We start from the raw sequence: 60948 nt of genomic DNA, 5'->3' as shown, positions 1-60948 counted from the left end.
GAGATAAGCGGGCAACTTACCAAATTTAGCGGTTATTGATCCCTATTTGACAATCTTGTTCGTGTGCGGGCTGATGTAACAAATTACATATGTATGTGGACGTATGATGATGTTGTGTTCTTGTGTATGTGAAACCTTAATGTGAAATCCTATAAATCATAATCTTATGTGCATGTATTGAGTAAATAATAATGGTAGTAAACCTGATGTTGTTCGACTATTTCGTGTACGTCCGAGGCATGGTTAATGTGCGTAACAATAGGTAAACTGTTGAGATTTATTAGTATGTGTGCCGTTAAGTGACGACTAGGATGTTTCATGAGTATGTATGAATTATTGATCTAGATTATGTAATATTAAGGTCATAACAGTAATTGTTGTTATGGTTCGTTCGAATATATGGTATGGTTGTTAATTGACTTTAAGAGAAAGCATGTTTGAATATTTGTGGTGGTAGCTAGTTTAGGGGCTTTTGATGTTACTGACGAAGTGACGATTATACCTAATAATCTATATACCATATGAATGAGTAACTTGGGCTAGGCATGTTGGACCACTCTAGTTTAATAGAATGTGCATGAATCTGGTTGGGCCATTTCACAAGAGAAACCAATCAATTGGTTCTTTGGGCCACACTTTGACACCGGACCACAACCACACCCACTTCCATAATTAAATTTAAATCTGTTGGGCCGGTTTGTGTGGGCCAGGAGCTGAACCAGTAAACACTTGGGTTGTGGGCCTGGACGGGTTGGGCCTGGGTCTCGCACGTCGGGTCTGCGGGCCACGAGTGGTACATGAACTCATACATTTTTGTAGGATCGGAATGAGACGTTATTTGAAACGTGGAATGTGAAGTTTAACTCTATATGTGTAGCATCTAGTATGTGAACATATTTTAAATGATGTATCTTGTCTGTGATGAATGTATACTACGTGCGTATATGTGATCCAAGTGTCTAGTACACATAATGATTATGATGTAGCTATGGTTAAGTGTGTTACATGATCAACTATTACTTGCCGCATGATATTATGTGTATGTATCTCGTGAATGTAACTTGTGACGAAATACGTGGTTAGACGTGAGTACTAAACTGATTGTTACTGGTAAACCATGATAGGACGCGTTTAATCAACTGTTAAACAAGTAACTGATCTTACCGAGCAAACCAAGGTGAGTTCACACTTTTATAAGACATGGGATTCCTGATGGGTTGGGAATGGGTTAAGAAGCTAAAACGAAACCTACATATTCACCTCTAACAGAATATGTACTTCCGTCCTCGGTTGGGAAGGACGACTACATTTAACCTGCATATTCTCGGTTGGGTAGAGTACGTACCTCCGTCCTCGGTTGGGAAGGACGACAACATATAACTTACTAGACAAAACTCTATCATGAAGTCCCTCCTTTTTATATCGACTTAATCGCCGGGCCAATGGCGAGCGGGTCATTAGTTAATAGCGCTATTAGGGTTGACAAGCCTCACACCGTGCCGGTAGGACGGGCGTGTACTAATGGATCTGGGCACTTAGTCAATGATGATAGGCATTGACGTAGAGCACAACTTCCTCAGTCAGTTGTCGATATGGTAACGGTCTAGTGGTTTACAACATGGGGTAGCCCCACTGGTTATGGTTTGGGAAACAAGGAATTGATTAACTATTGGTTTTCGAATAAACATATGGTTTTTGAAACAACTTTAAACTGGACAACCAACTGTGAACTCGCTCAACTTTGTTATTGACTCGTTGTGACATGCCTTGCAGGTCGATAGGTACTTAGCAGGAGCTTGCATGGGAGGTGTCGTTGTGGAGCATGGACATTGAGTGTCATGATAAACTTAAACACTTTTAACTTATGATTTGGGTTTTGAACTATTTGCTTCCGCTGATCACTTAGACTTGTTAAACTGTTTTTGAACACCAATTATATTGCGTGGTTGGACTTTTATTTACTTTACTATTTTGTTCAATATGATTGGTGGCTTGATCCTGGTCAGTCACGCCTCCTGCGATGATACTCCGCTTGTGAAATTTGAGGGTGTGACATTTGTGTTCTTAAATGGTCGTAACAATTAGCCTTAAGTCATTGATAAATGATAAACTGATATACTATGCTATTTAACAAATTTACATATTTTTTTTAATAGCGAAAACAAACACACTTTAGTACCCTCTCTAACCCTAAGATTCAATCAGTGATACTACGAAACCTTCATGGATATGGATAGAGATCCGTTTTGCTTATATTTCATCATCCTTGACTCTATAATAGCTATTTGTGTGATATATTGAGTAACGTTGCTTTTGTTGTCGGTATTGTATTCCCCATTGATTCGAGCAAATTATGATTTTACCCCCAGTTAAGAATTACGATTTTTTGACAATTTCGATTTTACCCTTTGTCTAAATGATGATTTTGCACCCAGTTCAAAGTTATAGTCTTGCCATCATTTTAGCTTTTGACAAATTATGATGTTACCCCAGTCAAAATTACGATTTTCCCCGAGTTCAAAATTACAGTCTTGCCAGTATTTTTGTTTTTTAGCAAACTTATAGTAGTATATTGTTTTAATTGGTTGTCTCGAGTTAATTTTATTTTAAAACTAGCAAACATTTAATTTCAAAAGTTGAAACAGATATTTTATATAAAAATAATAATTATAAAAATCTACAAAAATGCATTTCCTGGTTTCCAGCCGCCAATGATCCCACTTACTACCAACTTTGTAGTCATTCAAATCCTTTAAACGCGTATCCTTCAAATCCAGTCAAAATTACGATTTTCTCCGAGTTCAAAATTACAGTCTTGCCAGTATTTTTGTTTTTTAGCAAACTTATAGTAGTATATTGTTTTAATTGGTTGACTCGAGTTAATTTTATTTTAAAACTAGCAAACATTTAATTTCAAAAGTTGAAACAGATATTTTATATAAAAATAATAATTATAAAAATCTACAAAAATGCATTTCCAGGTTTCCAGCCGCCAGTGATCCCACTTACTACCAACTTTCCAGTCATTCAAATCCTTCAAACGCGTATCACTTTTACACCCCCCACCCCACCACCATTGACCCCTAAATCCAATTCACTTCATTCTAGGGTTCATCAACACTCCCAATTTCAATCATCTACACATTCATCATCTATAATTCCATATCTAACCTCAAAATCTCACCACCACAAACCCTAGCTTCATCCAATCAATGTATCACTAACTGTTAATTTGTTAATTGTTTGTTTTTAATTGTTATCAATGGCGGCTCCGAGGAGTTTGGTGGTGGATACTGGAAGGTTGATGAAGGATGAAGAGACTGCTGCTGCTGAAGATTCACCTACCAGTAAGAAGCCTGCAGGTGCTAAACTGGACGGGAGGTATCCGCTAACAGGATGGGAGTTTACGGTTGCTTTGAGTGTGTTTTTGGTTTTTACTGTTGGATTGTTTTGCATTTATCTTACTATGCCTGCAGCTGAGTATGGAAAGCTTAAGGTGCCTCGGTCGATTTCGGATTTGAGATTGCTTAAGTAGGTATCTCATCCTGCATTGTTATTGTTTTGATGTAATTTGATCGCTAAAAGTAGGCCTGTAAACGAACCGAACGTTCATTAACTGTTCGTGAACTTGTTCGGCAAATTGTTCGTTTATTTAATGAAAGAACGGACACGAACACAATATTTTGTTCATATAATTAAACGAACGAACATGAACACACATCTTGTTCGTTCATTTGTGTTCGTGAACGTCCATTTACATTTGTTTATGTTTATTCGTTTATGTTTTTTCATTTATGTACATTTTAATTTACATACCTGAGTAATATTTATATAAGACTTCCAAACTACTTATATAAATATAACTAATTGGTAATTGGGCTTTGTAGTACTAAAAATGGGGTTTTCAATGGAATTTATCATAATAATCACTTTTTTTTCAACGGCTAACTGCTTTCCACGTGTAAACCCACCCTTTCGGAGCTATGTCCAAAGGCCGACTACTCGACCACTGCTAGAAAGCGTAGCACACCCCTGATGCGCGGGAACCCCGTGGAATGAGTAAACCCTCGCCCCCCGTTGGACTCGAACCCGGGTTGAATCCCGAGCCGAGCCTTCACCCGGATGTCACAACCACTGCGCTGCAGATGGAAGGACTATCATAATAATCACTAATTTATAAAAAAAATTACTTTAGGTTCATTTATGTTGAGTCAATTATGTTCATTTGTGCTCATTTATGTTTGTTCATTTATGTTATTTACGTTTGTTAAGTTATGTTCGTTTAAGTTTATTTGTTTGTGTTCGTTACGTTTGTGAATTGTTCGTTTAGGTTTTAAACAAACGAACACGAACATACCCATTTTCTTAATAAATGGACACAAACAAAAAAATGTGTTCGATTATATGTTCGTGTTCGGGTTCGGTTAAAGTTAAATGAACGAACACGTGTTTGTTCGGTTCATTTATAGGCCTAGCTAAAAGCATGATCTGTTCATGTATAGTTTTTATATTTTATTGATTTTTATGTGTTGATGAGTATTGATACTTGTAGTATTATTATATGTTAGTTAGGGTTTACAAATTACAACCAAAGGGCTTGAAATTGTTCTTTAAGTTCTTATTTTGTCAACACATTTTTATAAACTTTTAATATACATGATACATTATTATGGGAGGAAATTCACTACTAACATTTCTGATATGTTTAAATCTGGTATTGGTTTTGTCAGAGACGATCTCGGAACATATGCAAGCATCTACCCAACAAAGTTCATTCTTGGTTACTGCTCAACTTACATATTCATGCAAACATTTATGATTCCCGGAACCATTTTCATGTCGTTGCTCGCTGGAGCTCTTTTCGGTGTAAAAGGTATCTTCTTGGTCGTCTTCAATGCCACAGCCGGTGCATCATGTTGCTTTTTTCTGTCAAAGTTGATCGGAAGGCCCATTGTTTTGTGGCTGTGGCCAGAAAAGTTGAAACTATTTCAAGCAGAGGTATGCATTGTTAAAACTTAAATCTGACGATATCCGTTTCACTTTTAGCGTCTTGTCTGTTCACGTTTGATGTGTTTTTTTAGATAGCAAAGCGCGGTGACAAACTGCTGAATTATATGCTCTTTTTGAGGATAACTCCAACACTACCAAATCTTTTCATTAATTTGGCATCTCCAATTGTGGACATACCATTTCATGTGTTCTTTTTGGCTACTGTCGTTGGCCTCATTCCGGCCTCTTATATAACTGTGAGAGTAAGTCGTTTCTTTCAATTGTTTCGTTAGAAATGTTTTAAACCGATTTGATTTAGATTTTTGGTTACAGGCTGGGCTTGCTCTTGGAGAACTTAACTCGATTAAAGATCTATACGATTTGAAGACGTTAACTGTACTTTTCCTCATTGGATCCATCTCCATATTACCAACAGTGCTGAAGAGAAAACGGGTATATGAATAAGCAACTATAGATTAAAAAACAAGCTGTTGTTCCTCTGTATGTTCTCGTTTTATATAAACGAAACTTTTACGACATTGCTGTTGAGTACCAAACAGTGTATATGGGTAGACATGGGTATACAAATTACTAAATTATCATACTTTTTTTCCATGACAAAATAGAACAAACCGGTCTAAATTGCGATAAGAGTTCAAAGGCATAGTTGAAACAACAAACTACACCTGACCAAAATTGGATGTAGGGTACAAGCTTGTCAAGCTCTTTTGACCCGTCACCGGCACAATTCAGACCCACCGACCCGTTAAACAAGCAACCCCTTCACTAAAACTCGAGAAAAAAAGTGGAAAACTACAATCATCCTACAAGCAAAAGGTGTGATTGGGAGGTTACATTTTCTTTGTACAAGCAAAACACATATCTGCACTACGCGGAGCCTGATCCAGGCATGAAGGACATGAAATCCAGTGACTTAAGGGACGTGGGGAAACTTCCGCCCTTCGGTGGGATCCATAATTTTCCATTGGGCAGCAATACCTGTGATTGACCACCCCTGCTGGTCGCTTCAATGCCTTCAGTGGGAACTTCCTTTACTTTCTTCACATACTCGAAAAACTCTGCGACTTGTCGAGCATACCTTCATATATGAACCAATAATCAATCCAAAGATAAAAGACATTTTAATACTAAAAATTGTATCACTAGTATATAACCTAATATGACCCTTCAAGTCGTTTTTGGATACAAACAGACTTTAGGTTTGTTTCAACTCGTTTGGATTTGTTCCCTTTTTAGTCGGGGGTGCAAACGGACCAAGCTACTCTCGAAAAAAAAAAAAACTCAAACGAGTCGGCTCGAGAGCCTAAACGAGCCTAACGCTTATATAACTTTTTTATTAATATATTAAATATATATTTAAATAATAACAATAATAATTTAATTTATAAAATTCTGAAAAGAATAACTAAATTATATATGAAATAATAATTATAACTAATATAAATTAACTAGTAATAATAAACGAGTTGAGCCCTAGCCAAGCTCGAGCTTGAAAAATTACCTACGAGCCGAGCTCGAGCTTTAGAAACAAAGCTCGAATCGAGCCAAGCTTGAGCGTTAGAAACAAAGCTCAAATCGAGCCGAGCTCGAGCCCGGGATCAGCCCGTTTGCGCCCCTACTTTTTAGGAAGAATTTTTATTCAACCATTTGATATAAAACACAACCATAACAAACCCGTCATAACTAAATGGGCAGACGAATCACGCAAACATGAGTACATTTTCAAGAAAGAACACAGCAACAAATACGGTAAGCATGTAAAAGTAAAGAAATCGTACTGTTGTTTCGCTTCGATATCCTTGCTAAAATCAATCGTGGGCTCACAGTCAAGAATCAATGCAGGTACCTGTTTGTAGCATGTAGTCGATAAGAAACTATAGAACAACCATTAAAAAGGTCGCATTGGAAAAGTAAGTTTTACCTTCTGTATGCTCGGGTGCATACGATTTCCTTCCAAATAAAATACCCGATCTTTAATATCAGGATGCATAGAGCAATCATGAACAGGAGGGTTGCTAAAAGATAACGTTCCATGATTCCCACTTTCGGATGGAAAAAGCCAACTTTCATGTTTTTCATGCAGATCACGAAGATATTCTAGGCTGACCCCACCTTCCTCTGATCTCTTACGTAGCATCATTCGTTTGTGGCAAGTATCTGGGCTAGCCCGAAGATATATAAAAGCATCTGGAATAAGGCCCGGAAGAGAAGAAACAACCGGGTCAAACCATGAATCGTAGATGCTGATTTCCATCTCGTTCATCCAGTTAGCCTCATGAACAGCTCTCACAAAAACCTTTGGAAATAGAAAAGAAAATAAATGTCAAACATGGAGGTATAGCTCGAAAGCGATAATTTTAAAAGCTTAAAACATAATACATACCATCCGATCGCTGAAAACGCTTCTCTCCATCAATCTGAGGGGCTTAATTCCGCTAGACGACTCTTTCTCCTGCATAACTCGCGTAACAAACACATAGTTTTGGAACGTGTAAGCATACCTCTCTGGCTCAGCATAAAAAGCATCTAATATGTTAAAGTGATCGGGCCCGATATCCTGCCACTTGTCAATCGGTTCAGGAACAATCTCAACAAGATCCTGAAGCTCAAGAGTTTCATTAGCAATTCTCTGCAAGAAAGTCGTCTTTCCCACGCTTATATTCCCTTCGACACAGAAAGTAAGCCGTTTCTTTTGTGGAATGGTGTTCACATGATCGTCTTTAAGCTCTTCATCCACACTCTCTTTGATGAATGTGGTTATACTTTCAGCATGGTTTCTGTGTTTAATCCCAACAGAGCTTCTTAAAAACTCCACCATCTTCTGATTCGACTTCCCAAAGAACTACAAACCATAAATATAAAAATTAATTAGGGCTGCAAACGAACCGAACTTTTAGCGAACAGTTCGTGAACCGTTCAACGGGAAGTTCGTGTGTGTTCGTTCGTTTAATAAATGAAGGAACACGAACAAAAAATTTCGTTCATTTAGTTAAATGAACGAACATGAATAGAAGCCGCGTTCGTTCATTTACGTTTGTGAACGTTCGCTAACGTGTTCGTTTGTGTTTAATAGTTCCTTATGTAATTTGCCCTGATGATTGGAATGAAATTACTTTATTTAAATACTTCACTATTCCGACAAATAAAATATTTAATAAGCATCAGTGTTGTTCATGAACGCTTGTTTATGTTCATTTGTATTCATGAACATCAGTCTGTGTTCATGAACGTTCGGTACCTAAAATTAACAAACAAACACAAACGGACACGAACACGTTCATTTCCTTAATGAACGAACACGAACAAAACATCTCATTCGGTAAGTGTTCATGAACACACGTATATTTCCTTAACAAACAAACACGAACAAGACCTTATTCGTGTTCGTTCAGTTAGTTTGCAGCCCTAACATAAACCCACAATTCAAAACAAAAAACGCCACGACATCCACAAAATTTGAACAATGAGAAGTTGAGAACTAATAATCTTGAAAAGATACTTGCTCACAAAAGACATATGATGATAAACAAGTCAATGACCACATATGTAATGTAACATGATTTTGAAGCACATGACAACTGTAAAATTACCTATATACCCTTGAATAATAAATACTCTTAAACACACAACAGTTTGTACAAAGTTACCAACACAATCAAACACCCCCCCTAAAAGCAATCCATAGAATATTCATCACCCTGCAGGCATATCTTTTAAAAAAGAAGTACAATACATCCATATGTTACATTATTTAAAAAAATTTAGGTCAAATTAAGGCTACCTTATCCTTGTAGATTTGCTTAAGTTCAGCAACTCCCCCTATCCCATTCTCAACCAGCTTCCTCAAATTCCTCGGACCGACACCCGGAATCGTCAGCAAATCCGGGTTTCCAGCGAGCAACGGCACAGCACCACCACCACCACCACCACCACTCCTATGATGTCTCCTATTCAATCTCACAGTCTTCTCACCATCATCACCACCACCACTATCCTCACCGTTATCTTCTTCAGAACTAACCGAAACCAAATTATCCGAAACAACAGAGGTTTGAAACCAAGCAACACGAGAACCACTTCGATTCTCCTTTAACAAACTCCAAGCCCTAGAAGGAACCGTATTAACACTCTCAACAGAACATCTACATTTACGACACGTGTAGGTTAAATTAGAACCTACACGAGTGGAATTCGAGCATGTGTTACGGCTGCTGCTAAAAAGGTTTCTAGAACCTATAGCGGTGGAGATACCAGCGGTGGTGGTGGCGGCGTATGGCATTGGAAGTGGAGTGTTGTGGCTAAACCCTAACCCTAGAGGATGAATTGTGGGGATTTGGTTAAACCCTGAAGCGATAAGGACAATACGACGAGGGGTTAAAATGGGGGATGGATTAGTAGAGAAGATGGGGCCTCCTGCACGGCGTAAAAACATCTGCTGCATAGTGGCTAGCTAACAAACATTGCCTTATCACTCTCACGCCATTTTTGTTTGTCTTGTAGCTTCGTTTTCACTGTAATTTTCTGCAACTGGCGAGATGAGAGATAAACAGGGTTTTAGGTTTCTAGGGTTTTTGAAAGTCAGTTGCAACAATTGTCCCTTGACTTTTTCAAAACTACATGTTAAGTCCCTACAATTTTTGTAATTATTTTTTTCTTTTTTTGTTAATTGGCAATAAGTACTGTTAATAAAAAGGCATGTACTATGTGCTGGTGCGATATTTGGCTCATCATAATGTTGGAACACGTTGTGGCCACCGTCCCCTAGGGCGTTTTTGAGTCATTTTTTGGTTGGGCGTTTCGGTGAAAAAGCCGTGAAGTTTGTGGGTTTCGAAAACTTGTATCGTTGGACAACGGTTATAAAAAAAAATAGTTTTCAATTTTATTATTTACTTTTTCACCTATTTAAACCCCCAATTCAATCCACTTTTTATATATTTTTTTACAAACTTTTCTCTTATTCTTTATAAAAAAACATACTATGCATCTATTCCCCCCCCCCCCCCGGGGTTCTGTCTCGACCAAGCAACCCAAATTCATATCGCTCGAACACCACGCAGTAGGGCTGTTCAAGAGCCGAACCGAACCGAGCGGACCTTTGCTCGTGCTTGGCTCGTTTACAAACCGAACCGAGCAGAGCGGCTCATTTACAAACCGAACCGAGCAGAGCGGCTCATTTAAAATCGAGCCTCAAATCAAGCGAGCGTTTTTCTGACAGTAAATATTCCGAGCGAGCGTCGAGCGAAGTTCGAGCAATTTGAACAATCGTGTCGCCCGATTTAAATTTGCTGAAAGAGACAGTGACAATTTTTGGTCTCAAGTTTTTATGTCATTAAAAACATGCACATTTCATGGTATAATTTTTTCTTATGAATAACAATGTTGTGGCCAACGAGGCGATGATCATATTGCACAAACAATTATGTTGAGAGCAGGAGACGATCGACTTAGGGTGACGACATGAAACATTAAGGCGATGAGCAGCCTGTTGTTTATCGGTTTAGGGTTTAACTTTTAGATTTAATAATAATTTTTTATTAGCGTGGTTGGGCTAGTACGTATAGATATAGTTGTAAATTTGTATATAGTGGATCAAAATCTAATATAATGGTATATATAAAACTATAAATTTAATTTATATCTAAGTATATATGTATGTGTAATGTGTGTGTGTGTGTATATATAGGTGTGTGTGTATATATATATGTATAATTTATATTTGCGTATATATATGTATGTATATACATGTTTATATATGTATGTGTATACGTATATGTATATATATACTAATTAAAAATAATAATTCGAGCCGAACCGAGCCGAGCCGAGCGGACCTTTGCTCATGCTTGGCTCGTTTACAAACCGAACCGAGCGGAGCGGCTCGTTTACAACCGAGCGTCAAATCGAACGATCTTTTTCCGAGCAATTTCCGAACGAGCGTCGAGCGAACGGCGAGCGATTTGAACGGCCCTAACGCAAGTTGCTTCATCTGGTTTCCTACCATAACTTCTTGTAGGTTACCTGCCTAATGCAAACTGCTATTTACCTAATCTTGTTGGTTCTTAGGGTATTGCTTAAAAAATAGATAAACTGTGAAATTTTATGAAATAACAAGTAATCACAAACAACTGATCAACACAAGAAATAGCGACAAAACCAGGTGACAAAACTCTTATTAAACCAACCCAAAATATTTGCCCCCCAAGTGCCCAATGATCTTACAACTGTAAGATCTAATCAAAACAAATACAGAAGTACATAGATGATCATCCACTGATGATCATCAGAACAGAAATACAACAAATCCAGAAGAACAATCTCTCAAACTACTGAGATTGTTCGTACAAACCCTAGAAGGTAACAACAACAAGAGAGAGAGAATTGAAACTGATGAACTAAATGATTGAAGAGAGAGACAAGGTATTTATACTCCAATCTTCCAAACAAGTCCAGAACTATCAACAGCTTACACGATCAGCCCTCCAATTTACAATCAGACCCTTAGATATTTCTGTAACAACAAACAGGCTTAAACAACACATAAGTCCAATAACAACCTTCATAAGCCCAATAACAAACTAGTAACAACCCAACTAACAATATAAACCAACGAATGAAAATAAGCCCAATATCATTATGTAACAATAGAAACACATAACACATATTTTAACATCCCCCCTTCATTCGATTGGTTTAAACATGTCAATCAACCCAAGTTGATTACAAAACAATTCATGCTGATCACTAGTAAGACCTTTGGTAAGAATGTCAGCAAGCTGACTTTCTGTATCAACCTTGACAGTTCTTATAACACCATCAGCCAATTTTTCTCTCAAGAAATGTAGATCCAACTCAAAATGTTTCGTACGTTCATGAAACACAGGATTCGCTGCTATTGAAATAGCAGCTTGACTATCACAGTTTAAAGACATAGGTAGATCACAAGTAACATTTAGCTCAGACAACAAGTTTCTTAACCACAAAAGTTCACACGTTGCAGAACACATAGCTCTATATTCTGCTTCTGCAGTTGAACGAGCAACTGTAGATTGTTTTTTGCTTTTCCAATAAACAAGACAAGAGCCTAAAAATATACAAAATCCAGTAACAGATTTACGAGTTTGCAAACACTTTGCCCAGTCAGAATCAGCAAAACCATACAATTCAAGTTTAGAACTTTTTTTAAAAGATAAGCCTTTTCCTGGACTCTGTTTTAAATACCTTAACAATCTAAGTGCTAAACTCAGATGAACTTCTTTAGGACTATGCATGAACTGACTTAAAAACTGAACTGTATAGCTAATATCTGGCCTTGTCAAGGACAAATATATTAACTTTCCAATCAGTTTTTGAAATCCAGTAACATTATTAAGCAATTGTTGATTTTTCTCAATTTTAGAAGTAACAAGAGAACTCAGTTCAATGGGAGTAGAAACAGGTTTACAACCTAAAAAACCATATTCATTTAAAAGTTCAAGACAATACTTTCTCTGATTTAGACAAATAATATCCTTATCATATAAAACTTCAATACCTAAAAAATATTTTAAAATGCCTAAATCTTTTATCTTGAAAGTTTCATGCAATATGGTTTTAATCTTTTTAATTTCATATTCTGAGTTTCCTGTAACAACTACATCATCAACATAAACCAACAAGAAGACAGTAACACTTTCTTTCAACATGACAAATAAAGAATGATCACACTTACTTTGAACATAACCAGAATTTAATAAAACATCAGTTAGTCTTTCATTCCACTTTCTAGGAGCCTGCTTAAGGCCATATAAAGACTTAACAAGTTTACAAACTTTCAATTCATTTTTAGAGTAATAACCTTGAGGCAATTTCATGTACACATCCTCACTAATAGTTCCATGCAAGAAAGCATTATCAACATCAAGCTGATACAAAGGCCAATTATAAGAAACAGCTAAGGCTATAACAGTTCTAACTGTTACCATTTTAACCACAGGTGAGAAGGTCTCTCCAAAATCAAGACCTTCTCTTTGGTTAAAGCCCTTAGCTACCAGCCGAGCTTTAAACCTTTCAATCTCTCCATTTGACTTATACTTAACCCTATATACCCATTTACAACCAATGGCCTTTCGACCTTGAGGAAGATCAGCTAAGATCCAAGTGTTATTCCTGAACAAAGCCTCCATTTCTTTGTTCATAGCTTCAACCCATCTAGGATCTTTAGCTGCTTCCTCATATGAAGAAGGTTCAACAGTTTTATTAAGAGCAGTAACAAAGCACAAATTCTCAGTAGACAAACAAGCATAGTTAACAACTTTATCCAAACTATACTTAACTTTACTATTTAACACAAAATTCTCAAGTTTCTTTGGTAAAACACTTTTCCTACTAGATCTCCTAAGAGATACATTTGTTCCCTCAGATGGGTTGATCTCATCATGTGAAGTTCTAATGTCCTCTGCCCTACCAGTCCCTTCACTACTACTACTTTCAACTCCAATAGAATGTTGGTGTTCAACACTACTTGGAGTGGTAGATGTAAAGGGGAAAGGTTGCTGATCATCATCAAAAACCCCATGAGATCCACTGTTCCCCTCTTCATCATTGGGATGTATAGGATTAGTTGTTATAATTTCAGCACTATCAAAAAAATTTAACTGATTTAAGCTATCAGTTAAAGTATCATGATTGGTTATACTATTAGATTTAAAAGGGAACACATCTTCAAAAAATTTAACATCTCTAGAAAAAAACTCTTTTTTGTTATCAAGACTCCACAGTTTATAGCCTTTTTTAACATTTGAGTAACCAATCATAACACATTTTTCAGCATTAAAAGACATTTTATCAGTATCATTAAGAATAGTGCTGAAGCATAAACAACCAAATATCCTAAAATGTGCAAAAGAGGGTTTAAAACCAAACATTAACTCAAAAGGACTTTTTCCTAACAACACAGATGAAGGTAACCTGTTGATAATATAAACAGCTGTCAAAACACAATCAGACCAGAAGGAAAGAGGAACACCACTTTGAAACAGTAATGATCTAGCCAAGTTTAACAGATGTCGATGTTTCCTCTCAACAACACCATTTTGCTGTGGTGTATAAGCACAAGTTGTTTGATGTAAGATACCTTTTGATTTACAAAACATATCCATTTTATGATTTACAAACTCTGTTCCATTATCAGATCTAAAAACCTTAACTCTTTTTTTAAACTGAGTTAATATTAATTCATAAAAGCTTTCAATATTTTCAAAAACTTCTATTTTGCTTTTTAACAAATAACACCAAACAACTCGTGAATAGTCATCAACAACAGTTAGAAAATATTTAAACCCATCTCTACTAGTAACCCTATAAGGTCCCCAAACATCCAAATGAATTAAATCACCTACATGTTTTGACTTGTGTTCACTTAAAGGAAAAGGAGTTCTAACCTGTTTAGCTCTATGACAGATTTCACATGATTGTTTTTCAAAACCAACAACACCTAAATCAGTTTTTAAAATAGACAAAACTTGATCAGCAGGATGCCCTAATCTATTATGCCACAAATTGCTAACACTCAAACTATTAAAACAAAGATTAACAGCACTATCACCTTTGCTAACAAAGTACAAACCATTATCCTGTTTACCAGTCACCAGGGCTTTCCCTGATTTCAAATCCTGAAGCACACAAGTATGTTCATTAAACACAACAGTAATGTTATTATCTTTGGCTAATTTGTACACAGATAACAGATTAACACTATAAGTAGGTACAAAAAACACATCAATTAAAACAACATTTTCAGCAAGTTTTAAACTGCCAATTTTTGAAACTTTAGCTTTTGTCCCATTAGGATGTGACACAAACAGATCATATTCAGAAACATCAACACAATTAAACATTTCTCTATCAGTTTTGACCATGTGCTGATTAGCACCTGAATCACAAATCCAGTTAAAATCAAACCCAAAATTAACCAAACTAGAACAACTTATGACCTCTCCTAAGGAATTAAAGCCACAACTAGTCTTACCTCCTATATTAGAGGATTGGGACTCAGTACTTGACTTTTCACCCAACAAACTTAGAATTTTTGCAACCTGCTCAGGAGAAAAAGGAGAACCAGAAGGAACAGAAGATGCATTTGACTTAGGATTAGATACATTTTTACCACTTTGATTAACAGGTTTCTTTTTAAACCCCTGAGGATATCCTATAACTTCAAAACATCTGTCCACAGTATGTCCTATTTTATTACAATGAGTACATTTAAAATTTGGGTTAGGACCTTTAAATTCTCTTTTTCTTTGATCAAAAGACTGATTTGTTTTTGCAACAAATGATACACTTTGATTTTTAGTAACATTACTAGAATTTCTATGTGACTCCTCTCTAGACACAATTGAAAAAGCAACTTTGACTGAAGGCAATGGCTCTCTAGTTAACAAATTTGTTCTTACAGGATGATAAATATCATCTAAACCCATAAGAAACTGCATCAGTTTTATTAATGTAGAAAAATCATTGAAATCTTTTGCAGCTTGACAAGAACATGTAGGCAGTTGAAGCACAGCATCAAACTGCTTCCACATAGTATTTAGCTTATGATAGTATTCAGATACTGAGCTACCATTTTGAGTTATGCAATTAATTTTCTTATACAAATCATACACTATTGAGCCATCTACCTTATCATAAGTTTCTTTTAAGTCAGTCCAAACCTCAGATGCAAGTTTAGAGAAAACCTGACCAAGATATAACTCTTCTGACACAGAATTTAACAACCAACTTAAAACCACAGAGTTACATCTATCCCACTGACTACTCAAAACATCATCCTCAGTATTCTTTTTACACTTTCCATCTATAAATCCAAATTTATTTTTGGCTTCTAATGCTAATTTCATAGCACTAGACCAAACCCTATAATTTTCAGTACCCTTTAACTTTATACTAACTATAGTTAAAGAGCTTGAGTCACTGGGATGTAAAAACAGAGGATCACCTATATCCAATTTACTAATCAAAGTCTGAGAAGGCCCAGCACTATCATCTTTACCAGTCATGATTAACCAGTCAAGAAACACACAATCACAAAAGCAGATATACCAGAACAAAGAACAGATAAACAAGAACTCAAACAAGGCGAAGCTGTATCAGTGTCCAGATTCCAGGTTCGTCACTTATAGTGCCTGGACAGGTCTTAATACAGGAGCCAACTCAAATCTAAGAAATAAAATCAAGATCAACAAACAAATATCAACAATCAAATGTGCCGGTCCTCACTACCCCGACTTCAACTAATCAACCAATCAACAAAAAACAAAAGAGAGGGGGAGAATAGCCTCACAGTGGGTGCAACTAGATCTGAAGTTTGTAACAACAGATCTAGAATCAACAACAATCAATAAAACACTACTGGTCAGTTTGCTCTAAATCTTCAAGGATTTAGAGACCAACACAGAGTGTTTTTCACCAAGAACGAGGAGAACCTTCACACTTGCAATAAAACCCTAGCTAGGGTTTCAGGCACAAAGATCAAAGCACAACTCCAAGATCAAGATGATCTATCCAGAATAATAGCCAGATCTGTAACTCCAAACAGACCTAGACACAAATCAACAAAAAATCAGCAAATCACAGCGGAATAACAACAGATCCAGAGCCTTGAAGCTCTGATACCATGTGAAATTTTATGAAATAACAAGTAATCACAAACAACTGATCAACACAAGAAATAGCGACAAAACCAGGTGACAAAACTCTTATTAAACCAACCCAAAATATTTGCCCCCCAAGTGCCCAATGATCTTACAACTGTAAGATCTAATCAAAACAAATACAGAAGTACATAGATGATCATCCACTGATGATCATCAGAACAGAAATACAACAAATCCAGAAGAACAATCTCTCAAACTACTGAGATTGTTCGTACAAACCCTAGAAGGTAACAACAACAAGAGAGAGAGAATTGAAACTGATGAACTAAATGATTGAAGAGAGAGACAAGGTATTTATACTCCAATCTTCCAAACAAGTCCAGAACTATCAACAGCTTACACGATCAGCCCTCCAATTTACAATCAGACCCTTAGATATTTCTGTAACAACAAACAGGCTTAAACAACACATAAGTCCAATAACAACCTTCATAAGCCCAATAACAAACTAGTAACAACCCAACTAACAATATAAACCAACGAATGAAAATAAGCCCAATATCATTATGTAACAATAGAAACACATAACACATATTTTAACATAAACATACCAAGATTTCTACATGGTAAGGATTTTATTTCTATACACTAACAATAATATATAGATATCTGTATAACATAAACCAAAACATCAACAAGACCTCTGTAACAAAACAATCAGCCACCCAAATATGTTTCCTAGTTCCACAGAGCCATGGCTATAGACATCACTATCATTCCAACCCAAGGAAAGCCTCCAGGAAAAAATCTGATACCTGCAAAACAAAAAGTCAAAGTCAACAAATATTGATTTGACTTTTATATAATATATAGTTTACAGTTCATATCAAATCTTTTTAAGGTTGAAGAACCAGCCAAACATTGACTGGTTCATGAGCCTTGTGTCTCACCTTCATTGCTATCACCAGATGGAGAACCATTTGGGGATGACGCGTCTAACAAGCGTACTCCAAGCCTGCTGCAATCGCTTCCAATAGCACCTGTTTCAATATTCAAACTTTTATTCAAAGATCTAATATGTTAGGAATTATATATAATGGTCAAGAATCGACGGTTTTGATCGTACAACTGCTGAAGCATGGAAAGTGGGAGATGTTCATGAGATTGGTGTATCCAGGCTTGCAGTCACATGTATGCTTATATGTATTATTCTTGTTGCATGTACCTTCTCCACAGTATGTCCAGTAACAAGCTGAATTAAACCATAAACATGTACTAATGTTAATAAAAGGGAAAATCAGGAATACAGACATTTTGACCCACTTTTTTGCTAAAATAGATATTGACTTTTAGCCCACAAAAAAAAAGCAATCAATCAGAAAGGCTCAAACTATCCACACACTCTATCTGCCTATTTAGACACCCTTTGCCTCGTATATGCCTCGTATAGGCCTATACGAGGCGTATAGGGTTACATCAAATTCAGTGTCTGACTCATATCAGTTCTGGTTTGACTGCTCCTATATGCCTCGTATAGGCTTATACGGGGCGTATAGGACCCCTCGTATAGGTCTCATATATGACCCATGCCCCATATATGCCACGTATAGGCCTATATGGGGCGTATATCAGGGTTTTTTTTTAACAAACATTATATACAATATTAATCATTTTAGCAAACTTTTTATACAAAAACAAGTTTTCTATTTTAATGTGAGTTTTTTATTTTTAATTAATATTAGAGTTATCATAATTAATATGAGTTTTTTATAATTAATATTAGAGTTATTATAATTAATATGAGTTTTTTTATAATTAATATTAGTGTTATTGATATTAATATGAGTTTTTTATAATTAATATTAGTGTTATTATAATTAATATGAGTTTTTCATAATTAATATTAGTGTTATTGATATTAATATGAGTTTTTTTATAATTAATATGAGTGTTATTATAATTAATATAAGTTTTTCATAACTAATATTAGTGTTATTGATATTAATATGAGTTTTTTATATCTAATATGAGTGTTATTATAATTAATATAAGTTTTTCATAATTAATATTAGTGTTATTGATATTAATATTAGTTTTTTATAATTAATATTAGTGTTGTGGATATTAAAAAGAGAAAACAAAAAAAAAATTAAAAATACATGCCACGTATAGGGCTAGACTAGGCGTATAGTGGGGTCCAAAAGACCATTATAGCCCTGTTTTGCCCCCAGTCTAGGCCTAACTCGGGGGTAAAATAGTAATTTGCATTATATACATACACCTCATACAGGCTTGTACTAGGCATATAAGAGAGGCAAAAAAAATACCAATTTACCCCCAGTCTAGGCCTAACTCAGGGGTAAAATGGTCTTTTTCGTCTAGACGCCCGATATAGGCCTATACGAGGCATATACGAGGCATATAAGACAAAATATGACATAATCAGAGATTCTCTTGGAAATTGAAAAAGGTTATACGTGACGTATAGACCTATACGAGGCGTATACGAGGGTGTGTAAATAGGGAGTAGGGTGTGTGAATATGTAGACCCATCAGAAAACGCCACATGAGTTAAGTCGGCTGCTTGAATTTAGCCGGAACAAAAAACCTTAAAAAAGTACTAAAAGGTCCACAAACAACCAATAAAATCAATACATGTATAAAGCGCCGGCTAAATTTAGCCGGCGGATCTTCAAAGGGCTAAACTTTAGCCGTTGGCTAGAATTTAACAATAAAAGAGTGGTATATTGTGCTGAATTCAAGAAAGTTAATGAGTAAACGAATTACGATCAAAGAGAGAAATATTATTAGGGATCGGAGGACTCGGGGGAGGAGCTGGCATGCACGAGTAGTCGAGGGTACCTAAGAAAACAACAGATTAAGGTCAGTTATAAGGTCAAAATGGCTAGTTAATTGTAGTTAACACTTCATATGATCAATCTTACAGTTAGGGATGACACATGGTAGGAATTCATGAAAATCATCATCATCATCACCATCATGATCATCATCATCTTTGTCGGATCGAGTTTGGCGCCATCCGGGATCACACTTGCAGGCAAAACCAATGGTTTAGTAACATCAGCTGAGCAGTTTCCTCTTCCACAGTTGACTTCATCACAAATATTATCTGTTCAATCACATGGACACATATATGTGTCACACATGTATAATAATTATTAGTATGGTTAAATCAAACATATATACTACAAAAAGGGATGATTTAATTACCAGAGAAAGGAGAGTAGGTGAATGGCATGTTGGTGTCTGATTTAGCCATGGAAGACAAGAACACAAGAACAATTAGCATGGTATAGATGGGAGCAAGTGAAGATATGGAGAGAGCCATTGTGTTCACCTACAATGAGAACTAGTAGGGACTTGTATGTTTTTTATATTTCCTTAACTCAACTACCACATAACTAACTAATACTTTAACAATATATTTTCTATTGATGATATAAAAATTGCAAAAACTTAGAAGAAGTTGGTGGCAGAGCCGGCTCAACTATTTTGGTGGCCTAAAGCGAATTAAAAACTTGAGTCCTCTTTTCTAAAAAAACACTATTTGAGAAAAAAACCCCCTTTACCCAGGCTTGGGACCAGCAAAATAATCTTAAAGGTTTATCATTTGCGAAGTTATTTTTTTTTGTATTTTTATATACTAGTAGGGTGCCCGCGCGATGCGGCGGGGGCGACACTTTGCATTGCAAAACTCGTTTCTGGTAGTTTTCTTATTCGTATAATATTTATGATAACATTATTGTGGTGGATATATGTCATAAGTTTACACATATGTAAAAGTTTTGTTCTTTTATAAAAAATAATAACCAAAAGACAAAAAATATTGTTTTTTTTGTATAAAAATTAATAATCAAAAGACAAAAAATAAAAGATAAGTTGTTACAATTGTAAAGTTTGTTTATTTTATTGGTTAAATTATAAATATAATTTTATTCTTTAAAGTTCATAACTTTTTATAAATATCCACATAGTACTCATCCAATAAACTTTAAGTTTAAAATTTTCGTTTTTATAAAAATAAAAAATAGTATTTGACTCGTAAGTACGTTTTAGAGCTTTAACTTAAATTGTTAAATTTCGGGTTTTTACAAATATAAAAAATTTATATTTTTATAAGATTTCATAAAGTGTTTTTATAAAAAATAGGATGATAAGAGTTTATATCTTTATTAACTTTATATCATACTAAGTTCAAATTTTTAGTTCCTAACAAATCTTATCTATATGAGTCTACTTTTAACTAATAATTCCTAAAAATATGCAACACAATCTACTACTATGTATCTAGTCAAGTTGGTAAATAATTATTTTAGAACTGACTAATATTATCTATAACAATATAGTTGAACTTATAATTCCTAAAAGTTTGGAACCCAGTTTAGAATTTATCTAGTAAAGATTGTAAATTTCTGGAGTATTTTATTTATATTACTTGTTATAAAAATGTTTATAAAATAATTATTTTTTTATTAACTTTATATCATAGTGAGTTCAGTTTTTTAGTTTAGCTTTAAAGTTTATTACTTTATTACTTTTTAATTAAAAAATGCAAATTATTAGATTAATATCCAAGAATAACTGCAATAATTATTTTTTTTATTAGTTGACTTATAATTCCTAAAATTTTGGGACATAGTTTACTATTTATCTACTAAATATCGTAAATTAGTATTAAATAATTCCTAAAATTTTGGGATATAGTTTACTATCTATCTACTAATCCGTAAATTAGTATTAAATAATTCCTAAAATTTTGGAACATAGTTTATCTTCTATCTACTAAATATCAAAGTTTTGTTTTGTTATAAAAATTAATAATAAATAAAGTATAGAAAAACTGTTTTAAACATGTAAAGGTTCGTTTGTTAATAAAAAATACTAAACAAATGATAAAAAATAAAAAATAAGTTGCTATCGTTATAAAGTAAGTTTATTTTGTTGGTGAAATGATAAAGTTTATAATTTTATTGTTTAAAGTCCATAACTTTTTTAAATATCCACATCATACTCATCCAATAAACTTTAATTTTAAAATTTTCGTTTTTGAAAAAGTAAAAAGTAAAAAATAGTAGGTGACTTGTAGGTACGTTTTAAACACCTTTAACTAATGTTAAATTTCATTTTTATAAATATTTAAAAAATCATATTTTTATAAAACAGTTTTTATAAAAAAATAGGATGTAAAAGTTTATATCTTTATTAACTTTATCTTTTTATTTAAGAAATACAAATTATTCAAAAAATCTATAATATTATATAATTATTGTTTCATATCTCGTGTCGTCCAACAGTTTTTTTTTATAAGGCACTAGTGGATATATACGAAATCCTCGTGAAACATGACTGTTAAATTGAATAAGTTCAGTGTGCTTTGTAAATACAATCTTGAATTTACTCCAAACCAAGAGGTAGTTTTCATGTTTTGGCCATTCTTGGTAATCGAATTTATCTCTTTGGAAATGATCAAGTACGAACATGTAAATTATATAATACGAACATGATTAAGTACTAAAGTATATTAGTTCAATCGAGATGTAAATTATAAGTGCAATAAATAACACAAAACATAAACTTCAAATATAAAATAAACTTTATTATTCATGGGATAGTCTATATCAAACAAAAACAACTGAAAATGAAAAAAACATAAAAACACTTGATATATTTCATCTAAAATCTCTACTTTTTTGTTCCGTTTTTCTTGTTTGTGCTCGAATCAACAGTATCATCTAATTCATCTTCTTTCTCATCGTCCTCAGAATCATCTAAATTTATAACCTCGACCCATTTCCATTCAGAGAGTCTCTTAGATCTTTTCTTTTGATTCTCATACTTCCGATCCTTAAAAAACAAAAATTTAATAAAAAAGTTAAAAAATGATTAAATAAATTTAAAAAAAGAACAAATATTGAATAAAAAAATTTAAAAAAGATTAAATAAATTTTAAAATTACCTCTTCACTAAATTGACGTTGAAGCTTAGACTTGTATGGACTGAACATTGCACCATAAGAAATTATTTCAACACTATTATCACCATCATCCTACAATAAAACACCAAATAATAACATAACGAACTTGTTAATATGAAAGATTATAAGCGAAAATATTACTTAAAAACTAACAAAAGCTTGTTCGACAACTGGGGTGTTTAAATTGGTGTGTTGAATATGAAAAATCAAATAAGTTAGTATTCACATAAAAGTAAATAAAAGAAAACAATTATTCATTATTGCGATATAACAAAACTTATCATAGAACCGACCTTAGATTTTTCAATATCGCATGCTTGTTTTTTCGCATCAAGTGAATTCAGAACTGCCTCCATATTTTAAATGTGTTTAGCAATAGAAATGTAGAATTGTGAGTGTTTGCTATGTATTTATAGTAGTCCATTAGGGTTTAGTTTTAGATTGGTCATCCATTTATTTAGGAAGTTTGTTGTGAGTTTTAAGTTTTTAAAATAAGATGCACATATCCTGTTTAGTTTGTTGTGGCATGTTTAATAGGAAGTTTGTTGTGAGTTTTATCTATACTTACTATATTAAACATGCCACAACAAACTGACTCTGTACAAGTAAAATTAGGGAATATTTTAGTTTATTAATGCCGTTCAAAATAAGTTACTTGGGTAAAAAACAAATGTTAATGTACGGTAGCTAGGTAATGGTCAAAGCTGGCTTGGGTAAAAAACAAATGTTGGCTTTAATCAATTGTACATTTACGCATCGGCTATTTGTACTTTATGAACGCCCGGCGAAACTAAAAAAGACAACTATCAAAAGGTTTAAAAAAATGTGCCGATCGTCATGGTACCTTCGGATTTTTTTAAAACATTACGGGTTGTAAGATATCGCAGGAATACATTAAAGAATTAAAGGGGGGTGTAACTAATTACCCATAATTATGTTAAATGTCAAGGATTTAAATGTAATAGATTGAGGGACTAAAAAATAATTATGGTTTAAAAGACCACTTTACCCTGATTCTAGGGGTTTATTTATAAATAATGGGGAAAGAAGTTCTTCACTTTTAGGAATCCTTCCCTCATGTATTATAATATAGTATAGATTTTTATATGCATAAAGATAAGTTCACCCCAACCCAAATATCATATATATTTTTTTAAGTTGGAGGCCTAAAGCCCAAGCCTCAAAATACTTGGGCTTGGGCCGACCCTGATTGGTGGAGCCGGTTGAATCGGTGTCACTCGAGTTTCGGATACATATATACACATAATGGCAAAATTTGAATACTATATAACACATGTACATTTGTAATTTTTATTACAGTTTATCATTTTCTTTTTATTTTATTTAAACTGATAGACAATGTAAATGTTTTAGAAATATATAGCCAGGCAAATTTATTTTGTTACATATCAAATTAACATTAGATTTTGCAATCTAGATTACATAAATCCATATTTTATTAACCAACAAATAAAAATTAATAGAAGCATAATCCATAAAAGTCATATGTTTACATGTCATATTGTATTCTCATTTGACTTGTTCATTGCCTAAAGTTCAATACTATATGACTAAATCAATGTCTTATATATTAATTTGGTATATTATATTAGGTTAGAAACTCGTGTAACTGAGATGCAACATCAATATTTCTAACGAAACCGTACGATAAGGATGTGGAGTGGCAAATCGTTGATATCTTCAAACAACATTTGTAGGGGAGAAATGAATACTTTATTAGGGTTAGCAATTAGCAAAGATTGAATTAGCCTAATGTATAGTGGCGAAGTTTGATCAAAAGTTGCGGGTGGGTTGTGTGTGTGTGTGTGGGGGGGGGGGGGGTGTTGGGACCAAATTTTTTTTTTTCCCATCGCTATGTTTCGGTCAAACAATAATAACTCTAAATAAAACTACATAATCTTCGTGTATTCAAATGAGGCGCTCTTACTCATAAAAAATGCTATATATTGTTTAACAAAAATAAAGGCCAAATATTTGTAATGATGCGAGATAATGTTAAGTACCTGCACGAAGAATTACAACTCAGCCTAACGATCTTTAAGATAAATGGTAAGTACCTTTAAGATAAAAAAAATAACCCTCAACTTTGATTTATATATAATTATATAAAGTAGTAACAAACTTTACTTAAAGTTTAGCCCGTTCATATTTTTTTTAACTTAATATGAAAATATGTAAAAATATTTTTGACAATAAGCTTGGTATGGGCAGGGAATTTTAGGCAAAATAAATGGCGGGAACAAACCTATATAATTTTAAAATTTTCGCACGAAAAAACGGAAATATTACACTTCTAACAGAATGTTTCCCTTAAAAGCTACGCCACATGTGGATGGCATATGGGTCATTTTTTTTTGTTAAAAATGACGACAATTACGCTGAGGCTAAACGTGCAACTCACTCACAAATGTTTAAAATAAGTTTGCAAATTTTCATTCCACTATGATCAAACCACAAGAGCCATTATGCAAACAACTCATGTAATAGAGTACGAGTTTGGTTTGTTTTGTTTATGAGCCCTACGTCTAAAGTTCTAGCTCTAGCTTACTCATTTGGTGTTTATTATTTGTTTTTATTGTTTTATCTATACTATATAATAAAAGAAATCATTTTAAGGACACTTGTCATCGTATTAGGCTATATCTTATGGATAATTATTATTTATTTTAATCTCTTCTAATTAATTATAAATAATTCTCCTAATAAATATTATTTAGTTTAATCTCTTATGGATAGTTATTATTTAATTTAATGTATTCTAATAATAATTATAGATAACTCTTCTACTAAATATTATTTAGTTTAATCACTCCTACTTAACTATAAATAATTATTATTTAGTTTTAATTTAATGTATATTTCTCTCTATAATATTATTTATTTCATCTTCTATATCATATTATCTTCATTGTTTATATTACCTAACATGTTATATAACAGCTACAATTTTTAGTTTCCTTTTACCCCAACTATTCAATTATATATTTTTTTTGCTATCGTATATTAACTAAATAAAAAAATTAATATTAAATCTTATTCTATTTTAAATGTCGAATAAAATACTTCTATTTTTCTAATAAAATATTATCCTTAAATTTAAATTGTTAATTTAAGAGATTTTTAAATAGCCAAATTATTTATCACCAAAACCAAACTTTAATATATTATTTATTTTTATTTCTATTATTATAAAAATATTATATTTATTTTATTACATAAACAAATTGTATATAACTTTCAATATTACTTTATATATAAAATTAGATTTATTATTGGTTTTTTTAAATATATTTTATATTTTATCACTCAAATAACTGCTTATTTGCTTATTGAATAACATGTTTGACCACTGTATCTTCTTTTCATTAATCATCTTCGTAATCACCATATCTATGGCGTACCGAGTATATCCATTAGTTTTTTTAAATATAATATTCTTATTATTTGGTATATAAAATAATATTTATTTAACCCGTGTAATACATGAGGGTTTTTTAAGATATAACTTTTTTTATTATTTGGTAATTAAACAATGTTACATTTATTCAACCAATGTAATACATATGGTTTTAAAGATACAACTTTTTTTTTATTTGGTATATAAAATTAAATTTATTCAACCCATACAATACATATGGTTTTTATAGATATAAGTTTTTGTTATTTAATATATAAAATTACATTTATTCAAACCATGCAATAAAGGAGATTTTTAAAGATATATAGTTTTATTATTTAGTATATAAAATTCATTTATTCAACTCGTGTAATACACGCGGTTATAACCTAGTTTATTATATGCACATGTACTTTTATGTTGATTTATAATTAATTTTTTTATATAACACAATATATATTATTAAGTTCTTTTTATCATAGATATATAGTAATACTTGTTTTTATTGTAATATATATGTGTGTTTTATTAAATAAAAATTATTGTATTTATATTAATAATAGGCTCGCGAGCCTTTTCAAACTCTGGCATGGCTTCTTTATTAAACCGAGTTTCAATTTAAGCTCAATCTCGAGTTTGAACTTGTTTAAGCTTGAATCAGTTCGATATTACAACATGTTATACTCGAGTAGCTTGCAAGAGGCTGAATTCTCTTTTTTTAGAAGCTCGTTGTATAATATGTAAAAATTGCCTAATTATGAGTATATAATGTTGCAATAGTTGCGTTTTTTATATGCATAACCATAAGTGATATCACACATATATAGCGTAATTGTTCCCCCACTTTGTATGCTTCACACGGAAAATCAACTTCCTAAACCAACCTCTATACACGATATATATATGTATTCTTCCCGTGGAGACGGGGTAGATAAGATCACATATTGATCTTACAGAAAATTTACTAAAAAAATTTCAACGAGGTGGTGTAGAGTGGTAAGTTGTTAATTCCTGTTTAGGATAGGTCTCATGTTCTAAACTTGCTTCAACTGGTTTCCTACCATAACCACTTGAAGGCCACCTGCCAAACGCAAGCTGTAATTTACTTGATCGCGTTGGTTAGTAGTGTGAGTTTATCGGTAAGATTCATGGTTAAAAAGGAAAAAAAAGAAGAAACATTACCAATATTTCTACATGGAAAAGATTTTATTTTTTATATACAAACAATAATAGATAGATAGATACATGTAAATATACAAACCAAAAACATCATTAAGGCCTCTTAAACAAAACAATTTACAATCCAAATATGTTTCCTAGTTCCACAGAGCCATGGCTATAGACATCACTATCATTCCAACCCAATGAAAGCCGCCAGGAAAAAATCTGATACCTGCAAAACCAAAAGTCAAAGTCAACAAATATTGATTTGACTTTATATAACATATAGTTTACAGTTCATATAAAATCTTTTTAAGGTTGAAGAATCAGTCAAACATTGACTGGTTCATGAGCCTGCTGTCTCACCTTGATTGCTATCACCAGATGGAGAACCATTAGGGGATGACGCGTCTAACAATCGTACTCCAAGCCTGCTGCAATCGCTTCCAATAGCACCTGTTTCAATATTCAAACTTTTATTCAAAAATCAAATTTGTTAGGATGTATATTTATATGTAATGGTCAAGAATCGACGGTTTTAATCGTACAACTGCTGAAGCATGGAAAGTGGGAGATGTTCATGAGATTGGTGTATCCAGGCTTGCAGTCACAGGTATGCTTATATGTATTATTCTTGTTGCATGTACCTTCTCCACAGTATGTCCAGTAACAAGCTGAAACAAGCCATAAATATGTATAAAAATTAATAAAAACACCCTAAAAATCGGACTATGTGCTGAAATTCAAGAAAAGTAATGAGTAAACAAATTACGATCAAAGAGAGAGATATTATTAGGGATAGGAGGGCTCGGCGGAGGAGCTGGCATGCACGAGTAGTCAAGTGTACCTAAGAAAACCGCAGATCGATTAGGGTCACTTCTAAAGTCAAAATGGCTAGTTAATTGTAGTTAACACTTCTTCATATGATCAATCTTACAGTTAGGGATGACACATGGTAGGAATTCATGAAAATCATCATCACCATCATGATCATCGTCATCTTTGTCTGATCGAGTTTGGCGCCATCCAGGATCACACTTGCAGGCAAAACCAAATGGTTTAGTAACATCAGCTGAGCAGTTTCCTCTTCCACAGTTGACTTCATCACAAATATTATCTGTTCAATCACATGGACACATATATATGTCACACATATATAATAATTATTAGTATGGTTAAATCTGATATATGTACTACAAAAGGGTTGATTGATTACCAGAGAAAGGAGAGATGGTGAATGTCGCATGAACGTCTGATTTAGCCATGGAAGACAGGAACACAAGAACAATTAGCATGGTGAAGATGGGAGCAAGTGAAGATATGGAGAGAGCCATTGTATATATTCAACTGCAATTGAAGGAGGATTTGTCTGGACTAATTGTGACTTTGTATGCTTTATATATAGATTTCCAAAACTCAACCACCACATAACTAATTAATACTTTAACTTAATAATAGGAAAAACTGTAAAAACTTAAGAGGAGTTTAGTGGAGTCTGGTGTACATACATACACATATGGTGTACATCCATTTGTAATTCTGATTACAGTTTATAATTTTGTATATATTCATAGTCACCTAATTCGCGGTTCGCTCCGGTTCGGGTACGCGGTTCGGGTTCGTGATTCGCTAGTTGGGATGAATTCGGTTCGGAGGGGGTAGGTTCATTTCGGTACGACCCGGTACGATTCGGTTCGGTGTACCATTCCGTCTAGTTCGGTATACACATTTCTTAATGAAATAAGAAAAAAAAAGTAAACAATTAAAAAACGTTTTAAGTTAAAGTTGATAAAAATTAAAAGTATTGAGGTCTAAGGATGAAATATGTAACTTAATAAAAAAAGCTTTAAGTTAAAAATTATAATAACACAAACATAAAGGATGAAATATGTAAATAAAAGAGGTTTAGGTTAAAATAGATTGAAGAAACGCAGTCGTCATATTATGTACAGCCTCCATCTCCATCCTCTCCTCCATTTTCACTAGGGTTCATCATCACATCACAGGTAAGGTTTAATTTTTTCATCTTCGTCACCATTCTTGTGCATAAAACTTTAATTTCACATCTTTGAAATTCGCTGAATTGAGAAAGGAAATTCGCTGAATTGATGAACCTGATGCGCTGAATTGAAGAATAAGATACGCGAATTGACATCGAATTATACGCATACGAATTCCGTATGGTACGAAACGTACCAAAACGAAATTCGCATCTTTTTGAGCGAATTATGTGACTACTATATAATACATATATATATAGAGAGAGAGAGAGTGTAAATACAATAGAGATTATCGTGCGATGCGTACGCGAATAGAAGATTGCGCCGCGTAATGTGCGTGATTGTGTATATAACGTGCGTAAATCCGAAACACTTGAATACTCCGGAACTTGGGTAGGTCGGAACTAAAGTGAATCGGAACTTATGTGAAATTATGCAATAACGTGCGTGATTATGTATATAGCATGCGGATTTCGGAACTATATGGTGAAATCCGGAATACAATATGCGGAACTTGAGTATTTCGGAACTCAAGTAATTAGGAACTTATGTGAAATTATGCAATAACATGCGTGATTATGTATATAGCGTGCGGAATTCGAAACTATATTATGAAATCAGGAATACTTGAATACTTTGGGTAATTCGGAACTCAAGTAATTCGGAACTTATGTGCGGCTGTGATAGTCTACGCACCGCACGATAACACATTGTACATTAACCAGCCTCTCTCTATATATATATACACATAGAGGAAAAATATGAATACTGTATAAGACATATCCATGTGTAACTTTGATTCCAGTTTATAATGTTCTTCTTATTTTATTTTAATTGAAAGACAATGTAAATATGCCAAGAAAATATATTAACACTGTAAATATTTAAGAAATAGCCAAGCAAATTTAGTATGTTACATATCAAGTTAAACATTAGATTTTGCAATCAAGATAATATTGATTTATATTTTATCAACCAACAAATAAAAATTGGTATACGCATAATCCATAAAAGTCATATGTTTACGTGTCATATTGTATTCTCATTTGACTTATTCCCTAGACTAATTCATTCCCTAAAGTTCAATACTTTGTGACTAAATTAATGCCGTATATATTGATTTGTTATATAATTATCTTATACTATATTAGAAACCGTGTAATTGAGGTGCAGCATCAATATTTCTGACGAACCAAACTATAAAGGATGTGGAGTGACAGGATTGATGTATTCGGATAACGATCAGAGAAATGAGTATCCTATAAGGGTTTGCGATTTACAAAGACTGGATTACCCTTGTGTGAATAGCACATGAAGTCATTTTTTTGTTAGAAAACTGATCGGCATTAACGTTGGTGGTTAAACGTGCCCCATTCACAAACTAGATTAAATTTGCAAGTTTTCATTCAGAAAGCCAAACATGCAATATGATCAAACCACAAAGTTCGTTTATGCAATTGACTCATATAATAGAGTTCGAGTTCGATTTGTTTACGAGCTCTGCATGTAAAATTCTAGCTCTACCTTTACTCATTTATTGTTTATTAGTTGTTTTATTATTTTATTTATATACATATGTATTTACTTTTATATAGTTGTTTTATTATTTTATTTATATATATATGTATTTACTTTTATGGGTGGAGATACAATAGGAAGTTTATTTGGCTAGGAAGACTAGGAAGTGATCTTGACCATCCATTAAGTTAATCAAGGGCTAAGATTAAATCAGGGAAATTGAAAGTAATAAAAGAGACGCGTGAGTTTGTTCAAGGGCATTCTAGTCAATCCAAGCCAATAGTTTCTCTCTCCTCCAATTCCCCCCCATTTTTTTAAACGTTAATAACTCTTTCATACAACATTATTTTTTCTATAAAAATTGCACCAAAAAAACAAACGTTTTTTTATCTTTAAAACGAGTATACTATTGCTATATTTAAAAAAAAAATTTTTAAACCCAGTTCTGTAAAACGCAATAGAAAAACCACCAATTACGTAAAACGCAATGAAAAAAGAAAAAACCTAAAAAATGACATTTTTCTAAAACGCAATGCACCAAAAAACACAAAGAAATGACTTATTTGTAAAATGCAATGGCCAGAAAACACAAAGAAATGTCTTATTTCTAAAACGCAATGGACTGAAAACACATAAAAAAGTGTTTTACCTAAAACGCAATGCACAAAAAACACAACGAAATGTCTTATTTCTAAAACGCAATGGCCAGAAAACACAAACAAATGTTTTATTTGTAAAACGCAATGCCAGAAAACACTTAAAAATGTCTCATTTCTAAAACGCAATGACCTAAAAAAACAAAAGAAAGTGTTCTCTGTAAAACGCAATGGACTGAAAACACCTAAAAATGTGTTTTACCTAAAACGCAATGACTAAAAACACTTCAAAAATGTGTTTTACCTAAAACGCAATAACTAAAGATACTTAAAAATGTGTTTTTTCTAAAACGCAATAGCCAGAAAACACATAAAACTCTCTTATTTCTAAAACGCAATGGGCACATAAAACTGTTTGTGAACTGTTTTTGAATTGTCTGTGAACTGTCTGAATTGTCTACGAATTACTGTCTTCGAAATGAGCCAATTTCTAGAAAATTAATTTTTCTGATGCGTTTTTAGTACAGCAATTTAATCGAAAAAAAAAATTTCCGAGCTGACCTGGCAGCTCAACCCCAACCCCAGCCAGGGGCTCTGCCCCTTGGACCCCGCCAGGGGCTGCCGCCCCCGGACCCCCGCTAAGATCGTAAAACACAATGACTAAATAAAAACCCAGACCGTGAAAATGAAATTAAAGAATTTCTTACATGGATCGAAGTCGGGTTCTTCATCAATTGACGAAATTTGAATGATAGAAACACTTATCAGCGATTGAATCGAACAAATCAAGTGATTATCTTCAAAATCATCAGAAAAAAACGAGATTTTGAATGAAATTAAACTGGGTTTTCTTCGAAAAAAGCTGAAGAACACGTTGATCGGGTGGTTGAATCATTGATTGATGACGAAAATCACACTATAATGTAGTGATTATTGAAATAGTAAGTGAAGAAAGGATGGAGATGGTGGGTTTTGAAAATGGTGGGTTTTGAAGTAACTGGGGAGAAGAAGGAAGAAGAAATGATGAGATTGACTAAAATACCCTTTCTCTTTATTTTAAAATTTGCCACATGTCATAATCCTATGGCTTCCTATCCTTCCTAGCGAAAATTAACTTCCTATTTGATCTTTTCCCTTATTTTTATATTTATTTATGAGTATACTTTTATACAACAAAATATGTATTATTTAGTTATTTTGACCATAAATATATATAATAATCCTTGAGAGGAGATCATGTACAAGACAAAAATTGTGTATGAAGTGTATGGCTAAAAATTAGGCGGTGACATTTTCGTAAATATAAGATTCAAACAATTGAAGAAACAAATAGAGAAAATAGTATTCTACTCCTTTATCACCTTACTTCCTCCCCGCTTGATTTTCGTACAGAAAATCATCCGAGTGAGTACTAATACTTGATTACTTGTTATTATATATGTTTGTTATATTACATAAATAATATTGTATAAATATGAATAATAGGCTTGTGAGCCTTGTCAAACTCGGTACATAAACCCCGAGACTGATTTCTTTATTAAACCGAGCTCCAGTCTAGGCTTGATATCGAGTTCGAGCTCGTTGAAGCTCGATCAATTCAATATTTTAACATGTTATAATCAAGTAGTTCGCGACTGGATCGGCACATTTACATTCATAGGTATCACCGGGCGGGAAAACTCTTCGTCGTCACTTATCCTATGCGTACCTAAAGGAAAACAATCCCTTTTTGAAAAAGTTTGTTGTATAGTATATATAAAAGTTGCCTAATTATGTATATATTGTTATAGAGACCGGTTAATGTACAAGACCACCTTATCGTGTGATGCGTACATGCGCATCTCAACGTACTGCACATTTGATCTAATCTAGTCCTTCAATTGAACGCGGTGGCACAATAGTAATTAACTTTGCATAAGTACGCACGTTATTGTATAATTACACACGTTATAATACATAATTATGCACATTATTTTCATAATTACACTTGAGTTTGGTTTTTGCCTAATTACGCATGTTACTTGCATAATTACACATGGGTTGGGTTAACCCTAATTACACACGTTATATTGGTGGTTGCGTACGGTCGCATGTTAAGAGCCTTTATGCTTTTTATATGCATAACCATGAGTGATATTACACATATTTTGCGTAATTCTTCCCCAATTCATATGTTTCACACGGAAAATCAACTTCCTACATACCTCTATATACAATAAATATAAATATGTGTGTGTATGTATTCTTCCTGTCGAGGCAAGGGAGATCATATATGGATCTTAAAGAAGCATTTACTAAAAAATCTTAAAGGGGGAGGTTCAAATCTTGCTTTAGATGGTTTCCTACCATAACCACTTGAAGACCACTTGTCCAGTACAAGCTATAAATTATTAGATCGCGTTGGTTAGTAGGGTATTGACGGTGTCCTGAGACTTTGCCGGTAACAGATTCATGGTCAAAATAACGAAACATTTACCAAGTTTCTACGTGGAAAATATTTTATTTATATAATCATAAACAAACAATAATAAATAACAGATAGATTGTATATATTATAAACCAGAAACATCAACAAGACCTCTGTAACAAAACAATCAACAATCCAAATATGTTTTCCTAGTTCCACAGAGCCATGGCTATAGACATCACTATCATTCCAATCCAATGAAAGCCTCCAGCAAGAAATCTGATGCCTGCAAGACCAAAAGTCAAAGTCAACAAAAATGGATTGACTTTTCTATAATATACAGTTTACAGTTCACATGAAATTTTCTTAAGGTTGAAGAATCAACAAGCAATATTGTCTCACCTTCACTGCTATCACCAGATGGAGAACCATTTGGGGATGACGCGTCTAACAACCGTACTCCAAGCCTGCTGCAATCGCTTCCAATAGCACCTGTTTCAATATTCAAACTTTTATTTAAAGATCTAATATGTTTGGAATTATATATAATGGTCAAGAATCGAGGGTTTTGATCGTACAACTGCTGAAGCATGGAAAGTGGGAGATGTTCATGAGATTAGTGTATCCAGGCTTGCAGTCACATGTATGCTTATATGTATTATTCTTGTTACATGTACCTTCTCCACAGTATGTCCAATAACAAGCTGAAACAAGCCATAAACATGTACTAATGTTAATAAAAGGGAAAATCACAAAAATACACATTTTGACCCACTATGTTTTTTTTTTTTTTTTTTTTTTTTTTTGCCAAAATAGACAATGACGTTTAGCCCACTAAAAAATAAACATATCCAAAAGCAACCAATTAGAAAACGGCACATAAGCTAAACCAGTTGCTTGAATTTAGCCAGCACAAAAAACCTTGAAAAGTACTACAAGGTCAAGAAAAGAGTTGTATTTGTGCTGAAATTTAAGAAAGTTAACGAGTAAACGGATTACGATCAAAGAGGGAAATGTTATTTGGCTTCGGAGGGCTCGGGGGAGGAGCTGGCATGCACGAGTAGTCGAGGGTACCTAAGAAAACAACAGATTAAGGTCAGTATTAAGGTCAAAATGGCTAGTTAATTGCATTGAACACTTCATGATCAATCTTACAGTTGGGGATGACACATGGAAGGAATTCATGATCATCATCATCGTCATCATGATCGTTATCATTATCATTATCATCATCAATGTCTGCCCGAGTTCTGCGCCATCCAGGATCACACTTGCAGGTAAAACCAAATGGTTTGGAAATATCAGCTGAGCAGTTTCCTCTTCCACAGTTAACTTCATCACAAATATTACCTGTTCACCCACATGGACATATATATGTCACACATATATCAATTAGTATGTGTATAACATGTAAGTTGAATCAAATATACCAAAAAAAAAAGGATGATTTACCAAAGAGAGGAGAGGGGGTTGGTGACATATTGAAGTCTGATTTAGCCATGGAAGACAAGAAGACAAGAACAATTAGCATGGTATAGATGGGAGCAAGTGAAGATATGGAGGGAGCCATTGTATTCAACTGCAATGCAATGGAAGGAGGATATGTTTGGGAACTAGTAGTGACTTGTATGCTTTATATATAGATTTCCAAAACTCAACTTCCACATAACTAATTAATACTTTGACAAAATCTTTCCAATTATAATATATAAAAGTACAAAAACTTAGAAGAAATTGGTAGACCCAGTTGTTTGGCGGGTGTCACTCGAGTTTTGGATACACATATAACACATAAGACCACCCGTAGTGGTTGCCCTTCTGGGCGTTTTTGGGGCTCAGTCACGCCCATGTCGCCCACATCCCCACTACGTATGGGCGTGTTTGGCTTTTTTTTAGTTATGGCGTTTTATAAATCACGCCAAATGGGGGAGTTTCTTGGCCAATCACATGTGAGCTTCCATTTTTTGTCCAATAATTTTTTTAAATGTTTTTTTTTATTACAAACATAATGCCCCACTACACCCCTTTTGTAAAAACGCTCAATAATGCTCCATTGCTGAATGGGCTACCACATGGCGGAAAACGCCCTAGGGTGGGGCATTATTCACCCCAACGACTACGCATGGTCTAAAAAGCGAATATCGAATGCTATATAACATGTACCATTGGGCTTTTTGGTCTCTTGACAGATATTGTCACATTGATGTAGATTTTGGAGTAGGTTCAAAGGGTGTACCTGGTTATCCATTTTAAAAAAGGTTATACATAACATATACATTTTTATGTATTTTTCATTATAGTATCATTTTCTTTTTATTTTGTTTAAAACTTTAAATTGAAAGACATTTTATATATCCGAGAAATAACCAAGCAAATTTATTATATTACATATCAAATTAAACAATATTTTTTTAGTCAAGATTATATTGATTTATTAATATATTATTAACCAACAAATAAATTTCAATTTAGGCTACTCCATAAAAGTCATTTGTTTAGGTGTGATATTGTATTCACATTCATTGCCTAAAGTTTAATACTTTGTACTAACTTAATGCCGTATCTATTGATTTGTTATATTATTATATGTTTATAATAATTATAATTGACTTCATCCATTTGTGAAAGGGATGACCCACCCACCCCTTCAAAGGGCTTTTAACATTCGAGTTTTATAATCATACATCTTTTAACATTTCGTTGTATGGTTTTTTCATTAATTATCTAATTAATGTAGCTATGCATATAGCACGATTGTACCAATGTGTGAAATGTTGCATGTTTGCATCTCACGAGTGATGTTCAAGTCTTGCGGTGAACAAATAGTATAAATTTATTTTGTCGTTCAAAAAATATCTAATTAAAGCGTTTTATTAATATTAGAATTTTACTTGTTCGTTAAAAAATGAAATCGTTCAAAAAAAATCTAATTATAACGTTTTATTAATATTAAAATTTTACTTATTCATTAAAAAAATGAAAAAAGTTTCTTAATCAAAATCAAAGATACCAATAACACAATAATATGAAAATTCTAAACACCTTTTGATACTTACCAAAGTAAATTTATACTAAAATTAGCTTGTAAAAAGTATTGTGTTTAAAAAATTGAGGCCATCTTCTGGAAATGAGGACCAATTCAAAAAATTTCATGTTAATAAATTAGTAACGAAAGCTTTTTTTACGGAGACTTGAGGGTAAATTTTGGTTGAATTGAATGTTTCCATAAGAACCTTCTTTAGAAATTTCAAATGAAGTAGTTAAAAGTTAAAATATCAAACATTAGCGGAGGAGACAAGTCAAGGAGTTAACCACCTTCTCCATTATAATTTTTTTTCTAATCAATGTGTTTGGAAATTATATAAACTGGTGAAAATTTTGTCGCGCGATTCAACAAGAAACATGTATATATTATAAACAAAAAGATTGTTGCCCGACTACCTGTCATTGCTTTGTAATTGCCCTTTTTCGTATGGAATGATATTGTAGTATTTTCTTTTGTGAAAAGATTGTTTATAATTATATTGAATTTAGTCACACAAAAGTTGTTGAAGACATAACCCATAGGCCATATCTAGATGATAAAACCATGTCGTAAGCCCATAAAGGCACGCCCAACCAAAGAAGCCGAAAACATGCTCAAAGGAGATATTAAGGCTAACCAATTAGCAGTTAGGTGCTAAGCAATTGAGTCCTAAGGGGACAGGATCAATCTAATCATGGGATACTTCATGAAGAGGGCATCGAGCCTATTATCACTTTCAAGGTATCACGAGCGTAGGTCATAACCTAGCCGCCGCTAGTCACCCTCCCCCCTCTCATCTTTTTTTTTCGATCTCTCCTTTCTCTCTAATCACAATGGACTCTAAACTTCACGCTGCCACCACCGTAAACAATATCAAGACATTCATTCTTGTAACCCTAGAGATGGCGACCAACCACTTTGCTACCGGGTCGGAATTATTCAAACTCCACTGCAAATCCTTTCAAGTCTATGATCATCTCCTCCCCCGTAAACAAACCTCTACACCTTGGGCCTCCACCGACAAAGACACTCTACCCGCTCCCAAAACTGATGAAGACCTTTGGACCCGTTTGGATTCTGATGTGCTAAAAGTAGTCTATTAATTGATAATTAAATTAACCTAATCTAGACACTAAGTTATACTCTAGACTCTCTAAAACTCGACTAAACTACTAACCGGCAAGTGAACCGATCGACTCTAGTAAAGCTAAGTAAGTCCAGAAATCGAACCCACGAGACTCTTTTGATTACGTAAACTAGACTCACTAGACCTATTGACCGGCACGAGGGGGAACGGGTTTCTAAAATCCTAAAATTGCAACTAAATTAAATACTAACTAAAACGAACGAACTAAGACGCAAATTATGTTTTGGATTTTACTCAGATAATGGTGAAACGACTACCTAGGCTGGAACTACACGACTCGGGTTGGCTTTCTATTGGTTTGACTATGTTATGGAACCGGGATCTTGGAATAGTAAACTCACCAGATAACCGAACACGAACCTCGACTCTTCTCGAGAAGACACCTATGGAGACCCAACAAGCTGTTATACTACCGGTTATTATGGAATTCCTCACGGCTTTCCAATTATGTTAATAAAGTACCTTCATATGACAATTGCCCTCACGGTATAAAAGTCTAAGGTAACTATGGTAAATTGGTTTGACTTGATTAGCAAGGATTGCAAGGTAAACTAATTTGGTCTTTTTCACAAAGATCCTAACTTTAGCGATCTAACAACCTAGACAAACTGATAATCTCTTACCTCACGAATTTTAAGATTAGTTAAACACCTAGACCAACTTGATTCACGAATTTACCTCATATGGTGTATTGGCCAATTAACCATAAAAATCAAACCACAAGTGATTACGAGCTAACACGAACCTATCATATGAAAGACATTCAACAAGATGCATGTGAAGATAATAAACATGAATTTAAGCAAATTAAAGTACTCGTGCACATCAAATCAACGTTACCAAGTTCTTTACTTTACTAACCGAGTTCAAAGGGTCATGCATAGTAATGTTATGACCCCGAGATCTATGGATGTAGTTATTAAATGACTTAGTTTTGCTATTTAAAAAGGGGTAGCGACGCAGCTTGTTGTCCGTTTACCTTCTATCTCGATGTAATTTCAAATATTATACTACTGAAGGAAAAAAAAATATTTTGTCTTGAAAAAAAAACTATCCATAAACATTAATCAAAAACCAATAAAAATCCAATCTTTATCATGCAATCATCTTACCTAGGTAGTTTAAAAGTATTTAGCCAAGAATCATCATGTGTAAAAGAACAAAGATCAATTAACAAAAGCAAAACATGGTTTGAATCTCTGAAAATAACAGAACGAAGAAACCCGAATGATTAATCACGAGCCACTTGATCTCGGATCCTGGTTTCCGGTTTCTTTGTTCACATGTCCGGTTAATCCTAGTTCCGTCTCAGTACTCCGTAAGGTGTCCGTAAGGCTCCTTGTACCCCACTAGACTTGTATAACTCATGTCCATGAAAAAGTATAAACTTAATGGAATTAGATACTAAATGAAAACACGCATCAAGGCGCGAGTGAGGATGGAAATGGTAGACGAGTACTATAACAACCCTCAAAAATGGCCAAAACAATCCGTAATCGAAAAACCGAACCCGCGTATAGTTAATTTAATTGAAAAATAATAAAATAAGATTTTTAAGCGTGTCGCGGCCCGCGACAGACTTAAGGAGAATCCTTCGTGGGGCGCGACGGACCCATAACTTGTCGGTTACTCCTTAGGCCACATGTCACATGTGTGGCAAGTCTACTCCGATGAATGGTCAAGCCTAACCCTAGCTAGAGGGGGTAGCGGCCCGCGACGGGCGAAGCCCTTGTGCTTCGCGGGGCACGACGGGACCAGAAATCAGCTATAAATAGAGTCGATCAGCCACAGTTACAATTCGTTCAATTCTTTTCTCTCTCAAAGCTTTATAGCTCGAAATAATACCCCTAAAATCACGAAGCTCTGCCCCGTTGTAAGTATTTTAACCCCTGATCATTGATTCGAAACTCTGTCCAATTGATCTTGAGCCCAGCAACTGATGCCAAACCGCTGCCTGATAAAGGCTATGCTTTGTAAACTAAGTTGGGGTTCTGTCTCGTGACGTATTGATAAAGTTGAATTGGGTTATTATACTAACACACTTGCATTGTATATTTTTAATAGGAACTCAAGAAAATAATCAGAAAATATCACTAGGAAGCCTGTAGTAAAACCTAAGCTTACAAAGTGAGTCATTCTCCTTTTTCTCACAGTTTGTGAGACATTATTTCAAATGCTTTACAAAACCCTAAATGTTTATCAGTTGTATTTACAATGATCAAGATTTTGTATTCTATAATTACTATCGGTATGTGGGGTTTTGTATACATTACTTGATTGGACAAAGAGTTAGCCAATGGTAGCATGACCACAAGCACGGGGGAATTATGCCCCAGTAGCAATACTGTTTGAGAAATTGGTAGATATAAACAAATGTAAAAACTCTTGATGCTGTAAAATTATAAAAATGTGTCTTTTTATAAAATAGAATGAACTCGCCAATATTTCTTGCTGATAAAATGTTTTTAAAACGCGTTTCAGGTAACTTGATGTGAAGCAATTAAAAGCCAGCTATGGAGCACTAAAGGCTTAAATAAAGTGGCTATAAGTTACCTAAACAAAAAGAAGAAATTTATGTTTCAGCAAAAGGGTTTATCTCTATAAATACATTATAAATGAAATATGGGTTTTAGCCCATTTGTTTAAATATAAAAGTTTTGGTGTTTTACAAACTCTGAAAGTATCTAACTACGATCCTGATGATGAAATTTTTCCGCTGCGTATTTAACACCGGTACCACTTGACTGGTTTACGGCTCCCGCTCCTAGGGTGGGGCCGGGGGTTGTGACAAGTACGTGTGGGAAATGAATATGGATTGTGGATTCGTATGTGTGGGTTGTATATAATTATGTGGTTAAAATTGAATGAACAAACGAGCTCGAATGTGTTTCTATACGTGTAAGGATGGAATTTGTTTTAAAAGTATGTCTTTAGTTGGATAGTTGTATGCATGAATAGGTATGGTATTTTGTATGCGTTTGAGTGAACAGGATTATGTGCAATGATGGGTATTTGGATATATGGTAGGTGTATGTAGTATGAATTCGTATGTGTGTACATGAAAATATATTAAAGGGTATACTCGTGTTGTAGTCCAACAAATGTATACTAATGGGATGTGTGTCACACCCCGATTTCCACGTGTCTCACCGGTGGGCCCGGTGGGGGATTACCGTGACGTAGTTGGCAACAATATAGTCAAACCACACAATATATGAATGCACAGCGGAAGCATAAAGATAAATATATTTCAACATTGAATGTAATATCAAAGTATCACCATTGTTGAAATAAAATCCACAGGGGATCAAATAGAAATATAAGTATTGTTCAACAGACGTAGGCATCTTAAGCTTGCGAGACTCTTTATTGATGCTAAGGAGAATTATCCAGCCAATTACGCTTAGTACCTGCATTTAGTCTTTTTGGGAAAATACGTCAGTTTACACTGGTAAATACATTCAACCGACACTTTTGTAAAAATGCTTATTAAAATTGATTTGAATGCACAAGGCACAAACTCTTTTATAACTTGGGAGAATTATTTAAATTTATAATCTTGTAAACGGATTACATGTTCCTTGTGCGTTCAGTAGCCCGGATCTTGTCCGGGTTAAAGATTAATAGACACACCACATCAACTATTTATGCATTGACGAGTGTACGCCTACACTCCGCGCTTAGGTCATGGCCATTTCGTAAAATGCTGCCAGGGATATCCGGGACATGGTCATTAACCCCCCAAAGGCTTTAAGTAACAAGACTGTTTAAACGAGCCAATCAAATTTATTCAATTACCCACTCAACGGTGGAGAATTTGATGCCCGATCAAGCGGTATGCTATATACCGTAACCCAAGCCCGTATAACGGAAAATAAGTTAAAAGTATTTACCTTTGCAAGTATAAATCCTTAATCGAATAAATTGCAAATAGCTTTTACTGGTCTCCTATTCTGGAACGAAGGTTTAAAATAACCTATTAGAATCCTAACGGGTCTTTAATTTAGCCGTAGCTTAGACCGGTCAGTTTCAAAGGATAATTACGGTTTAATCGCGTGAAAGGCGAAAACCGGGAATGGAATGTGATTTGGACCCAACAAGTTTGAAGACTTGTTTTATATGGGTATAATAACCACACTCTGGATTTTGGGGTCAAAACAATATGGTTTGACCCGTATCGGCTAGTTTATGTAAACTAGTTACATAAGCCGAACCGTGCGCGCAAAAGGCGCAACGGGTAACCGTAAGAGTCCTACACTGGTTTCCTAAGTCAATATGCTTTAAAGAGGTTGTGGTATCAATAGGATACCTTCCATAATGCCCGTAACGAGTTGAAATCCATTTTATGCCCTGTAGGGGTATTTCGGTCTTTTTAAAGATTATAAAAGAGGTTTCTGAGTTCTACAGGAAATCTGAGTTTCCCGAACAGTTTATAAAGTCCAAAATACTTTATTTATTATTTTAAATCAGTAGCAACTGGAATCGGGTCAAAAGACCTTGTAGAACTCAAGTTATGGCCGATAAGGGTATATTCGGTATTTACCGAACCGATGCCATAACCACAGGTTATGAGCAGGTTAAAAATAATTAAAAATCTTTTAAAATCCCCAAATATTATTCTACATCAGTGTGTAAAAGGTTTGGTGTCGAAATCTGGGTTTAGATAGGCGTCATGCTATTTGCGCTATTTAATTACTGAAGTTTCCGTAATTTGCGCTATTTAGCATAACTCCTATTCTGGACCTCGGATTGACGTGAAATTTTTGGGACATGCTTAGAAATCAGTAACTAAGGTTATGATCCTTTCACATGTCCGAAATTCTCGTTTTAAATTAAAAAGGGCGTTACGGTCAACTTTTAAGCATTTAACGGAAATGTGTAAACGACTCGGACAAACAACGAACCTGTTACAGAGGGTTATACCATCATGTAACCTGGTCCTAAGAGAGTCCTAAGGCATATCTAATTCATACTTTAGCGGGTCAGAACTGAAGTCAAAGCCAAAGTTGAAGTTTTGCGACTTTCGGTTCCGAACCGGGTCAAAACAGCAAATGGTCGGATCAAACAAGCTTAGACTAGTTAATATACTTGTTATCATGTTTTATGAGTGTTAAAACAGGTTACACACCATCTACATTACTGGTTATGCATGAAATCGCAAAATAGCATTTCTGTTGACTTTTTCTAAGCACGTTTGACTCGACATTCGGACTAGTTAGAGTGGGAATCAGAGGGTGCCCTTTTAGGGGTTTAAAGCCCACATGATTACCAACATATAACTATCTTTGATTCGACAAACCACTGGACCATTTGTGATTTATCGTAAAGTCAATCGTTAATTACGACGGATTGACTTTTAAGCTAAACTATGCAAAAACTAAGCCACAAAGGGTTGGGCATACTTACAGAAGCTTGGTGCACGACTAGAGATGTTAGAAGAATGCTTGAGAGCTCCAGAGGTGATCAAGAAAGCAGGTTTGAGGTGTGTTTCAAATGTGTGCAATGCATTGCCTTTTATAGTGAAAATTTGGCATAAGATCATTACAACTCACCCTATAATTGCTTATGGATGATCAGCAGGTGTCCCTGAGTGCTAGGAGAGATGTAGAGGGCGCCCATGCTTCAATTAATGCACACAAGATCGTTCAGAAGCTCAAACAGTGAATCTGCCCATGTTTACTGCATCTGGGACTTCCACGCGGCCCGCATTAGGATTCAGGCTAGGCTTACGCGGGCCGCCTGAATCCTTAAGTCAGTAAACGAATCTGCAGGTGGCTCGCGGCCCGCGTTAGCTTGCTTGTTTCATTAACGCGGCCCGCCTGAGGCCTGTAAATCAAGATTTTCAAATCTTTTGTCATGATTAGCCTGACCTTTCGGTTTCGAAGGGGTAACTTTGCGATTTGGCCCTCGATTATTTACGAATAAGGGCCTCGTGACTTTTACCCGTGTCGTTAAGTCCCCCGTTAGTTTAATTACTATCCGAAAAGCCTTAACTTTTATTGTTGACGCTTTTAACCCCTCGCATACGAATTTGATCATAACTTTCTCGTTTTAAATCGGAACTTCGCGAAATTTATATCGTATAGTCTAGTGAGCGTAAATTACTGTTACAAAGTCTCGGGTTCGTCAAATTGTCACTCAGAGGTATAAATTAAACATGTTGACACATTTAACCCCTGAAGTTTGAAATCTCTCACTTTCTTCCGAGTTTCGCTCCGTACGATCCATGATTTATTCGTTTGAAGGTACGAGCATCATTTAGGGTTACTATACAGTATATTTACCCCTCGTTGACATTTTTAACCCTCGAATTTACATACTTTCAAGGTTTGTCAACTTCAGTCCTTTATTTAGTATTTAATACCACGTGTAAACCTAAGACACGTGTCAACACATTAATGGACACAAAATTTCGAGGTGTTACAATGTGTTTAGTGAAGATGTTGTGTTTCAGAATGTTAAGATTTCGGGATTGCTAACCATATTATTATTGAGTATGAAATGGAAATGCAAGTATGAGAACGTCGGTCTCTCGAAGAGTCGCTACTGGATTGAAATGATTGAGAACAGGAATGATAATTGACTGAAGTAACTTACATAGTTAGAATGTGTTATGTCATTCTAACATATGCATCACTTTACTTTTGATTGTCACCACTTACTAACGGGTTGGTTGTATATACAGGTTACGCAGATCATCTTTATTATCATGAAGGGCAGGCGGGTGAAGATCGAGTTGAAGAGCATGGATTGTAGTTGTACGGAAGGATGGTCACGTAGCTGATAATTGTATGTTGTTTTTGATTCATTGTTTAAGGAGGAATTGCGTATATCTTTGAAAGGAGCCATTTAAAACTTGTATCTAAATTATTAGAATTCTTATAAAGAAAGAATTTTAAGGCTCGTATTTTTCGTTGCGTCTATATGTTTAGTACGTGTTAGGGTCTTACACTGGCTGAGATCCTTCCTCCCGTCGTCGTCCTGTCTCTGTCTCTCTCTCTAACATTCCGGTTCACCATTTCATAGTGGTCGACACCCTTCCGCATGTCTCTCTCCGACAAATGAAATGGTGAGCCTCTCAAATGACCCCTATGATTTAGCCCATCAATTAATTACCCTAATATTATTAAAGTTCTACCACCACTAACTATATTATTGAAGTTATACCATTCGGGTGAACATTTAGATATATCAAGGGAGTTTCAAATGGGGCATAAGGCATTGAGTTTGCTTTGCTTAAGATAGGTGTTAATGGAATGGATATATCACAAATGGAAAATGGTGTCACAAGAAGAGTAGTTGTTCTGGGTGGAATCTTGATTGGTCAAGGTGGTGGTGATGACGGTGGTGGTGGTGATGATGGTGATTGTGGAATGAATAAATGGGGTTATAAGGAAGAAGGGGGTGGTGAGATTACCATTTTACCCTCAGTCAAATGGTCAACTAACTCTCATATCACGACAGGGGGGCAAAGTGTGAGAAATGGAAAACACGAGGGGACCATGTAAAAAAAACTTTGAATATTAGAGGCAAGTTGCAAACTGCCCTAAAACACAGGTAGACAAACAACATTTTACTTTAAAATAAATTACAACCAACGAAACGTTAGAACACATAAACACATATTGCTCTAAGACCATGTATAATCGTCATGTGAACTTAGCACGGGCTCGACCACGTCAACATCACACCAACATAACACAACACAACTCTTTTGTTATTAGAGCCTGGTTCTCCCCTCCATGAACAAAACATCACACCAACATAACACAACACAACTCTTTTGTTATTAGAGCCTGGTTCTCCCCTCCATGAACAAACTTCAATTATTTATCCAATAAGACAACAATAAATACCATTACGCACCTCTCATCCCTCGCTAAACCATTACACAACAAATGTGACAGGAATACCATTACCGCCTACGTGACATTTGCGCGACATATAACCAGTGATGGATCGAAGAATTTTTCCAGTGGGTTCGTCTTTATAGATTCTTACTATTTTTTTTTCCAAAAATTCAAGGTGGTTACTAATTTTTTCAAACCGCGTGGGTTTATGTGAACCCACAAAATAGAGTTGGGTATACCGGTCCATATAAGAGGAATATTTAATAGGAATATTGGATTTTAATAATCCCAACTATCCGTTGTTGGCCGCCAACAATCCCAATTTAAAAAATAACAATTTGAAGTCCCAACTATTAACATATTGGCCTCCAATGGACCCTGACTGACAGAATCCTAACGTCGTTAGTCTCCAGCCGTCGGAAAAACGTTTTCGGCCAGAAAAAGTTTCCTAAAGGTCCGATCTAAGGCTACAAAGAGGTTTTAGACGAAAATGTTGAGTTTTCCGGCTACCTTAATAATTGGGGTTTTTAGTAGAAAAAACTTTCCAAAGGTCCGTAATAAGATTACAAAGAGGTTTGTGAAGAAAATGTTGAGTTTTCCGGCCAAAAACGTTTTTTTCCGATGACTGGAGACTAACGGTGTTAGGGATCTACTATTCAAGGTCCATTAGAGGTCAATATGTTAATAGTTAGGATGGATGGTCGGTAGTTATTTTATTAAATTAAAACTATTTACTGCCAATGGCGAATAGTTGGGATTATTAAAATCCAATATTACAATTTAGGGTAAATTACTTTTTGAGTCCCTGTGTTTTAGTGGTTTTAACCACTTGAGTCCAAAATCAAAATGTTTAACGCCCTGAGTCCCTATAGCCACTTTTCTTAACCATTTGAGTCCAAATTTCTAACACTGTTAGATTTTTTTGGTTAAATATTATTAAATGATCAAAATACCCTTATAATTAAAAAAATAAAAAATTATTATTGGATTTTTTTCTCTCTCTTATATCGCACTCTCTCCCCTTATCTGTTTCTCTCTCTAAACATCCTGTACCATCTTTCTTTCTTTCTCTCTCACACATTACAGTTTCTCTCTCTTTCTTCCTCTCTCTAGACATCCTATCACCACCACTCTCCACCACCAGCCCCACCACCCACATCATTTCTACTTTAGGATATCACTAAGGGCCCATTAAGTTATTAACACAATCATCTCAACATAGCAACTCTTCTACTACAAGTTACCTCAGTATTTCAATACAATTCTATACTAGCTAAACAAAAGCCAAACCTAAACTTTCGATCAACTGCGAAAGCATCAGAAAGTGCTTCCTAATTTCTATCCAGCAATGCTATAAATCTAAACATAAACAAATCCTTATACACAACTAACTCAGGTATAGTTATCCATAAACAAATTAAACAATCAGTTAACTTCAAACAAAACAAAAAAGCAGAGGCATAAACAACAACCTGCAAACAAACATATGTTTCTGAATCTCTCTTAAGCATCACACATACTAAAAGACCGATCTCGCTTCGAACAAGTCTCTCTCCTCTGAAGATTCTTAACACTATTCAAAGACGCATTAGCTCCGCCACGCGGCCACTTCTTTGCCACCACTCTCCGGCCAGTGGAGACACGTGGACTCGCCGTTATCCTTCGTCCGTCCATCGTTTCCCTTTCTAACACCGCAATTACACAAATCAAAACCCTAGAAACTTAATTTGTATACATATCCTGTCTTCCTGTGCTTGAATCCAGCACATTCAACACTCAATTGCAAATGTACAACACAATTACAGCAATTTGAAAAAGATGTGCAAAAATAACAACGGTCTGAAGGATGTCGCCGTAGACGGAGGTAGTTGTGGCTGTGGTGGTGACGGTGGTGGTTGGTGACGGAGGTGGTTGTGGCTGTGGTGGATTGGTGGTGACGGTGGTGGTGGGGGGATGCAGATGGTCTAGAGATATGAAGGGTGCAGTGCAGATTATTTAGGGAGAGAAGAAGGGGAGAGATAAAATCTAACAATAATTTATTTTTTAATTTTTAATTATAAGGGTATTTTGGTCATTTAATAATAACTAACCAAAAAAATCTAACAGTGTTAAAAATTTGGACTCAAATGGTTAAGAAAATTGACTATAGGGACTCAGGGCGTTAAACATTTTCATTTTAGACTCAAATGGTTAAAACCACTAAAACACACGAAGTCAAATAATTTACCCTACAATTTAATAATAGAGTTAATAGCCAAAATATGGTCCCTGAGGTTTGCTCACTTTTGCCACTTTAGTCCAAAATTCAAAATTTTTAAATCTGGGTCCCTGAGATTTGCATTTTGTTGCCATTTTAGTCCAAATTTCAAAAACCTCATTTTTTTATTGTTGCAACCAGCCTATTTTGTCCTTTTGCGCAGGGGTATTCTGGGTTCTTGATCTGAGTTTGTTATAATAACTCATAAAAATGACCAAAATACCCCTGCACAAAAGGACAAAATAGGCTGGTTGCAACAGTCAAAAAAGGGAGTTTTTGAAATTTGGACTAAAATGGCAACAAAATGCAAACCTCAGGGACCCAGATTTAAAAATTTTGAATTTTGGACTAAAGTGGCAAAAGTAAGCAAACCTCAGGGACCATATTTTGGCTATTAACTCTTAATAATATAAAGTTGTAGAGTTTTGATGTTGTAGAGTTGTCCGATTGGTTGGCGGAAAAACATTGCTGGTTGGAGATAAAAACTTGTAAACTTGTCTGGCGGACCCTCCTCCAATTGTCACCATCAAAACAGAAGCATCATCCCGAAATAACTGAAAATAATAATAATATCAAGTCAAAGAATCACAGCACAACAACAACAACAAATCACGAATCACACACACCACCACCACCTTTCATCTCTTGTTATTATCCACTCAACATTTCTATGGTGCTGCTGGCATGGCCTCAAGCTCATGCCACTCCCTCTTCGTCGACATGAACCGAACCGTTTCCATTGTTCATACATTCACCCCCAAACCCCACCCCTTTGAGCTTCAACGGGTCATGACCAAGTGGCGGGTACCTGAACGACGTCGTCTTAGTGTGGTTGCTGCTGCTGGTGCTGAGGTTTCTAATCCTTTTTCTGTTAACATTGGTTTGGATTCTCAGGTGTGTTGTTTTGTGAATTTTAGTTATTTTTTATTAACCGTCGTTGAATAGTTTAGATCTGGTGTTTGCTGATTATTGTGAATTTTATTAACCGTTGTTAAACGGAAGGGTCGGTTTAGGTTAGGGGTGTGAATTTCTGACACGACACGAACCTAACAGGAAATTAATTTGAGGGTTTAGGTTTAGTGGAAACGGGTTCGGGTGAGTTTCAGGTTGAACCTGCGAACCTGTTTAGGTTAATGGGTCGGATTCAGGTTAACCCGTTTAACACATTTATATTATATTATATTTGTTGTTTCAAAATTCGAAGGGTCGGTTATCTCTAGGTTAAGTGGATTATTAAATATTGCTTAAAAGGATACTGGAGGTTACTTGTATAAGACACGATTAGACCTGTTTACTTAGTGAAAAGGACACTACTTGATATTTTCCTTTTTTTTAAATAAATAAAATTAGGAGGCGCCTGGGATTCATTGTTTTTTTTTTCTTTCTTGGTACATAAAACATAAAGATGTGTTATAGACATAAGATATAAAGTAGTTAAAAGAGTTGTATTGCCAATGATCTCTAGATCAAGTGGTGGAGGACTTGCATTTCTCTTGAGAGATGCAGGTCCGACTCCCACTTGTTGCAGAGTGAGGCATTGGTGGGCAATGATAGGAGACCCAGGGAAACCTGGGTTGGATCCTTGAGCCAAACGGGTTTTACCGGTAATTTCATCGTCGTGCCTACGGGCGGGTGGGTTACCGGGTTTTCCCCGGAATTGGTGGTGGACTCGGGTTACTCTCGGAGTACTCCGTTTGTCCAGTGGGTGCCCCGAGAGTGCTCGGGATTGAGTTTGTTGGCCGTCCAAAAAAAAAGAGTTGTATTCATGTTTAATACTTGTGTTATTCGCGTCGTCAGAGACCTGTTAAACACGATAAGCTATGATTTGCTAGCCTATAGATGAATTGTTTTAGAATGATAGTTAGATTATTAGTGGAGTGATACGATTTATATAATCGTATTTGAGACACTAGTTTTATATAAAAACTGTAAGGTGTTTGGACAAAAAGTAGTTACTTATAAAAACTTTATGGTGTTTGGACAAAAAGTGTTTCATGTTTTTAAAGATGCAAGACGCAAAGGGTGAGCTTGTCGCCTAGGCGTCAGTGGCGAAGTAAAGAAGGGGCGGGGAGGGGCGCCCGACCCCCCGAACTTTTCGCTCAGTGGTGTTATATATGTAGTTTTCGTATAGAAAATTTTGGGTATATACGTTTTCGACCCCCCCCCCCCCCCCCCCCCCCCCCGGTCATTCGGGTCAAGCTTCGCCACTGCTAGGCGTTAGGCAATTAAAAAGTGCACGCATGAGATACGCAAGGCTCATAGTGTAAACATGTATTTTTTAGCTGTTTTAGACATGTTTTAGGCTCGTTTAGGTTGTTTTATATTAGTTTAGACTGTTTTTAGGCTTGTTTTAGGCTAGTTTAAAACATTTTTTTCCCAAATTTTGGCATGTTTTCTTAAAAGTTTTTTTGCGCCTTGATGGACGCAAGGCGGCTCAGCTGCACTGTTTTTAACGCCTTTGACTACATAGGTTTCACATCAACTCAACCCGACCCGTTTCAATCCGCCCCAAAATGAGCTGTTTTGACCTGTCACATGACCCAAACATGAGCTGTTTTGCCATTTCTATCTCTTGCATTCTGCTACCTAATTTGTTTGTTTGTAATTTTCTAGACATACCAATCCCACAATTTGACACAGTTACCTTGGGTGGGCCCGCTTCCGGGAGATATAGCCGAAGTTGAAGCATACTGCAGAATCTTCAGAGCTGCCGAAAGCCTGCACAATGCATTAATGGACACATTATGCAACCCGCTTACAGGTGAATGCAGTGTTTCTTACGCTTTCCCTTCAGAGGACAAACCATTACTCGAAGATAAGATAGTAACCGTTCTCGGTTGCATGATCTGCCTGCTGAACAAAGGACGTGAAGATCTGCTATCCGGTAGATCATCCGTCATGAAATCATTCAGTGTTTCGGATATAGACGTAATGGAAGACAAGCTTCCACCACTCGCAGTTTTCAGGCGTGAAATGAAACGGTATTGTGAAAGTTTACACATTGCTCTTGAAATCTTTTTGACAGCAGACGATTCTAGAAGCCGCGTCGTTTGGAGGAAACTTCAACGGCTGAAAAGCGTTTGTTATGATTCGGGTCTTCCCCGTGGCGACGATTATCCGCCTCAATCGTTGTTTGCTAACTGGAATCCTGTTTATTTATCTACGTCTAAAGAAGATATCGAACCTAGTGATTCCGAAGTTGCGTTCTGGAGAGGTAGTCAACTGACGGAGGAAAGTTTGAACTGGTTGCTTGAAAACGGGTTTAAAACGATCGTTGATCTTCGAGCAGAAAGTGTTAACGATGTATTCTACGAAACCGCATTGCAAGAAGCACTTTCGTCTGGTAAAATTGAGCTGATCAAGCTTCCGGTTGAAGTGGGGACCGCACCATCGTCAGAGCAGGTCGAGACTTTTTCAACTTTAGTTACTGACTCAATGAGAAAACCGATTTATCTTCATAGTAAAGAAGGCGTTTGGAGAACGTCTGCAATGGTTTCTAGATGGAGACAGTATATGTCTCGAGTCAGCTCACCGAGTAACGTTAAAAATCGCGATCAAACGTCAGAAGAGAAGTCACAAGTTTCATCAGACTCAAAAGCAATGGAAAAGGATAATGAAGAATCTTTAACTGCAAGTAACAATTATAAAAGCACCAACGGGGCTTACACGAAAACGTTGAATAACGACGATGATCAAGACGGGATTCGGGTTGATTTCAGTGCGAATCCTATCGAATCCCAGTTACCACCCTGCAACGTTTTCTCCAGAAAAGAAATGTCCATGTTTTTTCAAAATAAAACGCGTTCGCCTTCAACATATTTCACTTTCGAACGCAAACGATTAGAGAACCAAATGAGATCGAGGAAGAAACATAACTACAACGGGTCGGTTTCTAGCATCAACAATTCCGATTCAAGTCATTCAACAAATGGTTCTGCAAGCAATGGCAGTTTACCGACTTATCATGATCAATCTCGTACCAGTTTGACAGAATTCAATGATGCAGACAGGCACGCGACGGGTGTCACACGAACGGATAATCTAGACGGGTTAAGTAATGACGATGCAGAACCGGTTGAGGGAAATATGTGTGCTTCGACAACCGGTGTTGTAAGAGTCCAATCACGAAAGAAAGCGGAGATGTTTTTAGTGAGAACCGATGGGTTTTCGTGCACTAGAGAAAAAGTAACGGAATCTTCGTTGGCTTTCACGCATCCTAGTACCCAACAGCAGATGCTTATGTGGAAATCGTCACCGAAAACTGTGTTACTGTTAAAGAAACTTGGTGAAGAGTTAATGGAACAAGCTAAAGAGGTATTTACATTGTTAACTTAAATAAAACAACGGCGGTTGGGAGGACCGTGCACTATCCCCCCCCCCCACACACACACACACCTACATATATAGTTTACATAATGGATTTTCTGACTGTAGCTTCTGCATGAAACACAGGTTGCCGCTTTCTTGTATCACCAAGAGAATATGAATGTTCTTGTGGAACCCGACGTTCACGACGTTTTCGCAAGAATACCAGGGTTCGGGTTTGTACAGACTTTCTACAGTCAAGACACTAGGTATGTCATCATATAAATTACTGCTGGTAGTTTCGACCCACCTACTTATGAAGCTGTCGATTTGGGTTATGTTTTATCTTACCGGTAAATGCGACAAAAGATAGTGAGTAGAATGTCATTTTCGTCCCTGAGGTTTGGCTAGTTTTGCGACTTTCGTCCAAAGGTTTGTTTTTCCGCATCTGGATCCAAAAGGTTTGAAATTTTGCCATTTTCATCTGGCTCGTTAACTCCATCCATTTTTCTCCGTTAAGTAAGGGGTATTAACTTAAAGGGCAATTCGGTCTTTTTCACTTTAGTAAAAAGACCGAATTGCCCTTAAGTTAACAAAAAAGATAGAACTACTCCTGACTTAACCGAGAAAAATGGATGGAGTTAACGGGCCTGTTGAAAATGGCAAGATTTCAAACCTTTCGGATCCAGATGCGGAAAAACAAACCTTTGGACGAAAGTCGCAAAACTAGCCAAACCTCAAGGACGAAAATGTCATTTTACTCAAAGTTAGCTATAAAGAAAACTGGCCAAAGTTTCCAAAAGTGCACTTTTAATACATAAAACCTCCTAAACCATGAATATGATATACATTTCCAGTTACATTCTAGTATTCTGTATCTGTTTGCAAAAAAAAAAAAAAAAAAAAAAAAAAACATAAGTTCGGACAAAAAGTGTTCCTGCCTTTCAGGTCAACCCAGCCTGACTTGACTTGTGTATAACATAGCCCGTTTTGAACCGAACCAGTAACCTGACTTGCTATTTCGTCACCTTTATATAGCGATCTTCATGAGAGGGTTGATCTGATTGCGTGTTTGGGTGGAGACGGGGTTATTCTGCATGCATCAAACTTATTTAGAGATGCTGTTCCTCCAGTTGTATCATTCAATCTTGGATCTCTCGGTTTTCTAACATCTCATCACGTAAGCATCTTGCTCAACTTACCGCGATTAAAAAAAGGCCGTTTTTTATTATAAAAACAGTTCGTTAATAGATTTTTGTGGTACAGTTTGAAGACTATAGCCAGGATCTAAAACGGGTCATTCACGGAAACAACACACTGGAAGGTGTGTATATAACTCTTAGAATGCGTCTTCGTTGCGAGATATTTAGAGAGGGGAAAGCCGTGCCAGGAAAAGTTTTCGATGTGTTGAACGAGGTTGTGGTTGATCGAGGCTCTAACCCGTATCTTTCCAAAATCGAGTGCTATGAACAGGACCGTCTTATTACCAAGGTTAGTTATCGAATCATGCTGTCATGTCAGCTGTCACGTCAGCATGGCGTCTCTGACCCGTTTGACTTTTTTGAAAATTTAATTCAATAGGTACAAGGTGATGGAGTCATAGTAGCAACACCTACAGGGAGTACAGCTTACTCTACAGCTGCAGGCGGTTCAATGGTACGCTAAAATATATATACATATATATATATAACTTGTAGTAGAGTTGCAGGAAGCTTATGATGTAAGCGCATTTTATGAATGCAGGTTCATCCAAATGTTCCGTGCATGCTTTTTACGCCGATCTGTCCACATTCCCTCTCGTTCAGACCCGTTATACTTCCTGATTCTGCGCGTCTTGAATTAAAGGCGAGTCAACTCTTTCTCATGCAGTTTGACTTCATTATAAAAGATTGGAATATAAAATGTTGCTTGTGATTAATGACAGATACCAGAGGATGCGCGAAGTAACGCGTGGGTGTCATTTGATGGGAAGAGGAGGCAGCAGCTTTTGAGAGGCGACTCGGTGCGTATAAGCATGAGCCAGCATCCGCTTCCGACGGTCAACAAGTTTGACCAAACGGGCGATTGGTTTCGCAGTTTGATTCGATGCTTGAATTGGAACGAAAGACTAGATCAGAAGGCTCTTTGATTAAATTTTTATACCAAATTTTATTGTAAATCTAGTGTACATATCATACAGGTCAGTGAATACAAATATAGATGGAGCCTAGATGGCTAGAACTTACACTGTACAAGATGTAAGTAATTATAAATGTATAACCATTGCTATTGGAAAATAGTTTTACCATGTAATAATGCTCATTTGAGTAGATGTACACAAATGGGCCTGGACACAGATGTCCTACCAAGGCCCAGTTAGGCTGATAGAACCCAAAATCAAACAAAACTAACTGATAGATTTTATTGTTGTAAAAGTTAATTACTGTTTTCGTCCTTGTGGTTTGTCAAAAATCACTATTTCAGTCCATTAGTTTAAAAATTGCGATTTCAGTCCCTGTGGTTTCACTTTCGTAACCATTTCAGTCCACCTGGTAACCATTTCAGTCCCTGTACTTAACAGAATAATGGATTGAAATGGTTATGAAAGTGAAACCACAGGGATTGAAATGGTTACGAAAGTGAAACCACGGGGACTGAAATCGCAATTTTTAAACTAATGGACTGAAATAGTGATTTTTGACAAACCACATGGACGAAAACAGTAATTAACTCTTGTTGTAAATTGAAATGCTACAAGATAGAAGACCCGATTCGAGATGGGTTAATATCCAAGAACAAAGGTATAGATACCCAATTAGATAATAATCATCAACATAATCCCCAAAAACTAGAACAAAGATATAAATAAGCAATAATAGTAGTAATAGCTGGCCCTTCAGCTCCCGTAACTGGCCCTTCAGCTCCCATTTACCCATCAGCTTCCCTTTTCAATAGCTGCTTTGACCTATTAATAAATCTGATCCTAATACCTACCCGTATAGGAATCGGGTTTGTATCATAGGCCTAAAATTTGCACCCAATATTAGTTATTGGTATTTGGTAACACCAGTTAAAGTTGGATCCTCTTTGAAGTCCAGTTAGGGCTGTTTGGCAACTTCTAGATGGCTAAGTACTGAACCAGTAAGAGGTTTGAACCATTAAGTGTTGAACTAGTAAGAGATCTGAAACATTAAGAGCAGAGGCAAATGTCTGATCAATTCAGATAAGAGGTCTTAACCATCCAGACTCAGTATAATGCTTAACCATTCAGAGGCAAATGTTTGAATCATTCAGACATCTGCTCGCAAAACAAACAGTCTGAACCATTAAGTGCTGAACCAGTAAAAGGAAGGGTCTGAACCACTAAGAACCTCATTAAGAGCTAAATAAACAGCCCCTTAAAGTACTTGTTAACCGGTTTAAGATAAGGGTGTGACTTTGTAACTTACACGAAATTAACAGGTTTGAGTTTAATCTAAACAGGTTCATGTCAACTTTGGATTGGACCTGCGAACACCTATAAGTAATAGGGTCAACTTGTAGCCAGGGCCAACCACAAAATTGTCATTGATCAACCAACATTTGTCTCATTCCCTTACGTTCAACAACCTTCGAGGCCAATATCGTCACTATTCGTGTACACATACCACCCAACGACTACTTGTCTCCTCTTTCGTTCGACAACCGTTGAGGGCCAATTGCATTACTAACCCTATACACGTGCCACCCATCGACAACTTATAGATGCGAAGGGATTCATGTTTGATAGAGGGTAATCACATATCTCAAACATGTAACTTTTTAAAGTTAGGGGGTGTTTGTTTTTTCTTCAAACATCTTCAAGGGAGCTTATGTCTGCAGGCGCGCAGACATTACCCTTGAAGACTGTTTGTTTTTTTCTTTTAAACAGATCTGAAAATAACTTTTTTCAGCTTAAAAAAAAGCTATGAAACCCTTACTTCAAACATCTTCACAAAATACCTTCTCCCTCTTATACATTCAGAACTCAAAAACCCCTCTGTTCATCATCATTTTTTTCCAACTTTAACACATACAATCGATCTTCATCTTCTCCCAATCGATTAAGCCACCTACGTGAGAGAGGATGCTTCACCCAATCGATCTTCATCTTCTTCTCCATATCTCTGTCACAAACTCTAATCCACCATTAACACATACAATCATCAACCATGTGGTTATTCTACCTGATCTTGTTACCTTTAACCATGGGGATGGTGCCGCTCACGTTACGATACTTCGCCGGACCTGGTATACATCGTTACGTCTTCTTCACCGTCGATTACACCTGATTTTTCTTTCTATCCTTCATTATCCTCGTTCCTGCTGACATTTGGGCTGTAAGTTCGCTCTTCATCTTGTTAGTTTGTTGATCTGTTGTTGGTGATTTTGATGTTTGGAACCCTAATTGGTGATGTTTTGTTGGATGCATATGTTGGTAGATTGTGTTTGGCTGCTATTGTGTTTACATTAGTGGTTATGTGTGAAATTGTTAGTGATTGAGATCAGATTAGGTTAGTGTAATAATGTTAATTGGTTTAGGATGTTTTGATTTGGAAAATAAAACAAAGTTCATGTAGTTTATACAGACGGTATCAATTTATAAAAACAAACAGTCTTATATTTTCAGCTTGAAGACCTTCAGACCACATCTTCAGTTGCAGACATGAAAACAGATGAAATCAGATTGCAGACAATTTATGTCTGCAAAAACAAACAGCACCTTAGTTTCACGTCACTGCCAAGGATTGGCGTCATGTCATCTAGTCCTTATACATCAATTTTGGGGTTAATTTAGATCCATCCAACTAAAAACTGTTAAGTGTTAAAGTGGGGTCCAAAAAAATGTATGAAAAATGAGTTGGGACAATCTGACACTATCATTTAAAAATGGGATATTTGAATTAAAAACCCCTAACTTTTACCAGTTAGCTGATAGCACTCCTAACTTTCAATTTGTACCACACCACTCCCAACTTTTAACTTATTTTCCTCTGTCACTCCCAAACTAAATGTACACTAGCCCAGTTAGTTTTTTGCTGACGTGACAACTAACATGACATCTGATTTTGGCTTTTTTTTATGATATGGCGTCTGATTTGGCTTTTGATGACATGGCATCTAATGTGGCACTGGTTTGGTGACGTGGTAGCAGACGTCAGCAAACTGGGTTAGTTTGGGAGTGATGTAGGAAAATAAGTTGAAAGTTAGGATTGTTATCGGTCAATTGGTGAAAGTTAGAGTTATTTAAATCCAATATCCCGTAAAAAACTGATACATCAATACATTAAACCATGTTTTATGATATATTTAATAATATAACTTATCAACCACTTTATATAACATAAGTCGATACTTATTGATTTTTTCAAACACTTTGATGCAGTCTCATGAATGAGTCCGGCAAGCATCACGATCATCAAATAAACAATGAAATAGATTTACTTTGAATTTGGTAGCTTCTTTTTTTGAAAAGTAAATGCTCATCTATAGATTTAAACTTTCGAATCAATACTTTCTTCCATGAGGGAAAAAGACTTTTCTATGAGAGTTCGGTATTGAAGAATGCATCATGTAAATCATGTTTAATTGGGGTATGTTACGTAAATCACTTAACATTCATTTTTTTTTATTAAAATTAAGGGGTTTTTCATCCATTTAATAGGTAATCGTGGTGATATGGATTTTTGTTTCTTTTTTCTCTTTTATTTGATGCTAACGTCGAGTGATGACGTGAATTTTAACTTGTTTTTTTTATTTTTAATGTAATTAAAGTGTTTTTATTTTTAATAAATATAATTTCATATATTAAAATAATCCGACCCTAGCATTCTTGACACATGGAAAACCGGACATGGCTCGATTTGAATGTTAAGTTATCTAATTGGGAGAAAAATGATACGAGTGACCTAATTAGAACACTTTTGAAACTTGGTTACTGTTCTATGATATTTTCCCTTTTTTTAACGGCAAACTTTAATCACTTACGGACCACTGGAGTATTATCGTGCCTACCAGCGAAACCACCCGATTATATCCCTCTACACTAACTTCATGTTTCTTTTTATTACAATCGATATTATTATATATGTTATGCCCTGCTTGCGTTGTGCACATATAATGTATATATGTGTGGACGCGCGGGGGGGGGGGAGTAAAATTGCACTAATTTTAACGTTATTTTACTAGTTTCGTAAAAACAATGTTAAAAGCGGCGGACAGTTAATCATGCATCATGTCCAAGACTTGATGCAAAGTTACTATCGAGCCGTGGGTCTCACTGGAAGCAACATCTCTATTCCTACGGAGTGGAGGTAAGACTGTCTACATCTAACCCTCCTTAACTTTGCTATTGATGTGATTTAGAGAGTATGATGAAGACATTTTTATATATAAGTTGATTGATTTAAAAACATTATCTATATATATATAAATTAAATTAAATTAATATATGATAAAATTTAAACTAAATAAACAGTAGTTTAATATTAAATTAAAATTAGAACTAGAATTATAATTATATAATAATATAATTATTTAAAATTAGAATGGAATGAATAGTAACATAATTAAGAGATGAGCAAATGGTATCGGGTATAGGTATCGGTCTCAAATTTATCAAACCGGTGTACTTTCGGTACCGGTTCTGCACAGGTGTTCACCGGTTTTTACCCTCAAATACCGGTGTCGTACCAGTACCGACCGGTATCGAACCGTACCATACTAGGTATATTCGGTACCTGTACCCACTTTTGGGGATTTCGGTAACGGTATTTTCGGTACCGGTTGGTACCGAGCTCATCAAATCCTGTAGCAACGCATCAATGCAAGTAATTGCACCGTTTAGATTACTTTTCATACACACAGTAAGTAAACTGTATTTCGTTTGAATGAGGTTTTATATATACAACAACTTATTTTGTTTTCTTTTTTGTCTTTTTCTGTAATGAATGAATTGTAGCATGTAAAAATTAACTTGGATATTTAGAATATTGATGAGCAAATCGTATCAAATCCTGTAAACGAACTGGTATCGTATCGGTACCAAATTTACTATAACAAATTATTTTCGGTACCAATTTGGTACCCACCTTTTGGCGTTTTCAGAATCGTTACTTTCGGTTCGACACCGGTCTAGCATCATACCTGTATTTATTGATTTTTACCTTCAAATACCATACCGTATTGTACCGAGCATTTTCGGTGCCGATACCTAATTTCGATGATTTTCCGAATCGGTACTTTCGCTGGCGTTACCGGTACCGAGCTCATCCATATTTTAACGTGCTAGCACCGTAATAACTGAACTGAAAACAACCGAATTTCCAACGTGTAGGACGTGTGGGTCCTATTATTATATATTAGGTTATTTAAAATCGTTTTTTATGACGGAGTGACTATCCTTACCACATCATTTTATTTATGTTTTGATATTCGGTATCTGTTTGCCGTTGCTGACACGTCTTTTGTAGTCATTGGGTCCCGCCGCAACGCGCGGGCGGAAAATAACTAGTTAAAAATTAAAAATTCAATGCAATGAATAGTAAAATCATCCTACATATAAAATTCAATAATAGTAACATCATCAAGGGATAAGCAAAATGGTATCGGGTACCGGTATCAAATTTACCAAATCAGGTGTATTTTCGGTACCGGTTCGGCACCGGTATTCACCGGTTTTTACCCTCAAATATCGGTGTCGTACCAGTATCGACCGGTACCGAACCGTACCATACCAGGTATATTCGGTACCGGTACCCACTTTTGGGGATTTCGGTACCGGTTGGTACCGAGCTCATCAAATCATGTAGCAACGTAGCAATGCAAGTAATTGCACCGTTTAGATTACTTTTCATACACACAGTAAGTAAACTGTATTTCGTTTGAATGAGGTTTAATATACACAACAACTTATTTTGCTTTCTTTTTTGTCTTTTTCTGTAATGAATGAATTCTAGCATGTAAAAATTAACTTGGATATTTAGATTATCGATGAGCAAATCGTATCAAATCCTGTAATCAAACCGGTATCGTATCGGTACCAAATTTACTATACCAAATCATTTTCGATACCAATTTGGTACCCACCTTTTGGCGTTTTCAGAATCGTTACTTTCGGTTCGACACCAGTCTAACACCATACCTGTATTTATTGATTTTTACCTTCAAATACCATACCGTATTGTACTGAGCATTTTTAGTGGCGGTACCTAATTTCGATGATTATGCGGATTGGTACTTTCGGTGTCGTTACCGATACCGAGCTCATCCATATTTTAACGTGTTAGCACCATAATAACTGAACTGAAAACAACCGAATTTCCAACGTGTAGGACGTGTGGGTCCTATTATTATATATTAGGTTATTTAAAATCGTTTTTTTCAGGACGGAGTGACTATCCTTACCACGTCATTTTTGTTTATGTTTTGATATTTGGTATCTATTTGTCGTTGCTGACATGCGTTTTGCAGATATTGGGTCCCGCCGCAACGCGCGAGCGAAAAACCAACTAGTTTCAATCAAATCTAAGGTTGGATATTTCTTTTTCTTTTTTATTTGGAGGTACCTAACATTTTAACTACCACCGCTCAATCAAATCTAAGCTATTGTTATTTTTTATATTTT

General features: G+C 35.3%; 5 protein-coding genes across 8 annotated transcripts; 2 read left to right on the top strand and 3 right to left on the bottom strand.

Moving 5' to 3' along the window:
• The first annotated feature begins 2989 nt into the window (after positions 1-2989).
• LOC110889506 (uncharacterized membrane protein At4g09580) lies at positions 2990-5593 on the top strand. The gene is made up of 4 exons (XM_022137042.2): positions 2990-3531; positions 4731-4998; positions 5082-5252; positions 5323-5593. The coding sequence occupies exons 1-4, from the start codon at positions 3263-3265 to the stop codon at positions 5452-5454; spliced, it is 840 nt and encodes a 279-aa protein (XP_021992734.1). The 5' UTR covers positions 2990-3262; the 3' UTR covers positions 5455-5593.
• Positions 5594-5612: 19 nt separating this feature from the next.
• Positions 5613-9566, bottom strand: LOC110889505. The gene is made up of 5 exons (XM_022137041.2): positions 8792-9566; positions 7394-7852; positions 6932-7306; positions 6789-6856; positions 5613-6088 (listed from the first exon to the last, which is right to left on the bottom strand). The coding sequence occupies exons 1-5, from the start codon at positions 9449-9451 to the stop codon at positions 5878-5880; spliced, it is 1773 nt and encodes a 590-aa protein (XP_021992733.1). The 5' UTR covers positions 9452-9566; the 3' UTR covers positions 5613-5877.
• A 7696-nt stretch (positions 9567-17262) lies between these two features.
• Positions 17263-28577, bottom strand: LOC110889504. 2 transcript variants are annotated; one of them, XM_035979578.1, is made up of 6 exons: positions 28437-28577; positions 28158-28337; positions 27993-28067; positions 17773-17898; positions 17597-17686; positions 17263-17461 (listed from the first exon to the last, which is right to left on the bottom strand). In XM_035979578.1, the coding sequence occupies exons 1-6, from the start codon at positions 28552-28554 to the stop codon at positions 17385-17387; spliced, it is 666 nt and encodes a 221-aa protein (XP_035835471.1). In that variant the 5' UTR covers positions 28555-28577; the 3' UTR covers positions 17263-17384. The 2 variants fall into 2 exon arrangements, with proteins under 2 accessions (XP_035835471.1, XP_021992732.1); XM_022137040.2 differs by lacking the exons at positions 17263-17461; positions 17597-17686; positions 17773-17898 and adding exons at positions 27247-27452; positions 27587-27676; positions 27769-27894.
• A 5285-nt stretch (positions 28578-33862) lies between these two features.
• Positions 33863-35350, bottom strand: LOC110889502. The gene is made up of 6 exons (XM_022137039.2): positions 35194-35350; positions 34897-35091; positions 34741-34815; positions 34320-34445; positions 34144-34233; positions 33863-34027 (listed from the first exon to the last, which is right to left on the bottom strand). The coding sequence occupies exons 1-6, from the start codon at positions 35309-35311 to the stop codon at positions 33951-33953; spliced, it is 681 nt and encodes a 226-aa protein (XP_021992731.1). The 5' UTR covers positions 35312-35350; the 3' UTR covers positions 33863-33950.
• A 13111-nt stretch (positions 35351-48461) lies between these two features.
• On the top strand, positions 48462-54612 carry LOC110889501 (NAD kinase 2, chloroplastic). 3 transcript variants are annotated; one of them, XM_022137038.2, is made up of 9 exons: positions 48605-48914; positions 50634-51585; positions 51616-52334; positions 52473-52594; positions 53364-53505; positions 53592-53816; positions 53907-53981; positions 54069-54170; positions 54250-54612. In XM_022137038.2, the coding sequence occupies exons 1-9, from the start codon at positions 48705-48707 to the stop codon at positions 54451-54453; spliced, it is 2751 nt and encodes a 916-aa protein (XP_021992730.1). In that variant the 5' UTR covers positions 48605-48704; the 3' UTR covers positions 54454-54612. The 3 variants fall into 3 exon arrangements, with proteins under 3 accessions (XP_021992729.1, XP_021992730.1, XP_035835470.1); XM_022137037.2 differs by having other exon boundaries at positions 48462-48914; positions 50634-52334; XM_035979577.1 differs by having other exon boundaries at positions 48611-48872; positions 50634-52334.
• Positions 54613-60948: the final 6336 nt, after the last annotated feature.

This window comes from Helianthus annuus, chromosome 11 (genome assembly GCF_002127325.2).
Source record: "Helianthus annuus cultivar XRQ/B chromosome 11, HanXRQr2.0-SUNRISE, whole genome shotgun sequence".
NCBI classification, from domain to species: domain Eukaryota; kingdom Viridiplantae; phylum Streptophyta; class Magnoliopsida; order Asterales; family Asteraceae; genus Helianthus; species Helianthus annuus.
Note: the sequence above shows the minus strand (reverse complement) of the source record. Positions and strands in the feature narration are given on the sequence as shown.

Coding starts and splice junctions, on each gene's coding strand:
- LOC110889506 (XM_022137042.2), top strand. CDS start 3,263: ATGGCGGCTCCGAGGAGTTTGGTGGTGGATACTGGAAGGTTGATGAAG. Junction 4,999..5,081: donor TGAAACTATTTCAAGCAGAG/GTATGCATTGTT, acceptor GTGTTTTTTTAG/ATAGCAAAGCGCGGTGACAA. Junction 5,253..5,322: donor CCTCTTATATAACTGTGAGA/GTAAGTCGTTTC, acceptor TTTTGGTTACAG/GCTGGGCTTGCTCTTGGAGA.
- LOC110889505 (XM_022137041.2), bottom strand. CDS start 9,451: ATGCAGCAGATGTTTTTACGCCGTGCAGGAGGCCCCATCTTCTCTACT. Junction 7,853..8,791: donor AGCAAATCTACAAGGATAAG/GTAGCCTTAATT, acceptor TATGGTTTGTAG/TTCTTTGGGAAGTCGAATCA. Junction 6,857..6,931: donor TGCACCCGAGCATACAGAAG/GTAAAACTTACT, acceptor TGCTACAAACAG/GTACCTGCATTGATTCTTGA.
- LOC110889504 (XM_035979578.1), bottom strand. CDS start 28,554: ATGGCTCTCTCCATATCTTCACTTGCTCCCATCTTCACCATGCTAATT. Junction 17,687..17,772: donor CTTTCCATGCTTCAGCAGTT/GTACGATCAAAA, acceptor ATATTGAAACAG/GTGCTATTGGAAGCGATTGC. Junction 17,462..17,596: donor ATCTGGTGATAGCAATGAAG/GTGAGACACAAG, acceptor TTTGTTTTGCAG/GTATCAGATTTTTTCCTGGA.
- LOC110889502 (XM_022137039.2), bottom strand. CDS start 35,311: ATGGCTCCCTCCATATCTTCACTTGCTCCCATCTATACCATGCTAATT. Junction 34,816..34,896: donor TCCATGTGTCATCCCCAACT/GTAAGATTGATC, acceptor TTGTTTTCTTAG/GTACCCTCGACTACTCGTGC. Junction 34,028..34,143: donor ATCTGGTGATAGCAGTGAAG/GTGAGACAATAT, acceptor TTGGTCTTGCAG/GCATCAGATTTCTTGCTGGA.
- LOC110889501 (XM_022137037.2), top strand. CDS start 48,705: ATGGCCTCAAGCTCATGCCACTCCCTCTTCGTCGACATGAACCGAACC. Junction 52,335..52,472: donor TAATGGAACAAGCTAAAGAG/GTATTTACATTG, acceptor CATGAAACACAG/GTTGCCGCTTTCTTGTATCA. Junction 53,506..53,591: donor GTTTTCTAACATCTCATCAC/GTAAGCATCTTG, acceptor TTTGTGGTACAG/TTTGAAGACTATAGCCAGGA.